General features: G+C 37.0%; 3 protein-coding genes and 1 pseudogene across 3 annotated transcripts; 2 read left to right on the forward strand and 2 right to left on the reverse strand.

Annotated features, from left to right (window-relative positions):
• Positions 1-17,703: 17,703 nt before the first annotated feature.
• On the forward strand, positions 17,704-28,162 carry LOC113288841 (annotated as a pseudogene).
• Positions 28,163-39,758: 11,596 nt separating this feature from the next.
• On the forward strand, positions 39,759-41,673 carry LOC113288843 (cytokinin riboside 5'-monophosphate phosphoribohydrolase LOG1-like). The gene is made up of 5 exons (XM_026537965.1): positions 39,759-40,115; positions 40,213-40,310; positions 40,395-40,425; positions 40,589-40,903; positions 41,227-41,673. Exons 1-5 carry the CDS (start codon positions 39,948-39,950, stop codon positions 41,323-41,325), a joined length of 711 nt encoding a protein of 236 aa, XP_026393750.1. The 5' UTR covers positions 39,759-39,947; the 3' UTR covers positions 41,326-41,673.
• LOC113288842 (putative disease resistance protein At1g50180) lies at positions 41,518-45,089 on the reverse strand. Its single transcript, XM_026537964.1, has one exon. The coding sequence runs from the start codon at positions 44,954-44,956 to the stop codon at positions 42,221-42,223; it is 2,736 nt and encodes a 911-aa protein (XP_026393749.1). The 5' UTR covers positions 44,957-45,089; the 3' UTR covers positions 41,518-42,220.
• A 602-nt stretch (positions 45,090-45,691) lies between these two features.
• On the reverse strand, positions 45,692-49,544 carry LOC113288844 (endoglucanase 24-like). Its single transcript, XM_026537967.1, has 6 exons — positions 49,092-49,544; positions 48,367-48,650; positions 47,361-47,798; positions 46,724-46,871; positions 46,333-46,499; positions 45,692-46,189 (listed from the first exon to the last, which is right to left on the reverse strand). Exons 1-6 carry the CDS (start codon positions 49,297-49,299, stop codon positions 45,854-45,856), a joined length of 1,581 nt encoding a protein of 526 aa, XP_026393752.1. The 5' UTR covers positions 49,300-49,544; the 3' UTR covers positions 45,692-45,853.
• Positions 49,545-72,089: the final 22,545 nt, after the last annotated feature.

Consider the following 72,089-nt stretch of genomic DNA (forward strand, 5'->3'; position numbering starts at 1 on the left):
AACCAATACCCAATGAGCATCCCCCAGTTTGTGACATGTGTTGATGTCTCGAGTGTTTTCGTGAAAAACATGTAACATGTTGTTGTTGTCTGGCAAGTTGATCTTGGGAGACTTGCCGGCTTGGTGGTGACCTTCAACGGTCGAGATTTTGCATCTTAAGAGGAAGGTAGCCGTTAGTTGTTGCAACCTTTCGTTTGGTAGCCAGTAGCATGAAAGTATGATCAGTATGGATTTAATATGACCCAGTTTAGAAGCGGCCAAAAGTTAGGGTTTTGGCTTTGTTTAGGCGCGACCAAACTAAGGCCAAAGGTTGCCATGTGTTAGCTGGTAACCTTGGATGTCTAAGATCTGCATCTTAGATGAAAAAGTGGTCGTTGATTGTTGCATGCCTTTGTTTTGGTAGCCGCATAGCGAAGGCCGTCATGGTATGGCGCGGCAAGGTGGTTGGAAAGCCATTGGCACATGTGGCATGGCATGCCTTGGCGCGGTTTGGTATGGCCAAAACTAGGGTTTTAGGCCAAAGGTTACCATGCGTTGTTTGGCGACCTTGGACGGCTAGGATTTGCATCTAGGGTGGAAGGGTGGTCGTTGATTGTCGCACGCCTTCGTTTTGGTAGCCGCATGGGGAAGGTCGGCATGGTATGGCACGGCAAGGTGGTTGGCATGTCATTGGCACATGTGGCATGCATGCCTTGGCGTGGTTTGGCGTGGCCAAAACTAGGGTTTTCGGCCAAAGGTTACCATGCGTTGTTTGGCGACCTTGGACGGCTAGGATTTGCATCCAGGATGGAAGGGTGGCCGTTGATCGTCGCACGCCTTCGTTTTGGTAGCCGCATGGGGAAGGCCGGCATGGTATGGCGCGGCAAGGTGGTTGGCATGCCACTGGCACATGTGGCATGTCATGCCTTGGCGTGGCCAAAACTAGGGTTTGGGGCCAAAGGTTACCATGCATTTTTTGGCGACCTTGGACGGCTAGGATTTTCATCTAGGATGGAAGGGTGGCCGTTGATCGTCACACGCCTTCGTTTTGGTAGCCGCACTACGAAAACGTTGTAGAATTCTCGTACGAACTCGGATTTTGCCGGTCCTCCCCTCCATTCTGAACGAAAAATAATTTCCATTCTCTCCACGTGGTAATATTTAGGTTTTAAGCTCGTTCGGAAGGTGAAAACAGCTCGACAGTAAAATTCATGAAGAATTGCGGGCCCGTGGAATGATGGCAGCTTGCTTTAGTTTCGTGGGGAGATGACGACTTGCTTTGGGAAGATAACAACTTGCTTCAGTTCCCTGGGAAGGTGACAACTGGATTCGGGAAGATAACAACTTGCTTCAGTTCCCTGGGAAGGTGACGACTGGCTTCGGGAAGATAACAACTTGCTTCAGTTCTCTGGGAAGGTGACGAATGGCTTTGGGAAGATAACAACTTGCTTCAGCTCCCTGGGATGGTGACGACTGGCTTCGGGAAGGTAACAACTTGCTTCAGATTTTAGCATGTTGCAACCCTAATTAGCGCCCCTTAGTAGAATCGTTGTAGAATTCTTGTACGAACTCGGATTTTGACGGTCCGCCCCTCCATTCTGAACGGAAAAGAATTTCCTATCCCCTGCAGAGGGAATATTTAGGTTTTGAGCTTGTTCGGGAGGTGAAAGCAGCTCGACAGTAAAATTCAGGAAGAATTCAGGAGGGATGTTGCGGGCCCGAGGTGGCATAGTCGCGCCCAGTCATCCATTTCATGGAGCAAGAAGGAATCTTTATTTTGTTCAAACTCTAGAAACTCCGTCCGCATGAAAAGAGATATTGACCTTCTTCTGTTTTATGTTGCCCGTCCGGATCAGCGCCTTCGTCTGCAGTGTCTCTCCAATGGATTCCAAAATTTATCGCATTCTTGGGACGGATGGATGAAATATGTACTCAGCGACGACCATGTTAGGACTAATATTGGAGATTTTGGTTGCGTTGTCGGTGAATTGCTATCAAAGTCTTCAAGGAATTTGTTCCAAGCGACATCCTTCGAACCATCTTCTGAATCTTGGACTATCCTATCGAATGGGATGCGATGATTCCCCGGTTATACTTCTGTTTGATCCGATGGTCATGGCCGAATATGTGAATGTATCTTTGTGGCGCGCTTTTGGAGTCTTCGGTGCATATGTACGGCTTCATGTTGAGAAATTCTTGCGTAAAACTTCGACAGTGATGATGTTGAAATTAGAAATAACCTGGTTGAGGGGAGTGAAAGCGTCCCATGCTGGTAGTCCCTATGTGTAGCATACTTTCATTGCATCGCCTTGAATTCACGTCCACGGGATTTGACGCAAGCTTATTGCACTCTTCTGGATGTGATGCTGGGATGCTCAGAATATCACATGGATGAAATATTCTGGATAGCAAAGAGGTAGAAAATGATAGAGTTATGTTGTTTATCATGGCTCCCTCTGTTTCTTTAGGAAAATGTATCAGCCGCGTCTCTGGAGTTATCTCACGAATCTTTGATGGTCGTCGGGATGGACTGCGATGAGCAGTGCCCAGCCGCGCTTTTCTTTAGTTTCTGAAGTTGTTTCCTCTGGGCAGGCTTGGGATCCGCCGCGGCCTCGTAGAGTGTTATAGGAGTCTTCTAGACAGAGAGGTGGTGATATTCTTATGCTACACCCTTGAAGAGTAGATTCCTTTGTCGTGGGTATGACCTTTGGTTGACCGTGTCTTCTGAGCTTTGACAGTGAAGGGGTTTTGTGTAGATTCCCAATCCCCAAGTGTGGTTTGCATGTTTATATCTTGTGTGCTCGGTGGGATTTACAGTGATTGTTGCCATGGTGAAGCTTTGGATGGTATCAACAAACTGGCGGCAACGGTTCTTGGCAGCAGATGTGATCAGAAGAGACTTGGAAGGAAGGAGTGGAGGTTACAACATGATCCTCGGTAAGGAAGTACGGAGGCTACGACAAGATCCTTAGAAAGAAGGAGTGGCGGCTACGGCACGATCCTTGGAAGGAAGGAGGCGTTGAAGTGTCTTAGGTTCTTGGAGAGGACGTTGAAACTTATGGAGAAAAAACGCTGAAGCTTCATATTCGGATCCTGGAGCAGCTTATGGAGAGAACGCTGAAGCGGAGCGGCTGCTGGAGCGAACGTTAAAGCGGAGCAGCTACTGAAGCGAACATCGAAGCGGAGAGGCTGCGTCAGTCAGTGTGCTATCAAACTGGACACCCTTCAAGCGAACAGTGGTTAGGAGTCCCCAGTTCCATCTATCAATCGTGCTTTCCAAGAGAGGTTGGGGTTTGGGAACTGCTTCCTGGCTGAAAACAGCTGCTTTCCTGATGCAGTGCGGTTGAGGGATGCAAATATGTCTTGACGTTGTGCCTTGGGGAAACATAGAATCTCACATAAATGTTTCATCATAGACTGCACAGTTTTGTGGGCGAAGTCCCCAGAAATCATGCATCTCCTGACAGGAAGAGAGTCTTTGTGAACTCAGGGGGGTTGCTGATTTTCTTTGCTTCGATTTTGGAGAAGTCGTTCCTGATCTTTACGTGTGATGAAATTGGATTATTGATTCCCTTATACTGGGTGTTCAAGTGCAACGCTGGAAGGATGCAAGCTGCTAGCGCTGGGAAGATGCAAGCTGTTAGGCTAGAAAGATGCAAGTTGCTGTAAAGATGCAAGCTGCTGTAAAGATTCAAGCTGTTGTAAAGATTCAAGCTGCTGTAAAAATTCAAGATGCTGTAAAGATGCCAGCTGTTAGCGCTGGAAAGATGCAAGCTGCTGTAAAGATCCAAGTTGCTGTAAAAATGCAAGCTTCTGTAAAGATGCAAGCTGTCAGCGCTGGAAAAGATGTAAGTTGCCAGCGCTGGAAGGGCGCAAGCTGTTAGCGCTGGAAAAGATGTAAGTTTTCGGCGCTGGAAAGACATAAGCTACCGGTGCTGGAAGGACGCAAGCTGTCAGCGCTGGGAAGATGCAAGCTGCCGGTGCCGGAAGGACACAAGCTTTCAGCGCTGGAAAATATACAAGCTGTCAGCGCTGGGAAGATGCAAGCTGCCGGTGCCGGAAGGACACAAGCTTTCAGTGCTGGAAAATATACAAGTTGTTAGTGATGGATCGGCTTAGAACGGGCGTTGTCTTGGCTTGGACTCTAGCTTGGATTTGGTATGGCGCGGACCGTTGGCTTGGCGTGGCGCGGACTTGTTCTTGCGGGTCCAGTTGCCTCTTTCCATACGTAGCTCAAATAGGAAATCCTTTCCTCATTAAAATTCCAAAAGTGTCTATGAAAAGGGTTGGCTTCCCTTTTTATCTCGTATCTTTGTTCTCACATCCTGGTGTTAGCGATATCAATAAAGTGGGCAAGCATATCCCAGCTATGTACTCCAGCATTTGTCTTTCAATTCGTTTTCTTGTTTTCTCGTGTTGGCGCAAACCCTAGCCATAGGTATGCCTTCCATCAATATGTAGAAATATTGTTCTTCTCAACTGGTGTAAACCCTAGCCGTGGGCATGCCTTTCATAAACTTGTAGAATTACTTCATCACAAACAAATCCTCTTCGAATATCACCGTAGTAACATCGACTACCTCATGAATAGTATGCAAAGTAGGCACTTACGGGTAGGTGACTCTTTTTTTTTGAAAGGCAAACAAAGCGCATGGTTTATGGTTTGATTTGAATTGATGGATAACTATTATCTATGAGGGTTTTGGATTATTCTTCTAGGAATGAATTTTTAGGATGGTGTTGTCTTGGTTTCGATTGCAAGTGACGCAAACATCCCAGGAAAACCATGGAACCATGAGTGTTGCGTGTCAGTAGAGATCATGGGAAGAAATATAATCGGTTTCATTATTCCAGTGAAAACTTGAAGTAGTAAACCATGTATTTTGTCTAAGCAAGACTTACTCGGTTTTTCGGATCTCCTGACGAAAAATGAATCTTCCGAGTGTAAGCACCGCCGTGATTTTGGAAAGTCCCCAGTCGTCCCTGAGTCCCTTGATAACCGAGTCGTCAATCTCTGGTCGGATTGTTTGCTTTTAAACTCTGGGAAGTCCCTAGCCATCCCTTGACGTGTCATGACTGGTAACTAGGCCGTCTGGTAACTGAGTCATCGATCCTGAGCGGATCGTTTGCTTCTACCACCTTGATGTCTGGGTTGAAGTATGAGATCAGTAATTGGAAATTGATATTGTAACCGAGAGATTAATCTCTCACTGTGGTCGCCAATTTTTTGAGGTTGAAAACAGTTTCTGCTGGTTTCGGTAATTTCGTGTGATGTGGGTGAGAAACAAATCTAAACCCTAAACAATGTACTGCAAGGGAGAACTTTAGATTCGAGAAATCAATCTGTACAAGTCCGGCCTAAACCAAGAAATGGTCGTTCCAGACTTGCTTCGGTCACAAAGTGGAGGAGAAGGGTTGGTTTTGGGAAGGGAAGCAAAGAGAGTGTTGAGACCAGAATAGTTGATTCTGGAAGAGTAGTTGTTTTGTGACTTGTATCAGAAAGTGGGAAGATAACAGATGGGAAAGCTATCAAACCTTTTCTGAGTGTTGTATGCTCCTGACCAGAACTTGTTGTTCGGTGGAAATAGGTAATGCCTATTTATACAAGTCGAAGTGAAACGTACTCTGGTCTCATTAAGAAATGGAAAACGGGTGAGTAAATGGGAGGAGGTGGTACCCGGTAACGCTTGGAATTGATGTTCCATAAAATAAAGCGTTTCACCATTACTCCCTGTATTTACTAACCGTCTCATTCTTATGACACTTTCTTATAACGAGCCTAGTGTACGCCGCACGTTGTAAACCGCCAAACCAATACCCAATGAGCATCCCCCAGTTTGTGACATGTGTTGATGTCTCGAGTGTTTTCGTGGAAAACATGTAACATGTTGTCGTTGTCTGGAAAGTTGAGCTTGGGAGACTTGCAGGCTCGGTGTTGACCTTCAACGTTCGAGATTTTGCATCTTAAGAGGAAGGTAGTCGTTGATTATTGCAACCTTTCATTTGGTAGCCAGTAGCATGAAAGTATGATCAGTATGGCTTTAATATGGCCCAGTTTAGGCGCGGCCAAAAGTTAGGGTTTTGGCTTTGTTTAGGCGCGACCAAACTAGGACCAAAGGTTGCCATGTGTTAGATGGTCACCTTGGACGGCTAATATCTGCATCTTAGATGAAAAAGTGGTCGTTGATTGTTGCAGGCCTTCATTTTGGTAGCCGCATAGGGAAGACCGGCATGGTATGGCGCGGCAAGGTGGTTGGCATGCCATTGGCGCGGTTTGGCGTGGCCAAAACTAGGGTTTTGGGCCAAAGGTTACCATGCGTTGTTTGGCGACCTTGGACGGCTAGGATTTGCATCTAGGATGGAAGGGTGGTCGTTGATCATCGCACGCTTTCGTTTTGGTAGCTGCATGGGGAAGGCCGGCATGGTATGGCGCGGCAAGGTGGTTGGCATGCCATTGGCACATGTGGCATGGCATGCCTTGGCACGGTTTGGAGTGGATAAAACTAGGATTTTGGGCCAAAGGTTACCATGCGTTGTTTGGCGACCTTGGACGGCTAGGATTTGCATCTATGATGGAAGGGTGGTCATTGATCGTCGCACGCCTTCGTTTTAGTAGCCGCATGGGGAAGGCCGACATGGTATGGCGCGACAAGGTGGTTGGCATGCCATTGGCACATGTGGCATGTCATGCCTTGGCGCGGTTTGGCGTGGCAAAACTAGGGTTTTGGGCCAAAGGTTACCATGCGTTGTTTGGCGACCTTGGACGGCTAGGATTTGCATCTATGATGGAAGGGTGGTCGTTGATCATCGCACGCCTTCGTTTTGGTATCCGCATGGGGAATGCCGGCATGGTATGGTGCGGAAAGGTGGTTGGCATGCCATTGGCACATGTGGCATGGCATGCCTTGGCGCAGTTTGGCATGACCAAAACTAGGGTTTTGGGCCAAAGGTTACCATGTGTTGTTTGGCGACCTTGGACGACTAGGATTTGCATATAGGATGGAAGGGTGGCCGTTGATCGTCGCACGCCTTCGTTTTGGTAGCCGCATAGGGAAGGCCGGCATGGTGGGGCCAAGGCCAATGACGCGGATGGCTTGGCATAGTGGGGCCAAGGGTTTGGTACGGACGGCTTGGCATGGTGGGGCCAAGGCAAGGTGCGGTTGGCTTGGCATGGTGGGGCCAAGGGTTTGGCATGCCATTGGCGCATGGTGCGGCTAGCATGGTTGGGGCCAAGGAAAGGCGCGGTTGGCTTGGCATGGTGGGGCCAAGGGTTTGGCATGCCATTGGCGCATGGTGTGGCTAGCATGGTTGGGGCCAAGGCAAGGTGCGGTTGGCTTGGCATGGTGGGGCCAAGGGTTTGGCATGCCATTGGCGCATGGTGCGGCTAGCATGGTTGGCATGCCTTGGCGCAGTAGAAGTGGCTGGCATAGTTTTCCATTGGCACAGTGGTGAGGCTGGCATGGTTGGCATGCCTTGGTGCAGAGATGTGGCTGGCATGGTTTTCCATTGGCACAGTGGTGCGGCTGGCATGGTTGGCATGCCTTGGCGCGGAGATGTGGCTGGCATGGTTGGAATGCCTTGGCGCGAAGATGTGGCTGGCATGGTTTGCTATTGGCACAATGGTGCGGCTGTCATGGTTGGCATGCCTTGGCGCGGAGATGTGGCTGGCATGGTTTGCTATTGGCACAGTGGTGCGGATGGCATGGTTGGCGTGCTTTGGCGCGGAGATGTGGCTGGCATAGTTTTCCATTGGCACAGTGGTGCGGCTGACATGGTTGACATGCCTTCGCGCGGTAGCATGAGAATTAGGGTTTGACATAGATGATGTCAGTCAATGTTAAGGGTTTTGTCGTGGAACATGACACATAAAAGAAAAGGTACCCTGGTAATTCTTATGTAGTCATGCTGATCGATTCAATAAATGTGCTAATGGTCAAACTGACGTCATGTCAGTTGTACGGTTTTACGATTTTAACCTTAAGCTAAAAACCACCATCAACAACAGTATACAAGAAACCAAAATGGTTGTTTCTCGGAAATGTATTTTTGTCTGACATTTCCCAAAAAAAAAAGCAAAAACATAAAATCCTTAAGATATGTCTGCACCGTATGAAGAGATGTAATTTCAAGGTTCATATAATATAAAGAAAAATAATATTAATCAGGAATCCCCAATCAGTTTGATACCAACATGTACATGACATAGTCCAAATAAGAGGCTGAAACTCTCCATCTGAAGTAGCAATTCAGTTAAAAAAAACATTTAAAAATTCTAAGGGCAATAACAATGGAACTGGGTCTTTCTTCGTTAATTATTTTCACTCCTTGAAAATCTTCTTGATTTTAGCCGAAGAAGTCAAAGTTAAATTGGACAACGTAAAAAAATAAAAGATTAAATGATATGGGTTATAGGAAACCTAATATAAGAGTAAAAATGAATAGAGAACAATCATATTTGAATATCTTTTAACTGCAAAAGAAGAAACAAAATCCAGATCACAAAATACAATATTAATGAATAGAAACAAAAAGAAATCAAATTGCATATATGACTAAAAAATTTAGGCATGAGGCACCACCATTCTTTATATGCTAAAAATGTAGATTTTGATTATGAAAGGGATTAAGTTAAAAGGGAATTTAATTTATAATCAAAGAAATAGTTTTGCATTAAATGGGAAAAGTAACTCCCAAATAAATGACATTAAGAGAGTGGAGAGGAAAAAAATTTAGGCATGAGGCACCACCATTCTTTATATGATAAAAATGTAGTAGATTTTGATTATGAAATTTATTAAGTTAAAAGGGAATTTAATTTATAATCAAAGAAATATTTTTGCATTAAATGGGAAAAGTAACTCCCAAATAAATGACATTAAGAGGGTGGAGAGGAAACTCAAAAACTTATTAAATACGTGGCACAATCCAGATCACTATTTCTATGTTAAAAATGTAGATTGAAAATCTTAAATCTGGGGATCAATCTAAACCCTTCTTTATATGATAAAAATGTATATTGAAAAAATTAAATCTTGACCGTCCTTTATGTTTCCCAAATGTAGATAACCGTCCATATGTAAAAACACCATTGTCCCTTATAATATACATAGACTAGGATATGACCTGTGCCGTAACGACACGGGGCTATGAGTTATTTTTGTGTTGGTAAGATATTTTTTTTTCTTGTAAGACTACCAAGAGATGAGCGTGGGAAACTTGGGGGAACTGTAATCTTTCTCAAACTGAATTTGAAGCTTTGATCGATATTATTAACATCAACTGGATCGGTTTCTTGTTAAATGGTGATTAGGATGTCCGCATGGATGTACACTAACATATATACAACATAAAGTATTTTTTTGGTGATTAAGATATCCAATGTAAGTGTGTACAGTGGGCTCTGCACCCGTTTTCATTTATGGTAATTGAGATAAGCATCCATTCATAGTTGTTGCAAATAATACCAACAAACTTGAAAACCTAATGTCCCAAGAGGGAACACGTAGAAATTCCAGGTTTGAATAAAAGTAACTTGTCAATTGCATTCCAAATTACAAATGCAGTTCAGTCATCATTTAAATAGATTGTCATTTTGTGCTGAAAAAAAATTAGTAATTTTTTTTTTCAAAATTCAAAAAGTTGAATCTGAGTTAGGAAGCCTTCTTTCATATCCTTAAAAAGTGTTATATCTACATTAATTTTTGGAACCGCTGACAGTTTTAAAATATGAACATTGACTTTGTGCTTGTATCGATGTATAATTGGCATGGTTATACATTAGTGATACTCGAACCCATGGTAAAAATGTTTAATTGGTTGGGTTAATATAATTTACACCCAGTCATTTTACGACCATTAAACGTCATCATTCCCTACAATATTCTAGGTTTGAGAAACGTTATATCATAGTATGAAACCTCTGGATAAAGAATGATAACTATACATTTGTGGTTTAAACTAACATATGAAAAACGCCCATCTTACAGCGTCACAAAAAAATAAAAATAAAATAAAATAAATAACATGTAAAACATTAAATCCTATAGTATTCCCTTGGATATTAGTGATACGAAGCGTCCTTGAATCTTTCTTAACAGTGAAAAATGACGTGCGTGATGATATTGCATATATCATATGCCAAATATGCTTTTCCTTGCAAATTAATAATACAATCTTATTGTCTTAACCAAATAGTGAAAGACTCGCATTAAATAAAATTGCATATCCAAACAAAAGAAATTTCCCCCTCTAATACGATACATGTATAAGAGAGTTGCTCTTTATCAGCATATGCGTTTGAGACCTAGAAATAAATAATAGACCCAATATCAAAGGTGTGAAAACTTGCAAATGGAACTGATATTACACATTGACCTAAAACATCCATAATTTTATAATTTGCTAGCATAAAATGAACATGACAATACAATTGAATATTAAAATATTTTTTATATCAACTTCTATAAAGTATAAGATATTTGTACCGATTTTGTTTAGTTGGTATCTTCAATGAAATAAAATAAGCTCAAGAATTAGATGATATCCACATAGTAAAAGATAGGTAATTGATCAAGTATTAGTCATGGTATCTTTAGATGCAAAATGTAGATGGGTTCCTATGCACTAAGCTCTCTTAAACCAAGATAATATTAAAAGAAAATCGATAATTTAGTCATAGCAATCACATATGTGCATATGAACCACATCTTCTAGCAAGAATTAGACTTGTACCTTTCTGGAATACCAAAACTTCTTCACTTGAATCGATGATAAAATGCATGCAATGAAAATTTGTGTAGTCCCGACACATATAGATATAGTGACGCATCCCACAAAAAAAAATTGTATTATTGTATTGCTCCCTAAACCGCTTTCTTCATTGCTTAAAAACAATCTCCTGAAATCAGAAAATGAAAGATTATAAGTGAGTTTCAATAAGCCAGTTCTGCATTGCTTGTTTTGAGGCTTCTTAAATTTCAGTATTAGCAAGATGGTTGACTATGTATAAAGAATTTAAGATGATCTTCTAAGAGAATAACTATTTTTAGATGTCAACTGCATATAACCATTATTTGACTATGTGTGAAGAATTTAAGATAAACAAATACTCACTTTGTAAACCATCAAAAGTTTATAAATATGAAGAAATGTAATTTCAAGTTTCACATGATACAAAAAATTTGAAGAATAACATATATACATAATCAAGAAACTTTAATCCATTTTATTCTTATGTACACGACCCTAATCCAACAAAGAGTATGAACTCTCTAACAACAGTAGCAATACAGTTAAAAAATGTTATTTACTGACCCAAGTTAAGTGCATAACAATGGAACCATCGTTTTCTTTGTCATTTATTTTCATTCCATGTAAATCCTCTGATTTTCGCCCGAAGAAGTTAAAGTCTAATTGGAAAATTCCCTGTCCAGAGAAAAATAAAGAATTTAGTGTAAAAAAATATAAATTAAATGGTATGGTATTAAAAAGAACCTAACATAAGAATAGAATGAATAGATAGCAATCATATCTGATCAGTATCTCTTGACTGCAAATGAAAAAACAAAATCGAGATAAATCGAGATAACAAAATAAAATATTAATGAAAAGTAACAAAGAGAAATTAAACTGCATAAATGACACAAATATTAGACGCGAGACACCATGAATCCGTTGATGTTAAACAAAAAATTAAAGAGAAAAGATAGCAACAATTATCTCAATCAAGCAAAGCTACAGAAAATCATACCTTGAGAATAGAGTTGTGCAAAGAATGAAAAACTAACAAAAATTAAAGAGAAAAGCTAACATAAGAATAAAATGAATAGATAGCAATCATATCTGATCGGTATTTTTTGACTACAAATGAAAAAACAAAATCGAGATAACAAAATACAATATTAATGAAAAGTAACAAAGAGAAATTAAACTGCATAAATGACACAAATATTAGGCGTGAGGCACCATGAATCCATTGTTGTTAAACAAAAAATTAAAGATAAAAGATAGCAAAAATTATCTCAATCAAGCAAAGCTACAGAGAATCATACCTTGAGAATAGAGTTGTGCAAAGGATGAAAAGCTAACAAAAATTAACAAAAATTAAAGAGAAAAGCTAACAAAAATTATCTCAATCAACTAAAACAACAGAGAATCATACCTTGAGAATAGAGTTGTGCAAATGATGAATACAGTTGTTAAATTAGAATAAAAGAAACACGTTGACATTAAATGTGAGGAATAACTCCCAAATAAATGACATTAAAAATCTAAATTCATTGTCTTAAGTAAAATTAATTTAGAATAAAAGAAACGGTTTGACATTAAATGGGAGGAATAACTCCCAAATAAATGACATTAAAAATCTAAATTCATTGTCTTATGCATGAAGAATTTAAGATAAACAAATACTCACTTTGTAAACCATCAAAAGGTTATAAATATGAAGAAATGTAATTTCAAGTTTCACATGATACAAAAAATTTGAAGAATAACATACATACATAATCAAGAAACTTTAATCCATTTGATACGAACATGTACACGACTCTAATCCAACAAAGGGTATTAACTCTCTAACAGCAGTAGCAATACAGTTAAAAAAATGTTATTTACCGACCCAAGTAAAGTGCATAACAATGGAACCATCGTTTTCGTCGTCATTTATTTTCACTCCATGTAAATCCTTTGATTTTGGTCCGAAGAAGTCAAAGTCTAATTGGAATAAAAATTAAAGAGAATGCTAACATAAATTATCTCAATCAACCAAAACAACAGAGAATCATACCTTGAGAATAGAGTTGTGCAAAGCATGAATAGAGTTGTTAATTTAGAATAAAAGAAACGGTTTGACATTAAATGGGAGGAATAACTCCCAAATAAATGACATTAAAAATCTAAATTCATTGTCTTAAGTAAAATTAATACGTGAATTAATCTGAACCCTTCTTTATATGCCTAAAATGTGGATTAATATGTAGCTCAATCTGGACCATTCTTTATATGCCAGAAATGTAATTGAATAACTTAAATATGTATCTCAATCTGGGACATCCTTTATGTGTCCAAACTGTAGATCTCCGTCCAAAGGGAAAAACACCATTGTCCCTTATAATATAGACTAGGATATGATCCGTGCCGTAACGGCACAGGTCTATGAATTGTTTTTGTGCTAGTTAGATTTTTTTTTTCTTGTGAGACTACCAAGAGTTGAGTGTGGGAATCCTAGGGGAACTGTAATCTTTCTCAAACTGAATTCGAAGCGTTGATCGATACTATTAACGTCGACCGGATCGGTCTCTTGTTAAATGGCGATTAGGATGTCCACATGGATGTACACTGACATATATACAACATAAAGTATTTTTTTGGTGATTAAGATATCCAATGAAAGTGTGTACATTGGGATCTGCACCCGTTTTCATTTATAGTAATTGAGATTACCATTCATTCATAGTTGTTGCAAATAATACCAACAAACTTGAAAATCTAATGTCCCAAGAGGAAGCACGTAGAAATTCCAGGTTTGAATAAAAGTAGCTTGTCGATTGCATTCCAAATTACAAATACAGCTCAGTCATCATTTAAATAGATTTTCATTGTGCTAAAAAAAATTAGTAATTTTTTTTTCAAAATTCAAAAAGTTGAATCTGACTTGTGAATCCTCTTTCATATCCTTAAAAAGTGTTATATCTACATTAACTTTTGGAACCACTAACAATTTTAAAATACGAATATTGACTTTGTGCTTGTATCAATGTATAATTGGCATGGTTACACATTAATTATACTTGAACTCATGGTAAAAGAAAAAATAATCGGTTGGGATAATATAATTTACGGCCAGTTATTTTACAGGCAATAAACGTTATCATTCCCTACAATATTCTAGGTTTGAGAAATGTTATACTGTAATACGAAACTTCTTGATAAAGAATGATAATTACACATTTATGGTTTAAACTAACATATGAAAAACGCCCAACTTACATCGTCACAAAAAAAAATAAAATGTAGAACATTAAATCCTACAAAATTCTCTTGGATATTAGTGATATGAAGCGTCCTTGAATCTTTCTTAACGGTGAAAAATGACGCGCGTGATGATATTGCATATATCATATGCCAAATATGCTTTTCCTTGCAAATTAATAATACAATCTCATTGTCTTTACTAAGTAGTGAAAGACTCGCATTAAATAAAATTTCATATCCAAACAAAAGAAATTTCCCCCTCTAATATGATACATGTATAAGGGAGTTGCTCTTTATCAGCATACGCGTTTGAGACCTAGAAGTAAATAAGAAACCCAGTCTAAATATGAATGGTATGAAAACTTGCAAATGGAACTGATATTACACCTTAACCTAAGAGTACATAAGAGACATAAAACATCCATAATTTTACAATTTGCTAGCATAAAATGAGCGTTTGAGACCTAGAAGTAAATAAGAGACCCAGTCTAAATATGAATGGTATGAAAACTTGCAAATGGAACTAATATTACACCTTAACCTAAGAGTACATAAGAGACATAAAACATCCATAATTTTACAATTTGCTAGCATAAAATGAATATTACAATACAATTGAATACTAATACTTTTTAAATCAACTTCTATAAAGTGTAAGATATTTGTGCCGACTTTGGTTACTTGGTATCTTCAATGAAATAAAAGAAGCTCAAGTATTAAATGATATCCACATAGTAAAAGATAGGTAATGGATCAAGTATTAGTCATGGTATCTTTAGATGAAAAATGTAGATGAGTTCCTATGCACTAAGCTCTCTTAAACCAAGATAATCTTTAAAAAACTCGACATTTAATCATCGCAATCATATATGTGCATATGAACCACAACTTCTAGCAAAAATTAGACTTGTACCTTTGTGGAACACCAAAACTTCTTCATTTGTATCAATGATAAAATGCATGCAATGAAAATTTGTGTAGTCCCGACACATATAGATATAGTGACGCATCCCAAATTGTATTATTGTATTGCTCCCTAAACCGCTTTCTTCATTGCTTAAAAATAATCTCTTGAAATCCGAAAATGAAAGATTATAGGTGAGTTTCAATAAGCCAGTTCCGGTTGCTTGTTTTGAGGTTTCTTAAATTTCAGTATTAGCAAGATGGTTGACTATGTATAAAGAATTTAAGATGATCTTTTACCTATTTTTAGATGTCAACTGCATATAACCATTATTTGACTATGCACGAAGAATTTAAGATAATAAAATACTCACTTTGTAAACCATCAAAAGGTTATAAATATGAAGAAATGTAATTTCAAGTTTCACATGATACAAAAAATTTGAAGAATAACATACACACATAATCAAGAAACTTTAATCCATTTGATACGAACATGTACACGACTCTAATCCAATAAAGAGTATGAACTCTCTAACAGCAGTAGTAATACAGTTAAAAAATGCTATTTACCGACCCAAGTTAAGTGCATAACAATGGAACCATCGTTTTCTTCGTCATTTATTTTCACTCCATGTAAATCCTATGATTTTGGCCCAAATAAGTCAAAGTCTAATCAAACAATTTCTTGTCCAGAGAAAAATAGAAAATTTAGTGTAAAAAAAATATTAATTAAATGACATGGTATTAAAAACAACCTAACATAAGAATAAACATGAATAGATAGCAATCATATTTGATTATTTGACTATGCACGAAGAATTTAAGATAAGAAAATACTCACTTTGTAAACCATCAAAAGGTTATAAATATGAAGAAATGTAATTTCAAGTTTCACATGATACAAAAAATTTGAAGAATAACAGACACACATAATCAAGAAACTTTAATCCATTTGATACGAACATGCACACGACTTTAATCCAATAAAGAGTATGAACTCTCTCACAGCAGTAGTAATACAGTTAAAAAATGCTATTTATCGACCCAAGTTAAGTGCATAACAATGGAACCATCGTTTTCTTCGTCATTTATTTTCACTCCATGTAAATCCTATGATTTTGGCCCAAAGAAGTCAAAGTCTAATTAAACAATTTCCTGTCCAGAGAAAAATAAAAAATTTAGTGTCAAAAAAATATTAATTAAATGACATGGTATTAAAAAGAACCTAACATAAGAATAAACATGAATAGATAGCAATCATATCTGATCAGCATCTTTTGACTGCAAATGAAAAAAAAAAAAAGAGAAATTAAAAATCGAGTTAACAAAATATCTCAATGAAAAGTAACAAAGAAATTAAACTGCATAAATGACACAAATATTAGGCGCAAGGCACTCTTAATCCATTGATGTTAAACAAATAATTAAAGAGAAAAGCTAACAAAAATTATCTCAATCAAGCAAAACAACAAAGAATCATACCTTGAGAATAGAGTTGTGCAAAGGATGAAAAGCTAACAAAAATTTACAAAAACTAAAGAGAAATGCTAACAAAAATTATCTAGAAAAATTAAACTGCATAAATGACACAAATATTAGGGGCGAGGCACCATGAATCCATTAATATTAAACAAAAAATTAAAGAGAAAAGCTAACAAAAATTATCTCAATGAAGCTAACAAAAATTATCTCAATCAAGCAAAATAAAAGAGAATCATACCTTGGAAATAGAGTTGTGCAAAGGATGAAAAGCTAACAAAAATTAAATAGAAAAGCTAACAAAAATTATCTCAATCAACCAAAACAAAAGAGAATCATACCTTGAGAATAGAGTTGTGCAAAGGATGAACAGAGTTGTTAATTTAGAATAAAAGAAACGGTTTAACATTAAATGAGAGAAATAACTCCCAAATAAATGACATTAAAAATCTAAATTTATTGTCTAAGAAAAATTAATATGTGAATTAATCTGGACCCTTCTTTATATTGCCTAAAACGTGGATTGAAAATCTTAAATATTTAGCTAAATCTGGACCATTCTTTATATGCCAGAAATGTCATTAAATAACTTAAATATGTAACTCAATCTGAGCCATCTTTTATGTATCCAAACTATAGATCTCCGTCCATGGGGAAAAACATCGTTGTTACTTATAATATAGATAGATTTTGTCACGACTAATAAGAGTCCATTGTCCATATTCCGAGCTAAGAAAGAGAAACGAAAACGCCTATCTAACAACGCTATTACCTTATTAAAAACCTTATTAAAATATACAACTTATGGCTCATTATTTTCATCTGAAATTTTATTCTCCATCGAATTGATCATTTATACGAATATTGCTGTAAGGTGCATATCGATTTTGTTTGAAATAACTACAAGGTGAACAGATTTGATTTGGTATAGCTCACTTTGTCCTGTTGATGTATTTTACAAGTGAATTTGATAGCTCACGGGAGAAAAAGATAAAATAGCCCTAAAATTTGAATTCCTGGATCGGTTGCTGGTTTATACTTAAAGTTGCGTGGAAGTACCATCGCCGGTGCATTGCCACTGTAAAATATTTTGTCCCAACATGCATCACCAATTTCACTCAACAAGGAATAAATGAAAAATGCCAATCACAAAAGTATGAATGACGGCGAGTATCCATCAATTACATAAACACCCTTATATTTCAACTCCCTACACAACTAAGTGAGGGCATAATTGTCTTACACCCTTTAAATCATCAAATTCGAGCCCTAATCTAGAGCAAAATCGAAAAAAGCTATGAGCTTGAAAATAGGAATTTATCTATCTATTCTTTGATTTTTGGAGTTTTTGAGAGATTAGTGGAAATGGGAGTTCCAGCCTTTTATAGATGGTTGGCAGAGAAGTACCCATTAGTAGTAGTAGATGTTAATGAAGAAGAAGCAGTTGAAATTGATGGCATTAGAATACCAATTGATACTAGTAAACCTAATCCTAACAATATCGAATATGATAATTTATATCTTGATATGAATGGCATTATTCATCCTTGTTTTCATCCAGAAGATCGGGTATGATTCATTATCTTGTTCTTCTCTTCATTTAATTGTTGATTGTTGATTTTGAATGGATTCTTTATGAATTTTGAGTTAGTTGTGCAAAAAAAGCTGAAGTATTGATGTTATGTAGTTGTTGGAATTATGAATAGTTTCTGGAAAATGATCAACAGTAAAAATGGGATTTAAAAAAAAAACGAAACTGAACTAGCATGGTTTGAATTTGAAGGTGTGACAGTTAGCTAGGCGCTTCTTTTGGAGATGGAAATACCTAGGTCATGATTAAAATGAATGGCCGATTAGAGTTTCTGGCTTAAAGTTCTGTCCTTGACAGTATCTAATAATTTTATCATAACCTTGTTAGATGGTTGGCCAGCATACTAGAATTCTGAGATACCATATTCTGTTAATAGTTATACTCTTGAATGAAGAGTTTGTTTTGAACTGTGTTATAGCTGGGCATACAGGTAACGAGCTATGTAGCATACTGGTTGAGTTTCATGTAGCTTAATTGACTAGTATGCTACATAGCATCATTCTCTTGAATAATGTCTCTCGATAAATTATGGCTCTCTATAAAGATACTTTCACTTAATTGGCTTCCTTGGTATATGCATCATTCTCCTTTATAAGTATTTTTATAGCTTACTTTATGCGCGGCTCTACCCTATATACCAAATACCGTAGACATACAGGTAGCACTAGCACCATACGAGTTAGGCAGATTTTTTGATGAGACTGATTTTCGCCCTGCAAATTTATGTCAAAATATATTACCGTTTTACTGGTAGAAGGAAAGCCCCTTTGAATTTGATGTTCAGGATATCTTTAAATTATTATCCAGTTGGATATGGTAGGTAACTTTGTAGTTTCAGACTTTTGTGTTTTTTTGTTGTGCTGGAGATCCTTTGTATGAGGAGATCGTTCTCACTACTAGTAGCGTTAGGTTCATCTCCAAGGGATTCCAGCAGGCTCCTAGTTAATTTCTGGTTGTGAATGTGTGCCATTTGCTGTAGATTGATGTAGGACATGTAGTGTTCACACAAAAGACATGTCTGAGTTGTTTCATTTTTCTATATTCAGCCCGCTCCAACAACTTTTGAGGAGGTCTTTCAGTGCATGTTTGATTACATTGACCGGCTTTTTGTGATGGTTCGACCACGAAAGCTCCTCTACATGGCTATTGGTGAGCGTCAAAACTGAGGAATTCTTACGCATTCCTATGCAATAACTGATGTTTGTGTTTCACTTTTTTATCCATTTCTTGGCAATGTGTAGATGGTGTTGCTCCGAGAGCTAAAATGAACCAGCAACGTTCTAGGCGTTTCAGATCAGCTAAAGATGCAGCAGAAGCAGTACGAGCTCTTGTACTTGTTTTGGTTTGTCATTTCTGCATAACTATATAAGTGGGACATGCATTTTAACCTTGACTATCTCCCTGCATAGGCAGCAGAGGAAGAACGCCTACGAAAGGAATTTGAAATGGAAGGAAGAATGCTTCCTCCTAAACAGGAGTCTCAAGTATTTGACTCGAATGTCATCACTCCTGGAACTGAATTCATGGCTGTGTTGTCAATTGCCCTGCAATATTATGTTCATCTTCGACTGAACAATGACCCTGGTTGGAGGTCCATTAAGGTATTATCAATTGATTCCTCGTATATGTTACTATTTGTTACGTTTTCCCACTTCTATTGCTTAGATGTTTACATTCTCGCTGCTGGTGCCGCAAATGTCAATAAATTCTAGTCCTTATCGTTGTTTTTTTTTATTTTTGTGAAGGTTATCCTTTCTGATGCAAATGTACCCGGTGAAGGGGAACACAAAATAATGTCATACATCCGTCTCCAAAGAAATCTTCCTGGTTATGATGCCAATACACGTCATTGCTTGTATGGTTTGGTACGTGTTTTACTTTTATCTTTTGTGTTTATTCGTGGATATGCTTCTCAGTTCCAGAATAAAGGCGTGATCTTTCTTATTTTAACATCTTATCTCTTACTATTTTAACATCTTATCTCTTACTATTTTAACATCTTATCTCTTACTATTACTTGCCATTTTCTTTTCCTTAAAGGATGCAGATTTAATCATGTTGGCTTTGGCTACTCATGAAGTGCATTTCTCGATACTCAGGGAGGTCAGTTTTGTTCCGCTCTTTTTAAAAGATGTTACTCTTACAATTTGATATTAATGCATTATTTGTCACGGGAATTATAACTATCCGCCAAACAAAATAGACCATGGAAGAGTGTTTTTTTTTTCTTTCTTTTTTCTTAGAGTTTCATGTTTTATAAGTTACCAGTTGGACGACTTTTCTGGATATAAGATGGATATACCAGTTCCTGACCTTTCTAGTTTAATTTTTTTCTTTCCCTCCGTGTGTGCTGCTAATAACTATACTTTTAGGTGGCACTTTCAGGTTGTTTTCACTGCACAACAAGACAAATGCTTCCTGTGCGGTCAGATGGGTCATCTAGCGGCAGATTGCGAAGGGAAGGTAAAGAGAAAATCTGGTGAATTTGACGAGAAAGAAGAAGTTGCAGCTGTTGCTAAAAAGCCTTACCAGGTTATTTTCTGTTCCTGCCTGACTCAGAAATCCTCATTGGATGGGGGTTTGCATGTATACTTTCTTCTAGTATATATTTTCAGTACTTGGTTTACCAGCTTGTACATCTTTGCAGTTTCTCAACATATGGATTCTTAGAGAGTACTTGGAACTGGAAATGAGAATGATGAAACCTCCCTTTGAGATTGATTTTGAATGCATTGTCGACGATTTCGTCTTCCTTTGCTTCTTTGTTGGCAATGATTTTCCTCATATGCCAACTCTGGAAATTCGTGAGGTTCGTTATTTGTTTTCTCATGATCTGTCTTTATAAGTTATGCAATCTCCGGAACAACTCAAGAATCTCATTGTCTAATTAGTAATTTTTAGTCAATACAAGTTGTGTTAGCTGATGTTGCAATATCTTTACTGTTTGAAAATCCTAACAATGTTGAACATAAGAGTATTATAATGATTTCTCTCTCAATTGGTACATAGGGTGCCATCAACTTGCTGATTGCTGTATACAAAAAGGAATTTGAGTCAATGGGGGGATACTTGACAGATGGATGCAAGGTATTTTGTTGTGATCGTATCCATCCTATTGAGTTTTGCCTAATTCTTCTTATTGTATATAGTTTCTATGTTATTGAAAAAGATTTCAATAAGAATTTGATTTCAATACATCATCTGATTCCATAGCAGGACTGATACCTATTATGGGGCATGCTTTCTCTTTTTCCTTGTAGCCGAATCTTAGCAGGGTCGAGCACTTCATTCAAGCTGTCGGATCCTACGAAGATGAGATTTTTCAGAAAAGAGCGCGATTGCATCAGGTTATTTTAATGTCCTGTGATATGTCAACCTTAACAAAAATAGTACATATTCCTATTCCTGAAACTTATGGACCTCACACGAGAGGCTGCTAGTAGGTATTAGTTATATTTGGAGATTGTTGATAAGTTTTATCCTCATAAGCTTTAATTAAAAACAAATGTTGAAGTTTGAAAGTTGTCCAAGGCGAATATTTAAGTAGAAAAGTATATTTGAGGACTGATTGGAACTTGCTTTATTGTTTTACCATCCTACTATTTGGAACTTGTGTGTTGCTAGAGGAAGTTGTCTTTAAAGTTTGGCTGAATACTTCATTTTTCATGTTCAACTGGAAAACGTTATTTTCCTTTGAGTTTGGGAAACATAGTTGATAGATATTTGTACATACAGTACTTCATAGAGTCCATACATATTCGTTCTGAAAGTCTTCTTTATTTAGTGATTATAGTTAAGTTATCATTGTTTAATGCAGTTAGGTAGTCAATCCTAACCCTGGAATTCTACTTTTTTATCTCAGCGTCAGACTGATAGAATCAAGCGTGAAAAGGCACAGGCAAGAAGAGGCGACGATGCAGAACCTCAGTTAAAACCTGAATCTTTAGTCCCTGTTGCCCGTTATCATGGTTCTCGTCTGGCTTCTGCCGCTGCACCTTCTCCATTTCAAAAGATAGGATCTAATTCCATATCAGCGAAATCCACAACTTTTACAAAAGAAAGTGAGATTGGGCAAGCAACAACAAGTTTCTCAGTTTTGGACATTAAAAGCCAGCACTCTGAAGCATCTAATGCAAGTGAAATTCATTTGAGAGCTCCAAAAGTTCCCCGCATTTCTTCAGGGGTGACAATTGGTGCTGCCATTGTTGAGGTTGAGAACAGTCTTGAGACAGAAGTATGTGGTATTTTACAGTTCACTGCTAACTGAGTTCTTTCCACAATTTTATTGCCATTTTCGAAGAAGTTCATGTAGCAGAAAAAATCTATGTGTTTGTTATTTAACTTTGGTGGTAAGAAATAACTAGATGTATTCTTTTTCTGTCTTTGTTTTTGTTAGATAAGTGAAAACAAAGACGAATTAAAAACAAAGCTAAAGGAGGTACTCCGTGAGAAGTCGGACCTTTTTAACTCTGACAAACAGGAGGAAGATAAGGTAAAACTTCTTTTTCATGTGGTTCAATTGGTGGGTTTACATGTCTCCTCCATTCACTGGTGATGGGTGCTCATTTAGGCATCTTTTTGTGTTTGCATCTAAGCTGCAATCTTCATGTTATTAGATAAAGCTGGGAGAATCAGGGTGGAAAGAAAGGTACTACAAGGAGAAGTTTTCTGCAAACACTCTAGATGAAATTGAAACTATACGAAAGGATGTTGTAAGTTGTATTACTGGAACCCGCACTTTTGTTAGTCTCCTGTTCCTTTTCCTTTTATCTATATGCCAGTGTTATGATTCATGCTTCCTCCTGCTTATAAATGATGTTCCAAGAATTTAATTATCTCTGTGACTCGGTGAAGACTTAAACAGAGACGGCTAACTTTGCAGAGATAGTTGTTTAATGAAACCCTATTGTCCCTCTGAATACTTACATAATTAAATGTGTAGACTGAGATGTCGTGCAGTTGACTGAGGTTTCAGCTGTAGAATGGCCGTAAACGTTTAGCCTTAAACAACGTTATTCCTTTGCAGTGATGTCATAGAGCATTTAGTAATTCTAACGAAGCATGTAAATGAACATTCTGTGAAACCTTTGTGGTGATGTCACAAGCATTTAGTGATTCTATTAACTAAGCATGTAACTGAGCATTTTTGGATCATTATGGTAGTTTTCCTTTTGATCGAAGTCTTCCTCACTTAGAACCTTCATGTGGGCTTCTTTTCTTCTCCTGAAAAGAATTCTGTCAACATATGGTCAGAATTTGTTCAGTGATTAAGAAGTTGTTGAAGCAGTTCGTTTTTCAGATTATTTGGCCTCTCGTATTTTCCTTGTGAGATCTTGTCCTTAGTTGTTAGGATTCTGGAATTTGAAGGTTGATAAAAATTTCTTTTTTCCTTAATTAGGTTCTAAAATACACAGAAGGTCTGTGCTGGGTTATGCACTACTATTATGAGGGAGTTTGCTCTTGGGAGTGGTAAGTATGCTTGTAACTTGCCATTTTGTCTTCTTTTTCTTGGGGGGATTTCCTTGATATTCTGATGCAGGGGCATATCCTGTTTTCTTTAGAGTGCTTTCTTTTAGGAGTATGATTGCTAGTGTATATTCTCTTTAGGTTTTCTTTGCTAGTATAAATAAGTCTCTAAGCCGTTTCTTAGAAGGCAGACTTTATTATTACTTTCCCTACGATTTATAATCTATTGATTAGAAGAGAGTTAGGTTTTAACCTAAACCTCAATTATCTGCGTTCTATTGCCTCAACTCTTGTGTTCTCTTGCCTATCTCTGTTTATTGTTTTAGTTTCTAGTATCACCGTTTCAAGCGCCAATTGATGCAATACTAGGAACCAAAACAGTAAACTAGGGCAATATAGGATTGAAACAATAGAACGTAGATAAGTTAACACCCAACTCTCTTCTGTAATCAGTAGATCATAAACTTATGAAATATAATAGCAAAGATGCCCATAAAAGAAAAACACTCTAAGAAAACAGGATATGCCCCTGCATCTCTGTTTACTGTTTTAGTTTCTAGTATCTCATCATATTCACATGTATATATTTTATGACGTGATCTTGGGATGTGTCAACTGTTCTACTGAAGGGCATATTTGCTTTATAAATTCCTCCACTGGATATTCTTAATATAATCTGTCTATTGTGCAAGCAAAATTGCATTCTTCTTGATTTTCAACTGCTTTTTGTTTCTTTGGTGTTTAATGTGGGCCAAATTGACTTCTTTTTGTACACAAAGACAAAGATGTACTGAGGATTATAAAGTTCATGAGTTGTCTTTTTTATAATACACTGCCATTACATTTGCTTATTATAGTTTTCTTTCTTTTCGATTTACTGATGTACCTTAGTAGGATGTTGTTGTGTTTGTTGAAGTGATTAGTGTTACACTATTCGGTGCAATGTCTGTGAGTTTATTTTATCTCTTTCTTGTTTAGTTGCTCTATTTCATTTGGGAACAAAAGGTATATCAAACAAGCATAGTCCTACAAAAGCAAAGAGATTTCTCATACTAGTAATATGTCATTTCGAAGAACACCTAAAACCTCAAACGCACACAGTAAAGGCATAAAAACCCCACAGGTTACAATAGCAAACCTAACTACCTATCTACATCTTTGTTTGCCTTCCAGTTTCTTGGTGTCCGTTCTGCTCATAACTCCTAGGTCCCACTGTTGGTTGCTAGTCTAACATATTAACTCATTTTGAGGAATAATATGTAGTATTTATTGTATATTAGTCAGGAAATAAGTCTTTTAAATATACAAGGATATTGTTTAATGTTTGTGTATATTTTATGTTATTTTTGATCGATAAAGAATTTGGTGCTGATGAGTTTCGAGCTCGGGTCATTTGTACCATCACCCAATGACTTTACCACACTGTACTACTGTGGCATCGGCATGTTTATATATTTTTCTTTTTTGAAAATCTTGGCAATCCCTGATTCCAGGTTTTATCCATATCACCATGCACCCTTTGCCTCTGATTTGAAGGATCTTGATCAGCTGAATATAAGTTTCGAACTAGGTTCGCCATTCAAACCATTCAGTCAGCTGTTGGCTGTGTTTCCAGCTGCAAGGTTGCATTCTTTCTTTTATCCTTTCACTTGTGTTCTTTTTCCAGTTTTAATGTTAGTCAAAAAAAAATTTTTTTATGTTTTTTTATTTTTTTTCTCTCTTCCAGTTCTCACGCGCTACCTAAGCACTATAGGAAACTGATGACCGATCCGGCATCTCCTATTATTGATTTTTATCCAACAGGTATTCTTTTTGGGTTTCTGATACTTCCCCTGTGTATGCCAATCTCTTACCTTTTTTACCTGCATTAATCAGATTTTGAGGTGGACATGAATGGAAAGCGATTTGCTTGGCAGGTCTGATTCTCTTCTCATCTGTTCTATAGGTTGAGTTTTGTTTATGGATATTAAGTCTTTGGGTAGTAAGTTTGTATTTCTTGGTTAAATTTCTAACCCTTATTTGCTTATTTACTTGAAGGGTATTGCAAAATTACCTTTTATTGATCAAGATCGCCTGCTTGCTGAGGTTGAAAAAGTGGAACATACACTAACGGTAGCTTACTTAGTCATGCTATATTACAGTGAAAGATAAAGATAACGCCTTTTTTAACTTCTGGTAAATAATTGTAGTCTACAACGTGCTGTAGGAAGAAGAAGTGCGTAGGAACAGTGTAATGGTTGACATGATTTTTGTGAAGCTATCTCACCCTCTCTCTCTCCGTATATATTTTCTCTGACCGACCGCTGTAAGCAGTTATCTGACAAAGAACGTGTTGAATCTAAAGAAATAATTGACCCGAAGGCCAGGTTTGTGTTAAGAGACTTTAACTATAGAAGCTTGTACATATACGCATTAGCTGTTATATTCTTTTACTTGTTTTTGCTCGCATCTGTAAATGTATGATATGAAATCAAAAGGCTCGTGTAACTATCATCGGATTTATGCTGTTGCTGGTTATCCTTACATTATGATCTTCGTATCAATCAACCTACTAAAGTGTACTTATATTTGTGTCTCGAATGCTACTCCCTTCTGTAGAGACTAGTTAGTCAACATCTAAATTCCTTCCATGACAGTCTGGACAAACTCTTACCAAAACAACATACTTTATCATGTATACTGGTGTTGCCATGTAGTTCCAGTATCAGCGAAACTGAGTTGTTGGCTTTGATGTTGTTTGTACATCTGGATAGTTGTTGATGCTAGTTATAGTTCTTGTTGTCCAATAATATTTGTTTTGTGTTGCATTAACGTCCTGATTCTTTTCCTCTTCATATTTACAGTGGTGGAATGAATGGTTATCTATCCCTTTGTCGTGGAGATCCTTGCCCTACCATCTTTCGCGCTCCTATTGCAGGAATGGAAGATATTATGAACAATTAAGTGATGTAATTTTTTCATTTCCTTTTTGAGGCTAATTTCCTCCATAAAGTTTCTAGTTATTCTTACTCATGATTCGTTGCTTTCTTCCAGATGTGCCATATACAGACTTCCAGATTCACACAAACACATAACTCGACCTCCAGCTGGGGTTATTTTCCCAAACAAGGTAACTGAACTCTGGGTAACATTTGAGCTGATCTTTTTATTCATGGATACCGTTTTTATTTACTTGTATCTGGACAAGGACATGGTAATATAATATTATAACGGAAAACAAAAGTATTGTTCTGCCTAGTGGTATTGTGTTCCTATTTGAGACAAGAATCAACTAATTGCTATTTATTACAAGGAGTTTCAATGCTACTTGTTTGCAGTACTCAAATATTTCCAAACTTCTCTAATATTCAACTTTTCCATGTGAACCTTGGGTTTTGCTTGTTTGTCGAGCCTGTACACCGTTTTTAATTTAAAGAAGTCTGACATGTCCTATCTTGTTCTTGTTGCAGATTGTTTCAGCTACAGATTTGAAGCCAGCTCCTGTTTTGTGGCATGAAGATAATGGGAGAAGACCATGGCATGATGATAATGGGAGGAAACCATGGCATAACGATACTGGAAGGAATTCACTGCATGATGATAGGGGTACGAAACAGTGGCATGTAGATAATGGGAGGAAACCATGGGAAAGTGGAAGGTAACCTTACTATATTATTTCCAATACAATCATATCACATTGTTCAATAGACACTCATGCCAAGCCAAGAAAGTGACACAGAACAATTCTTGTACCCCTTCTCCCCTCGCAACATGGTTGGGATCCTGTTATTTGCTGGTGGTAAAAAAAGGAACAATACAAAACGGAGATTACTGACTCTTTTTTCTTCTATAGCTTCGACACATTTTAACCACTTATTTTCTTTGATTTTATTAGGCAAAACCCACCTGGAACTGTTTCTGGTAGAGAACTTGGTGAAGCAGCACGGCGTCTCGTTGTCAACAGCCTTCAGTTACCAAGGGAGGTACAGATGCATGCAGTTCCACCACCGTATAATAATGGAACAGCTCATTACACGAAAGGTAGGGGATATCATCATGGTCAAAGAAATGTTAGACCAGCACCAGTACCAGTACCATTACCAGTACTACTACCACCAGTCTACCCTTCTCATACAATAAGACCTATTCCAAATCAACCTGTCCACGGATATGGGAACCCATATGCTTCTGTACCTGCCAACCTTGCATATGATCAAAACCTACAAAGGCCATCCTATCCTCCATATGCAGCAACAACCAACACGAGAGGGCAGCATCATCCGAGGATGTATCGTGGTGGTGGTTTCCAACAGTCGGCAGGCTCACCAATTCCAGATGCTAATATGCTTCACTATCCTCCTAGAAATGCACCCAGTAACAGTAGGGGTTCATGTTCACCACCAAAGGGATAGTGGGTACTACAACCATGGGGCCACTCAACGACCGTATGGAGTTAGTGGTAATGATCATCAACACCACAATCGTCGTCCACAGCAGCAACAGCAGCCAAGGGGACGTGGGTTCCTGTAGCAAATCAAAGTAGTGTAGGCAGAGGTTCCAGTCAACCTCAACAATCGTCAGGTAATAGATTTTCAGGTTCAGGTAGAGGTAGAGGTGCCAATAAAAGGCCACCGCCGCCCCACCCTGTGCAAGATAGCTAATTAATTTTTGTTACCCTTAGTGTCTTATAGGTGCCATGAGATTAGTGTGAAATCTTGTAGTAATTTTTTTTTTTTTTGGTAAATTATAAAATCTTAGTACCAAATGAAAACCAAAGATACAACCGAAGTTATATCAAAACATCAAAAAGACCACTACACTGAAACTCAACAGAGTAAAAAAAGAAGGCCTAGAAGAGTAAGTAGCTCTCATTCTCTGGAGCAACTTTATTATTTGCTTCACTTGCTTGCCTTCTAGTGACAGTTTGAGATTGTCACTTTAGTAACTTTAACAGGTTGACTTCTTGTTCATTCAATACTAACTCCCTTAGCTTGCTTACTTGTTAATGTTATTAACCTCGATCATTTTATTCGCAAAATGGTTTAATGTGAAATCATGTAAACCTCGATCAGTTTGGAAGTTCAGTTTCTGAATCATTCTGATATTTATTTGTAGTGAATGTTTCCACTGTTTGGGTTCTTGCGGCAATTTTTTCACTACTTATTAGCATCAATCTTATTGGCAGCTGATTAACTTGTTAACCGTGGTCTAGTCGCTATCCATCTTATTGATGAAGTTGTGGAGGCGATGAATTGTTTGTTAGATTAAGATATAGAGTTACTAATTTCAACTGAGATATAACATCTCCTGCCTGCAAGGATAAATGGCAAATGAGTAGGTTACCACAACACGAAGACTGCTGAATGAGCAATTTGGGGCCTCTTCTGAAAAGATGTGAACTGTGTTGTGTGTAGGCTCTCCACAAAGCTCATCTGAATCATGCCCCATGTACTGGTAAGATATCCAATACATGGTTGCAATGTCCAACCACAGTTGTGGATAATAATGCATTTCAAGGTGGAAAGTTAGAACACGTCATGCGCATTCCCGGGGTGGACTCGAAGGTTTTAGATATCACATGGCACTGAGAAAAGCCCATGAAACAAGCAAGCTAGCGGTAGTGAATGTAGGAGGGCTGACTTTACAAACGACTGGTACCTCCTCCAGTCTACTTCAAGTCCTTTTGGATTCTCTCACTTTATGTCAGCCAAGATAAGGTTCCTTGACACATGGAGTCAATAATTGAAGGCACCACCAAAGTGACTATCAGAGCTTAAGTAGTAGGAGGAGGATAGTTCCATTTCCAACAACCAAATGTCAAGAAGAACTAAACTCACTCTAGTTCACTGAATTCACTTGGCTACACGTGTGCTGTGATGATTGATGAGAAAAAAAGAAAAGACAAATATTCCATGGTTCTGAAGAAGTATTCCATCCATACTTTCAAAAGGATACAAAACTTGAGGCTTGTTTTTAATTTTAAGATTGATCGAGATGGTTGAAATGCTCTTAATTTTTGGTGGGTCTTAAGCCTAGAGAACTTTATGCATGTTTGAATGGAAAAACAAGACTGTTTGATGTACTAATAATGATAAGAGGAAAAGAAAATAAAAATCTGTGGAGGATAAGTTCTTGAAAACTCTTTTTTAGTTTTGATTTTTGTTTCATTTTGGATAGGAGGATGTTGTTGTTGTGAGGGGTGGATGATGAGGAAGGGTCCAACGTCCTTTTAGCTTAAAAGAAAGAAAGAAAGAAAGAAAGATGAGGCTTTTTGCTGTCTTATCTTTACGGAAAAATTGAAAGAAAATTGCTACATAATCTGATCTGATTGTTGCTTTGGTGGGTTAGTGAGCCAAAAGGATGATATTATAATTAATTATTTCCAATCACAAAGAAGGCATGTGTTGTTAACGTCGTTTCTCAAATTTAATTGCCACCACTTTATAAAACAAGAATTAACAATGGAAAAGACCCCTGTTGGCTAAATGGCCAGATATATTTGTGTACCAGTTCAAGATGAGAAGTGCATGCAAGTGGTTGTATTAAGTTAACTCGATGTCAGGGAGAATATATAGTGCTAGATGAGATGAGAAAGTGGTAGAAGTAGTAGTTGGCTTAATTTCTTTCAAACAAGTATGTTTCAAGTTTGCGTACTATTCATTCTTGATTCATATCTCATCATCATATTCTAGTCAGAAATTTAATTGATAAAGGAGGAGTAGTACGTAGTGTACTTGGATGCCACACAAATATACGTCTCAAATTCTTTCCCATATCTCAGCCAGTTCGATGATGGGTTCTAGTGTTTTTGGCAGTTTTGGTGCTTTTGATATTGATAACAGTAACTACAAAATAGCTTGCGTACGTATAGCCCTTGATGACGGACACTCCAAAACAACACTTGTTATGAACCTGGACTACTTGGTTTAGCAGAAAATTACCAAACCAAGAGCACAAGTTTGGACTCCAAAACATTGGAGTAGTTTTTAATATCCAAAATGTTGTTGGGAGGTACACCAGAAAATTTGTTTTATCTCTTGCTTAAGACTATTCAACCAATTTAAAATTTTCAATTTTCCCATATAGTAGAAAGTGATCTTCTCTAAAGCAGCTATCCAAATTACTTCTCAGAAGAAAAAGAGAATTTTCTTTAGACTGTTCATTTAATGGTGTTTCCGCGAAAAGGCAGTAAAAGCAGAAACATTCGTTTGTTGAATTAGAATCAATCGTATGCATATATGTCATTCCAATGTCATATCATAAGAAACATCCCAGGAATTACATTCCTTGTGTGGACGTCCGTGTGTGTCATATCATAAGAAACATCCCAGGAATTACATTCCTTGTGTGGACGTCCGTGTATGTCATAATAGTTCCCGCCGCCGACACTCATATAAACTCAAAGTTACACTCTAATTTATTTATTTTTATAAAAATTCAAAGCTTTCTACCCTGAAAGTCGATGTAGTTTCATTGGAGGGAAAAGCTTTTTATCATCACCAATCACTTTGCTTGAAAACTTCATCTCGTGACAACTTTTGTTTAACAATTAATTAATTAGCCGCTAAATCATTTTAGTTTTAGTTTTTACTTGCCCATACAATACTTACTTTTTGATAATGAACCTGGACTACTAAATATGCTTTTATCTTTTTCTTTTCAAAGAAAATACTTTAACTGAAATAGAATCAAGCCCATTTCCACAACTCCACAGTGATTCCGTTCAAACTCAGGAACTAGTAAAACAATTACAGATGCCCTCTTGCAAAGCCAAAGGATAGAGCAATAGAAGAGTTTTTTCTGCAGATAATATATTTAGGAGAGTGCTTAGATCATCTGAATAACTCATTAAGAATGTTGGTCGTAGACGTAATTGATAGTAGTATATACGATAAAAACAACTATTTACAGACGTAATGGATTATGAGTTGAAGTTTGAAAAACATTGATGAGAAAGTAAAGATTAATTGATCGAAACCTGAAACCAAACTCAGTTAGTCATATCTAATTATCATGGTTTTTTTGGGCAACCGTCATGCACAAGACTTTCTAGCCACAAAAGGCTGCTGCATGCTAGAAGATAATTAATTACATAAAGTAAGTAGTTAGAATGTTACACGAAACACGAGGAACGAACCTGCTCTAGTTTGGGATCCACATTAGTTGGAATATAATTGGCTAATATCCAAATATGGATCGTCATCAGCCAGGCATGCATTGCATTATTATGCCAGACTACCAAACTTACCTTTTTTTTTCTTATACGTATTGTCGGTAAGATTACAACATGCAGTGTCGTTTCAAACGATGAATGTTACGTTTAACTACTAGTAGTATTCCACTGCTTTTGCTTAAACTATTCTTTATCATTCCAGGGCCTTCTTCTTCTTTTTGCTTTCTTTAATCTAATTTAAATCTCTTATCTTAAGGCTTAAGGCTTGAGCGATCGATCACATATCATGTGTTCTTTTCTTAGGTTTGTGGAATACATGACTAACTAAAGATTTGATTAAGACTACTGACATGTGTTGCCTTTGATTTGAATTCTTCTTTTCCTTGCGTTGCAATCCACACATTTGCAGCTCTGCCTTGTTGCTAGTTGCAACGGCCGGCTCCAGAGTTGTTTGAGAATTTTAGTTGCAAAAGTCCATTTGTGGTGAGTGGTGTTGTGCTGCCACTTTGACATAGAAACCACTTCCGTGATCCAGATTTTTCTACTGATCCTATATTTGTATTTGTCTCAGTGGTGTGAAATTTGCTGTGTGACTCAAAAATGTAATTCGTGTACCAAAATATGAATTATGATTTAAAATATTGTCCCCTAACACAATGCGTGCATTATAAAAACCGAATCTTGTCTCGGTGTCCGGGTCCTGAATCTGCCTTGTGATTAAAATTTTCCTTTGTCACCCAAATTTTTAAGTGCCAAAATTTACAATCGGATACAAATTTACCACAAACCGACCTACTATTCACATGGTGATTCAGAATCTAATATATAACATATATTTCATACTTCTCATCTCATTATTTGGGACGGCACACATTTTACACCATGAACCAAAATGTGATTAGTTATCTAAAATTTGTATCGTGATAAAAAGAAAGCCATCGTTGGCTAAAAATCTCAATGTATATTGAAATCTGGTATTATAAATTACAATTCTCAATATGCGCCACTGCAAAACAAAAGGCTTCTTGGGACGGTTAAAAAGAGTCCCAAGAGGCCCAAATCCGTTCCAAGAAGATATTAATAACGTTTTTCTGACCGTCCCCTGTTCCACCGTCACTAATACTATTTCGTCGTCATTTTTTTTAGGGACGATTATATTAATGCCTTAATTTAAAATTTTGATCACTAGTATGGACGAGTACTCCATGAGCGTCCCAAATAACCCTCTTTAGGGACGGTTTTGAAAAAACAGCCTGTCCCTACAAGCTACTGATTTTGTAGTGCGCCTAGTAAACCAAAAGCCTTCTTTGCCACCTCAAATAACCTATTGGCCTATATATATTCTACTATCTGACCTAAAATATCCTTTAATTTTCGATTTCTGCATTGTGACCCAAAATGAGTGTGTGTTTTATGGCACGTAATCTACTACATAATTTTGAACTTGCCACGTGAAAAAAATCTACTGATTCATGACCCAAAATCTGATTCGTGACTTGAAATCTACTTCATGAAGCAAAATTGGTGTTCTGACTATATATCTACACTGTGATCCAAATTATATAACGTAATCCAGAATAATTTAACTTAATATCTATATATTATGTTTACCGCATGATTGAAATCTTCTTTATACTGTAATTTGAAATGTGTTATTTATAACCCAAAACTCGCTGTATATCCAAAATTTTCCTCATAATCCGGAATTCGTCGGTCTAACGGTCTTGTAGGAGCCCGGTCCTTGGATATTTCTAATGACACAAATACGCACACACACTAAACAAAAAATTGCCTAATGATTGATCTAAAATGGGCTCATAGCCGGAACACTATATAGTGAACTGAATTTTTTTGATAACCTAAAATCTCTCTTGTGACCACAAATTTGAGCCAAAATCTAATGCATGACCCAATTTTTCTTATATTAATGAAAGGGTACCAAGCAGACTGCCAACTTTCTTTTCGGAAATCTGTGGAAAAACCTAATGCAATTGCAAGTTGACCAACTGAATGATCCTTGACAATATGCATATAGAGTTTATATCTCCATCTCTTTTCAATCAAAAAGTCTAGACAATGGAGTCCGTGAACCTGATTGTTAAGAAGAGTACTTGGACGATTCCAAAAATCAATATCCAAGATCAATCTAGTCGTATCCAAATTTTCAGATCCGAATTCCGCCAAGTATGAAACTTGTTATCTATCTTTCAAGATACGAATTCTACAAGAAACAAGTATCGTAATCAGTCTTAAGTATATGGACGTATCCACTAGAATTGAATACGTAGTACTTGTGTAGATCCTATTACAAAGAGAAACAATATAGTGCGGAAAAGAAAAAACACTAGACACCAAAAGTTTTGTTATCGGGGAAACCGCAATAGCATAAAAACCCCGGGATGATCATCCATATTTGAATACCAAACTGTATAATCGCTATAGAAACTAGCCTACTATCAGACTTCATACTGAAATGTTGTTGAGACAAATCCACACTCCAAGCGATTAAGTTACAGTCGCGCTTCTTACATCTCATGAACCTCGTAAGGATCTACGCAATTGATTCCCTTAGTTGACGTCCTTTATAGCCTAAGAGTTGATTCATCCTAAGTGAAGACTTTTGATACCAATCTTCCTCCAACAAATAAGCCTATTTGATTTCCATTTAGATCAAAGATCAAGGCTTGGAAATATGTTTTCAATAGACAAAGCTAGCAAACCTCACAAATCATGAACACTTACACTCAGTTAGATAAGAAGCTTGGATTCTTAACCACCTCTCAAGAACAATAGTGAACTAATCAATTAAAAATGGTTTTAAAATATTATCTTGAGGAATCACAAAGTCTTTGACGAAAAGAACTTTGTGATTTCTATCTATTTTGCCTGAAGAGATTATGAGAACCTCGATAACATAAAAGCAAAATCAAGATACACAAACTATCAAGGTAAAGATAGTCGGACCTGGCTTCACGAATCCCAAGTGAACTATAAGTCGTAGACCTAATTATATTTCTTAGAGCAAAATTTAGGTCAATAGAGGACGACTCTACATATCAACTAGGACACAAAATGTCGGGGATTGAAATTTCCCAGTTGAAAGAGCATCTCTATTTATAGATGTTCAAGAGGGTTGCTTTGAATTCAAGCCAAGATAACTTGAGACTCAAGCAAACATTTTCTCTGTTTAGATGAATCTCTAGTTAGCCTTTCAAGTAAGGATATGAGAATTTAGTCTTGAAAATACATACAAGAATATACACAGCGGTCCGGTTACGGAACTATATATAATGATCGTTCTTTTGCAAATATGCCTTATGAACTAAAGCACTATGATGTTCATTCAAACACTTAGTAATTTAATCATGATCAATTTACACAAGGCGTTTTAGTGGTCAGTGATTTCTTAGAGGTGTTTATGAGGGTCATGGAAATGTTAAACATATTTAAAAAAATAAGTCTTTGAGCATCTGTTAATAATTCATTGGGACTGTTGGTGAACGGTACGTGAACCGTATAGGCTGTTCATGAATCCCGAGCGCAACAGTTCGTGAACCGGGTTGGCTAACTGTTCTGCGGCTCGTGAACTCAGATGATAACACTTTGCGAACCGGGTTCGCCAATCGTAGCCTATTCTCAAACTCAGATCACCACCGTTCGTGAACCGTGTTATAAACAAGAGAATGATATTAATGTTAGAGGCACTCAGATACAATTTTTTTTGTGAGAAAAATAACCATCGGGAAAAAAAAACTATTCTCTTGGCCAGTTATGGATAAGAAAGCAATTTATGTGATATGACTCAACATACGAATTATATATTCCCTAGCCATGTATAGACATAGAGATTAAAGTTCACCACATATTCCCTGGCGATTATGCAATCAAGGAGGAAAGAAGATTCCTAAAAAACATATGGCGGAATCCTTTAGCAGTATATTCACAGTGTAATTGTGGAGAGATCAATACTATAATTCTCAAAATAGTTTCAAGAGTTAAGATCTTAACCTGTGAGAGCATATGAGATATTTGTTCTAATCACCAGAAATTTGATAGAAAAGAACAAATTTCACAAAATAAGCAATACATATATTTTGAGATCAATACTGCAATTTTCAAAATAGTTAACTCCACTTTTATCAAGAGTTAAGAGCTTAACCCATGAGAACATATGAGATATTTGTTCTAGTGATCCAAAATGAGCTCGTAGCCTTAAAATCTCTTTCCTGACCCCAAATTTAACTTGTGATCCAATTCGTCTTGAGGATTTAATTAGAATTTAAGTTGTGATCTCAGAATCAACACTGTAACCCAAAATCAACCATGTAAATGAGTGAGATTCTGAGAATTTTTTATTTAAGAATATACCTTAATATTAATTTAGGTTTTATATGTTTGTATTTCAAATAATGAAAACCGAAAACCAGAGCCTTTTTGTCCTAAACTAGTTGGGGTACGCCAGAAATGAAAACTAAGATAAACCTAGAGGTTGACTCGCCTTTCATCTTTCAACATGATGCATCGCATAAAGGTATTGTCCCGTAATATTATATGTGGTTTCATCTCATGATGATATGACTGAGTTTCACGTCGGTTAGCCAGCTTGACACAACTTAATCTTTTTATCCTGACTGAGGTACATGCTGTGCAAGGGGAGCGCACAGGGGCTTTCTGCGTCGAGTTCTTTTTTTTTCCACTAAGGTAATGAAAAGTCTCCCTACCTGTCACACCACTTGACATGGTTCCACAAGTTCCAGGTCACGGTCATCTCAAAAGTGGAAGTGAAAATATAAATCAAGAAGGCGGCTCAACCTCGTTTTTATAAGCATGATGCTTTGCAAGCGTCCACTGTTATACCTTCTGTTGGAATCTTGCAACAATAGAAGAAACGTCAGATGTACCAAACAATAAATATAAAGAACTATATCAAAAAACTCTACCACGAACAAATTGAAGAGGGGAGAATCACAGGTTCAACAAGCTGTCCTTAACACATTAATTCGCGGGTATACTCTGAAGTAATGATAAACCCCAATGTGCGAAGATGTGTCCAGGATAAGACTGCCCGATATAGCTTGAGTTAGCACAACGCAAGTTACCCACTCTTGAACTCAGCAACAGGGATGGAAGCAAAACGCCGCACAAAAAACAAGAAGAAAAAAAAAAGTAGACCTAGAGATAGTTGATGCTTGTGTGTTTTGAAAACATAATTTCGAGTCATATTTATAAGATGAGATACTTGCAAATCAAGTTAGGTTTTGGTTTTCTTCAAAAACAAGTAAAACTCGTAAAAGGAATTTCCCACAAATAAAACTCTTAAGAAAACATTTTTGGAATTAATTTCCTAAAGAAAAATTCCCCCAAAATAAATACGAGTAGAAGATGAACTTGGTGCATGGTATACGCGCATGGGATGGGTCGAAACATGTATTTTTTGCCCCATCCGCTCCACCCACATTTTTTACAACATATCCATGAGCACATGGTTATATAGTGGAGCAGCTCTTTAGTTTTCCACAATGTGGGACTAAAGGTTCCATTTCATTCACTCAAAAATGAATGAGTATCCTTAGACCCTTAGGTCATGAGATCAAACCACACCAAGACCAAAAACCCATTTATTAAATAACTCATTTTCTCCAACACCTTCTGGTTTTCCCTTTTGAATTAATCCTTGGAGGTTTCTCACCCTGGGTTCAATTTAGTCAGCATGGGTTCACAGATTGAAGCCATCTCGATAAGCGGTAATCAAACTTGTCGTTCGCTGCGTATAGCAGAGAGACAACAAGCATTCGATAACAAGACACCACTCGTACACCAATACTATTGTCCATCAAACTATGACCGTCTATGGTAGAACTAGCAACTCAAGCCAATTAAGGCATGAGAAACACAAGCACCAGACAAGAGACACATCGTTCCACGTGAATACGTTGTGCGTGCAAAAACATGTGGGGATATATTAATTTTTTTTCTAATATATGTCGATCTATAAATAAAGATAATTAAGTGTTGAAGATGAATGTGAAGAACAAAAGACCCACATGGTTACCAAATGCCACGATGATTGGTAATTTCCTTTCCAAGACCTACTTGGTACAAAATGCCACAAATATGGCCAATTACGTTTCAAAGCAGCCTTTAGTGTATTGGAGTTTGGCGACTCTTTGTACAATTTGGTAGTCTTATAAAATAAACACTAGTAGAAGAGTGTGAATGAAATAGAAATGAATTACGCCAATAAGTCTCTCTAAATCCCATATATGTCATATATCAGAGGCTTTTGGTATGTTATTTTACTGTCTTGTGTCATGCCAGATACATGGTTCCAAAAAGACTGGCATTTCCTGGTTCTTTGCTCCTTAGATCTAGAATGGATAACTGAATTCCCTCTCCAGTAGGATGGAGTAAGTGTAATGTCGATGGTGTTTTTGATTTCCTTTCTATGGCTAATGGTGCAAGATATATACGGCGAGATTTTAGCAGCAAAGCAACCTCTGGTGCAGGTCTTATTTTTACTGTATCTTCTCCTGTTGAATCTAAGACTTGTGCTATCTGGTCCCTTTTGATGAAAGTTGTTGCGATCAAACTTACTCATATCATGTTGGAGAGTGGTGCTAAGCATCTTGTTGATCAAGTTACTACTGAGAATTTTGATGGTGATCAATATATTGATGCTCTTTTTAAGGACATTTTTTATTTCAGTTCATGTCTTGATGCTTGTAATTTTCATTTTTCGTCCTAAAATTTGTAACGAAGTTGCTCATGTCTTGGCTCATTGTCCCGAGGTAACAAACTCCTCTATGTACTAGTCAAAACCTCGTATATGACTCGTGCTGAGAGTTTTATCTAACCATTAGCGTGTTTCTTTTATACCCTCGATTCACTATATTTATTTTAGTGAATTACATTATTATACCAATAGATCCAACGTCCTTATTTAGACAATCTCGTTTAAGGGAAAAAGAATTGTACTCTCTTCGTTTTTGAAAAAGAAATACTATCATTTTTCTAATATGATTTATTTTAGGTTTCCATGAACAAGTGATATCTCTTTCCAAAATTGGAGGGAGTAGTTCTTTTTAGTGAATTACACAGATAGATCCAACATTTTTATCTAGACAACAATAATGTATGAGAATAATGAGATAGGCAATAATGCGCATTTGTCACACATCACTCTGCTGTGAATCCTGTGATTGTTTGGCATATCTGTTTAAAGAAACAAATAAGAAATGCGCATGAGCAGCAACTCATCAAAATATATCATACCCAACTTGTCCAAACAGATTTAGTAAAAGAATAATAAAATTAATAAGTGACAATATCCAAGTCGATGAATTATGCACAGTTTAATCAATTGTTAATCTTGATTACTTGATTAGTAATCAAATCAATGTTGTTAGTTCAGCTGATTACGTGCGTGGCATTGGATCTCAGACGTAATTAGCTAGGCCAAGTAGAATAGATCCGTGATGTGTAAACCCTAAATTAGCAAGAAATAATTAATCAATAATGTATTCTAATCACATGTGGCGGTATAAGTAGTAGATTATCACAGACTAAAATAGTTTGTTGATTTTTCAAACTAACTAATCTTTTTTCTTTTTCTTCTAATTAAACTAATCTTTGTCTGAAAATGGTATATTGACACGTGTAAATGTCAACGTCTCTATAACTTTAGTTGTTTGTCCATTTAAGAAACTGACCAATCTACACTCACCAAGTGGAACTCTATCTTAGCTTCCGTCTTGTACAGTGGAATTCAATCTTGTGTACTTTGTGAGTTGTGATATGACAAACCCCTCATAGGCTGCGTTTGTTTGGTTTGATGTACTTTCAACCCATGTAACACCTTCATCAATAATTTTTTGATCAGAATATTCCGTGAAAAAATCTAAGTATCGGAAGCTGGAAGTTAGAACGACTGTACCGATTTCTTTACCATCATTGTTATGCTGGAGTCGCGCATTAACACGTTCAATACGCGTCGGTGAAAGTTGAAGGTCTAAACGCCTTACGCCATCATTACTTACGACGGTATAGGATAAGATAATGCGACGCCAATTCTTTATAAATTTTCTATTTGCACCAAGATTTTGACAACAACTGTTTTCTTCCTTTTCTTTATTTTTCATTTTTTGAAAATTTTAAGAGAAGTATTTTGATTTTTTTTTTTTTTAATATTTTCTCTAATATATCTGATCCACGTATATAAAGACATCTCTGGTCTGTGCTCTGTCAAGTCTGTTCTCCTGCCTCTCATTCATATTCCTGGTTTGAGTTTCCAGTTTGTACACGATTCAACGCTCGCTTCACCTTACTCAAATTCTCTCTGATCTGTCTCTACTCCCCAGCTGTTCTATTAAAGAAGAGTGAATATATAAGTTTGGATTACACATGAGCTCTGATCCTGTAATTGTTATGGAAAACCAAATAATACAACATCAACCGTTGATGAGGATCACAATGAGATCAAGATTTAAACGTGTATGTGTCTTCTGTGGGAGTAGTCCTGGCAACAAACCTACTTACCAACTTGCTGCAATTCAGCTTGGCAATGAATTGGTATATGTATATTCATTTCATTTTTGCCTACCTACTTTAATTATTTACTGTTTTTCACATTAATTACATGCTAATTTGTTTTCATAAATGGAATTAGGTGGAGAGAAATATTGATCTTGTTTATGGAGGAGGAAGTATTGGTCTCATGGGTCTCGTCTCTCAATCTGTTTATGACGGAGGTCGTCATGTTCTGGGGTATATCTCCTACACAACTCAGTTCTTGTTAATTAATCTCTTGAACCATCTTTCGCTGATTAAGTACTAATAATTTATTTACAGGGTAATTCCAAAAACGCTCATGCCTAGAGAGGTATTTGACTTATTTCCCTTCCACTTGATCATATTTTAAGTTCCAGTTCTCTCGCAAGAAGATAAGAAATTTCCATTAACGTCGACCACCGGTTTCTACAAGCGCAAGTTGTGAGAATTCCATCCAAGGTCACATCATTGACTGTGTTTTTTTTTTTGTTCAGATAACTGGTGAAACAGTAGGAGAAGTGAGAACGGTTTCCGGTATGCACCAACGGAAAGCAGAAATGGCACGTCATGCCGACGCTTTCATTGCGTTGCCAGGTGGTTACGGAACGTTGGAAGAACTACTGGAGGTTATCACTTGGGCTCAGTTAGGAATTCACGATAAACCTGTAGGGTTGCTGAACGTGGATGGATACTACAATTCCTTACTAAGTTTTATAGATAAAGCCGTGGATGAAGGCTTCATATCCCCTGCTGCAAGGCATATCATTGTTTCAGCTCCTACTGCACACGAACTTGTGTCCAAGCTCGAGGTACGAGTCATACTTGTGTTGTGTATAATTGAATTTTCTTCTTTTTATTTTCCTGCAAAATTTTTATTCCACAAAAACAATTCTTTGAGGCTTTAGGAGGCAAAGATTCTGTAGAATAATACTAAAATCGCTTTAGCAGCACTTTTAATCGAATGTGCCCAAATTCTTAGCCACGATTCAAATAAAAAAAGCAATGGCTTGTTCAGTGTCCAGTAACATTTGAAGATGCTTCTGATATAGGGTGCTAGAGAATAAAGTTGCCGGATTATGATATTCAGGAAGTGGTTGTAACTTTTTGATTTTGGTTTGTATGCACTGAACAGGAGTATGAGCCGAAGCATTGCGGCGTAGCTTCAAAAGTAAGCTGGGAAATGGAGCAGCAATATTCATCCAGTAACTGTAAATCAGACATTGCTCGGTAGATGATTAAACGGTTCGTTTACAGATAAAAAAAAAAGGCTGTAAATGCTTACTATTTATCTTCTTCTGATCATAGATACAAATCCCATACATCTGATTAATATCAACATTCATACAAAATTACACACTCTGCACAGTGCTCCTTTTAGTTCACTGTGGGGGTCAATTTGGTGAATTTTCATTTTTCTTTTTTCGTTGTTTTGAAGATTAGAATTAACCTTCAGAACATTAGGCTAGCAAGATCAGTTGTTTTTTCAATTTTCTTTCATAATTAGTATTTATTAATGAACGGATTTTGTTGTAAAGTAGTAAATGTTCAATAAATAAGATTTTGTTGGACTTACATGTAACGTGCGTAATATTAACCAACATTAGTGCGGAAGAACAAATGCCAAAAGGCCCAAAACCACAGTGAAGCACTGCTTTTCGGTTTCCGTTCTCTCCATCAATTCAGTTCATCTGCCGAACCAGTGGAGCAAAGCAAACCCATTTACCAGTCGCTTCATAGTCATCTCTCTCGCTCTCTCTTTCTGAAAACATCTTCTGAACTCGAAGATCAAAGTAAAGAAGACATGAACAATTTTTCAGTTTTGAAATCACTGCAATGGATGCCAATTGAATCAATGGAGGTACATGGAGAATTAAATTTGATAGCCATACTCAACATTGATAAGGTATCATTTCAAGTTCTTATGCTATAGGATTCAGGGAAATCTTAGAACGAGATTTGGTTAGTTCATAGTAATGCCCATTATTCCATGTATGCTAGATGAAGACAACCGTCTGCTATAGTATTTATTTAATGGTGATCTGAGCTACAATACACAGGCTTTGGTATTTATCAGATCATTTACAAAAATGACTTACACAAATTGATAACAATCTTGATTTACATAGTTAAAAGATAATAGTTTCAGGTTCTACTTTTAATGTAATGGATGAAATGTGCCGAACCTTGTACCAGTCCGCTCCCTTTTTTGAAACCCTAGCTTGAAAATCCAAAGGCATGTTGTTGATCTCCAATTTTTGTATGGTGGTAACAAACTTCAGACCTCTAGGAAGCATAACCAATTTACTACAATTCGATATCTTTAAGTGCTTTAGATTTGGCATCCCACCTTTATGGACTCTAAACTGTTTCAGGTGTGGCAGTTTCTTAAGGTGTAAATGTTGGAGTTGAGGGAACCCTTTTGCTTTGCATACCAGTTCCTCGCCATTATAAGCACTTCTCATGTCTAGGTACTTCAGGTTTAGCAAATGTTGCAAATCTGCCCAGGGGTCTTGAAAGAAACATGTCCAAGCCAAGGTCAACTTGGTGATGTTTCGTGGGAATTTGAAGTAATTCTCCTTACAGAAGCCACTCAAACTCAGTTTGTGAAGATTATGACACTGAGAAAGTCGTTCCATACTCGGAAAGAACTCCGGATTCGGAAGATCCAAATGCAGATACAAGGATCTAAGAGGGTTGTGGTCTGTCGACCTATGAACAATGGAGTCTAGGATTTCTTCTAGTTCTGATCCTAAGAGCCCACATATACCCAGTTTCCTAAGATTGGTCATCCTAATCAAACCTCCTTTAGTCATCCATCTGCCAGCCGTTACCCATTTTAGAGTCTGCAGGTTTATTAAATTGCCTATTTGCAAGTGCTTCTGACCGCTATATAAATGCAAATGTCTTAACTGTTCCATCTTCTGAATAGTCTTGGGCACAGTTCCAAAATATCCACTTAAGTCTAGAGTTTGTAGGTAACGCAAATTGCCAATACCTGGTGAAATTCTTCCTATCCGTATGTTTGTCAATCCTAAGTACCTTAAGTGAACTAACTTCCCGATTTGTCTGGTTGTGCTTCCGGTGTCATCATAAACACCTCTGAGATCTAGCACTCTAAGTAACTTGAGATTTTGGTGGTGAAGTTGCACATTATGGAAAAGATAGCTATTCTGATTAGGACAGTAAACAAGTGTCCGAAGGCGAAGATATGAAGACTTTTCCAAAGAAATGTACCTTTGTTGGTCTTTATGCACAGCTAGTCTCCTTAATCTCCAGTGAGTAGTAGGAGAGTCCGCAACCTCCTGGTCACGGATATCAAGAAAGTTCTCCTCTCTTGCCCTTAGCAAACATAGGTCTCGCATAAGATCATGTAACCGGCATGTTTTAACTCTCCCTGCCAGGCTTTTTTCAGAAACTTGGACCATGCACCTTTGAATCAATTCTGTTAAGTATTCTTGTTCTGCCAGGTCTTCCATTGTGTCTCCATTTAACTGTGGTATGAAACCTTCAGCAGTCCACAACTGGATCAGTTTCCTTACTGGAATTTCGCAGTCCTCTGGGAAACAGCTTAAATAGAGAAAGCAAGGTTTCAAGTGGTGTGGTAGATCATTGTAACTTAGAGATAATATACCCATGACTCCGTTTGGACCTCGATTCATGTGAGTATTCATGTTTCTTTGCACAATCTCCCATTCAGTTATATCTGTCTTCTTAGTTGCTAAAAATCCTCCAAGAACAGTGACACCCAAGGGTAGACCACCACACATTCTCACAATTTCTCTTCCTATCTTCTGCAAACCTGGAGAAATACTTGTCTCTGCCATATTGGTTGTAGGTAATGCCTTCTTACACAGTAAACACCAACTCTCTTCATCAGTTAATAACCGAGGCTCAAGGTGAAGACTCCATGGATCTGAACGTAAAGCTACTTCTTTGTTGCGAGTGGTGAGCAGTACTTTACTTCCCTTCACTCCATTTGGAAAAGCTGGGCTTAGAATATCCCAAGCTTCCGAACTCCAGATGTCATCAAGAACCACCAGGTATCGCTTATCTTGCAAATACTTATATAACAACTGCACAAGATCTTCCTCATTTTTATCTTCGATCTCCTTCAGTTCTTGGGATAATAGAGAGGCGTTTTTAAGAATCTCTTTTAAGATGTCTCTCTTGCTGCATCTTTGAGATACAAAAGTCCAAGCACAAAACTGGAAATGGTTCTTGACAATATTTTGCCTATATACAGTCTTAGCCAGAGTGGTTTTGCCGAGACCTCCCACACCAATGATAGAAATTACACAACGGCGTTCCTCCTCTTTTGTCAGTTCAGCTATTAACTCACTGGTGTGCTTCTCTAACCCAATGACATCCTCATCTTCAACATGGGGATAAGACCGTCTCAATTGTTGCAGCTTTTGACTTTCCACAACACTTGGAGTTTCTTCATCACGAATGCATTTTATATCATAGGTTACTCGACTATCAGAGATGTTTTGGAGTTTAGTAAGGATGGATTGAATCTCCTTGCTAACTTTGTATTGATGTTTTCTTGTGTTGATTATACAAGCACTTTTGATGAGAAAATTCATAATGCATCCTCTTTCTCTTGATGCGACTTTCAGGACGTATTTGTCAATGACGTCTTCGGAATCATAAGCTACATCTCTGATCTCTGAAACCCAATTACGAACGAGCTCGTCACCTTGTTGTTCCTTTGAATCTGCATCTTTCAAGAAGCAAAGCATCCTTCTCAGTTCATTACCCAATTGTTCGACCTGTTCATGAACACCACGCAAGGAAACTGCTTCTTTGATGAGTGCATCACCTAATCTCTGTACTGCAAATGAAACAATGGCTTCAACCATTTTAAATGAAATTTGATATTTGAATAAACTTCTTCTTTAATGATGTTTAGCTTGTAATCTCTAACTGTTTAGATTGTTACTAGTTCGTTTTATGTTGTAAGAACTAATCAATAACCAGAGGTTTTAAATCTATCCAAATACTTTGATGCTCATACTATTTTCAAAGAAGACTTTTGGTTGGTGTTACAGTTGGTAAAGCATCTCCATCTTGACTTGACTAAATAGTTTACTCGTTTTTAGTAGTCCTTTTGGTTATTTCCACTGGGCTGTTTCTTGTTTCCTATGAATTTCAAGGTGAAGATTATCTCATTGTAATTAGCATCAAGGAGATTGTCTTCTTGTTTCCTATGAATTTCAAGGTGAAGATCATCTCATTGTAAATCAGACTGTAACCTAGACTTAAGAAACTGCCAGGAAAGAAAATTGTGCAAATTGAAGTTGTGGTTAGATTCCGCGTACCTTTGACTAATGCCTACAACACCAATCCCATTGAATAGTGAACATCTTTCGGCTTATCCTTGCAAGAACCGGCTGACTAGAAACAGCTGTTGTGATTAATTTGCTAAGATCTCGAGCCAGAGCCAAAGTTTGCGGAGTAGGTTCTAAAATAAGGCTTTGCATCTTCACGAAGACAGCCTAAAAATCTAATGATCTCAGTCAGGAACTAGATCATCAGATTTGATCAATTTGGCCAAGAATATTTTTTTCGAAGTGTAGGACAATTTACAGCAGTAATGGCAAGGTTTCGAGATAAATGTGAAATATAATTTGCACAATCAGAAGCTACTAAAATACAGCGTAATGTGACTAAGATATACCTCTTTTACACATATAATACAAAAGGATATGAATCAATCAATCAATTATACTACATAGGAAACAACACTGCTAATTTTCTTATGAGGTCAAAGATGAGGTCACTGAGGAGGTTGCCACCAAACCAGAGAGGAGACCAACAATAAGGGCACTGTTATAAGTGCTAGGTTCTCCCTGCATGGAGTTATTCCTGGAGTCGATGTATGTTTCATTCAAAAAAGGTCCACCAACCAGGGCTCCAGTCGCCACATTTGGATTAGGTTTGGTCGAGTTCAGAAATTGGAACCCATCTTCACAACCTGCATCTGCATCAGCTGGAATCGAAGCTCCTCTGTGGTGTACAAATTGTGGGTATTTACTACCGTAACCAACAAGGTAGCTCATCCTCATTGGATTCTTTCCCAATACATAGTCAGCCTAAATTTAAACCAAAGAAGAAAAAAAAAAAGTTAGGCAAAAGAAGGCCAAGTTCACTAACGCAAAAAAAAATTGTGGTTCTGTTGATTCGACGAGGTTTTATCTTGGCAAGTGCATACAGTATGATGAATTGCAACGCATACCTGTGACAAGGCAAAGTTGCGGAGGTCTTCAGGTGTGTAAGAATTTCCACTGCAATCAAAGCTTGCTATCTGGGACGTAAGCATGTAGTCACTGTAAAGAACAGCCAGAAACCCAGCAGCAACAGGCTGCTGAAGAGCATTCCACTCACTAACCCATGTCAGCCCACCTGTATTAACAATCAAGTTTTGATAAATAAGCCGTGCAGACTGATGGATTAATTATGATCAAGTAAAGCTAGCCTCGCTAGGGTAGTTGCCTTGGATAAAGAAAAAACAATCAACTGGGTGAAGAATTAACGGTTTTACTGAACTTTTTTCAGGAGAAAGAAAAAAAAAACTTGAAAAGAATTGAAGAGCAAAACTGAAAAAGGAGAAAATGAAGCTAACATACTATCAGTTCTGCTTTTTGTGGCTGTTGGAGAATCAGGTATTAGACCACACATAACAGCCTCCGCAGTTTTTCTGTACATCTGGAGCCCTTGGTTATTAGAACTTGATAAACCATGTGAGCCGAAGATGTTTACCCTTGATAACAGGACCTGTTCCAGAATGTTAATTTGTTAGATTAGAATCGCAATTACAACTACAAAAGTCATTAGTTTAACAAAAATAGAGGAAAACATTGAGAAGGCATAAATCAGATCAGGTGCATATTCGAGTCAAACTAATTAACTGAATGACTTTGAACCCCATGGATCTTTGGGAATTGTCATGCTTCACGATTGTAATTGTTTTCAAACGAAAAACAAATCCAACATATAGCACTTAGAATGCGAGAGCAGACTCTTTGCACGATCTACAAGCCCTCCAGATGATACATACTAGAACCAAAGACACCATTTTGATATTGGCATCATTTTAAATATAAAGATGACTACCAATGAGGGACCCCACAAGCACGATTTACGGAGAAACAAAAAGAGACCAAATAGGACCTTGTGCATCACTACCAACAATAGCTATTAAATACAAATACTAATTCTACTTCTAGCAGGTTAAGAGTTCCCATCTTCTGGGGAAGAATTTACCTGAGTTCCAGCATGTTTGTCATCCCAACTAAACCATGATGGTTTTCCCCACCTAGCATAATTTTTTCCATTTTCCGCCGTCACATAGTCAAGGTATGTCTTGTCAGTTGTTGCGTGGTAGAGCCATGTGGCTGCCCACAAGAGCTCATCTCCATAACCAGTAGAATTGTAGTATGTCTGGACATCGGGTAGACTCTCACTGTATAAACCTCTGTGAGTATCAGCGAAAGTAAATAACTGGCGAGCATGCTTAAGGAGGGTAGCAGAATATGTGGCATCTCCTTGTTTGAATACCAAAGAAGCTGCTGCAAGAGCAGCTGCTGTTTCTCCTGCAACATCTGATCCTGGAGATTTTTCGTCCACCTTTGCTACAGGCCTCTCTCCAGTCATGTCTTCCGGTCTCTGCCAACATTTGTGGTCAACATTCGGATCGCCCACCTGCCAGAAATAAGAAAACGCGTTAGAAAGAATATTACGAACCGTTTCGCAAGGAGTTTGCCTCCATGTTACGTAGTCCTATTCGTTTGCATTGTGCATACGACATGGAATAGGACGGGGCAGAGGACAGAAATGAACAATGCAGACAAGTAAAGGGTATATCAGATTCTTCGGATAAGAGATTCACTTCCTTTTTTTCCTACTGCAGGTAAGCTCATTTTACCATTTTCAAATTCCCCAAAGCACCAAATGTACCAAAATCGTTACAACTTCTTGTGGCATGCATAAATTCCATAACTATTACGGTTACTGCGAGAGGAAATAATATCTTGTGTCTGTATTTGGATAACCTGCATATGGTTCTTACTTGTATATGTAAACCTTTGATCAATATAAATATATCTCTCAGAAACCTCAAAGGGTACTGAGAATTCTAGCTGCAAACTCTGTTATGGTCTCAGAGCCAGAAACAGTTCTCGGCCTCTCTTATTATTTCTTTTCACAGTTACAGGTGAACAGCAAAAGTAGAAAACAAAACCAACAATAAGATTCTGAAGATATAAGTTACCTGAACATAAAGCACATTTGGGGATGGATGTGCATTGACAAGATAATCCGTAATCCACTTGAGTGAACCTTGAGCAGGTTCCAACTGACCCACTGCATCCATCTGATCCCCATATTCAAGGATTGCCCAAGATAATACTGTAGCAGTGAAAGCCATTGGAAACCCAAATTTCATATGATCCCCTGCATCATACATTCCTTTCGATAGATCCGCTTTCACATCACTTCCATCTTTTAGAGCGGAATCTCCTCTCCAAGTTATCTTATTATTTTCCAATTTACCAGCTACAAGATGCCAACAACACACATGCGATTTTCCCCATCAGTAATAAGCAAATAAACTGATTAAAACAGGTGACTATTAACTAGATCCTAAACAAGTCTGGTTTATATGCCAATAGCCCACATTTAGCAGACAATCCTCTCGATTACTTCGCTCGGTCTGTCTTGTATTCTTGCTTAAATAACTCAAATTTATAAACAATACATGCTTCCATTTTAAGAAAAATAAATTAATCACTTAATCATTCTATCTAATCTCATACACGAGAATGAAGATCAACATTTCAAACAATCCAATCTCTCCACCAACAAAAACTACACAAATTCAGTATCACCAACGAATCCACTAGATAACATGAAATCATAACAGATCTGACCGCATAACATACAATGTGATGAAATTCAAAGTAAAATTAGAGACAAAGAAGTTAGAAAGTACATTACATTTCTGAATGTCGAAGAATTGCATGGCAACACCAAGAGCATCTGAATATTTCTTCTGAATAGATCCTGGTGGACCTGGAACTGGTGATGGTTTATTCTTATGAGCTTTCTTTCTAATTGTAATCACAGCTGCTGTAACAACAAGTGCTGCAATTAATATCACTACTATCCAACAACACCATCCTTTTGATTTCGACCCAGCCCCCATTTTCCCTCAAAAGAGAAGAAAACTGGATGTAAGTTTAATCTCTCTTTGTTTTAATGAATATTCAAACTAGCTTCATTCAATGCAACTGAGAAATGAGATGGAATTAGGGTTTAATTTGGGAACAAATGGATCTGAGGGTGAAAAAAAACAGTGACACAGAAAAATGACAGAGATTCTGCTCTGCAATGGGGATGGAGGGATCCGAGAACGACGCTAAAATCTGTTTCTTTGGTTACAGGTTTTAGTTGGTTCCCTCTATACTTTTTCTCAAATGACAGAATTATTCTCCGTACGTGTATTGTTGACCGTTGGATGAATGTATTTGACGATTAGGAGTAAAATAATACGGACACGACAATGGTTATGAGCACCGACAGAGCGATTTGGTTTGAGTATGAAACTGTATCTATGACTCGGTCAATTGGTCAAGATTTGGAAGGTGTATGTATTAGTATTAGTACCGTCAATAAGGTGCACCTAACTAACATTGATTATGACAACGCACCTTCATTAATTAGCAATCATTAGATTTACATAATTTAGTTCTTAAGAGATTAAATCTCAGTCATGGATCCAGTGATCAAATGAATGTCGTAGTTATTGGAAGAAGATTAGCTGAAAGACGAATGCCGCCTGCCTAATAAAACGGTTCTTGGTCATTTGAAGATGACATTTTTTGTTTTGCACATGACACGTTTTGTACAAGATTTTCTCTGGTAAAATGGAGGAAAAAGAAAAGCAAAAATTTGGTTAAAAAGATCAAAATCAACAATTCCTAGATGAAAAAGACATCTAGATTTTGATATTGTTTAAATGGATAAAAATGTAAAAATATTAAGGATGTAAATAGTTTCATCCTACCCATTTTCAAATATTTTTTCTTATTTTTAATTTACATCAGGATGCATCCAGTTTCATCATCGCTAGTTTTTAAGTTTAAGCAAGGATGAATTCAATTACATCCTTGGTTTCTTTTTGGTGTCTATTTCACCCATACCAATTTTTACCCGTCCATTTGAACCATGTTTTAAAAATATTTGGACAAATGACGTGCAAAAAAGTAAAGGGTCAGGCTGTGTTGTGTGTAGGTGATTATACAATCTCTTGAACAATAAAAATAATTGTGTTTATTGCATATGATCGTTGTTGCAACAACAACAAATTTATAAGAGCATCTAAGAACATAAAGGTTATTTCAAATTCTCGAAATTAACTTTTCCATGCACCAACTATATGATCTATTTGTCACTTTAGTTTCGGAAATATTCTGTGGATTCCAAAACAGTGCACCAATGTGTTAGAAATTTTGAATAGAAATTAAGTTAGTCACAATGGTTAAATTGTGAAGGGTTGTGTCCACTAGTGAAACCCTTTCAATTTGAGTTGGAAACTTATCCCAGAAGATGTGACTCTCCATGAAGGGATTCTTTCCAAGAGATGTGACTCTCCATGAAGGGACTCTTACAAGAGATGTATTCTTTCATAAGAGACACCAATCAAGTATATAAACCCCACTCAAGTTTCATTCTAAACATAAGAAGAGCACACACCAAAAATCTGATTTAACTTGCATTCATTGTTGTCATAGTATTGAGAGATAAACACTATATTTGGTCGCTGGTTCCTTGAGTTTGGAGTGCTTCTACTCGAGGAAGAAAGATCGTTGTATCCTGGGAGACGTTTCGCAAGTAAGACACATTAGCACCGGAGTGGGGCGAATCTCGTCTTAAGGACAGAGTATCCAATACTCGACTCGATCTATACATAGATTCTTAATCTTCTTATTTCTTTGGTTTCATATCTCAGATCAACGTCAGGTGCATAAAAGGAGAAAATATCCAACACAATGCACCCATACTTATGTGGCATCCACATCGTCTAAAATTTGATTCTCACATCACCCGATAAAAACCCTACCTATATGCCTTAATCAAAAATTCTCAACCCCAAAACCGTTTTCTTTTTTTTTTCGTGTCTTTTTCCAGTTTTATTATAAACTATGTTTTTTTCACTTTAATGGGTAGACCTGTTTTGAATAATATTAGCCAATAAATGGAGAACGTTTCAATTAGTGAAGAACCTATCAGAAGAAGGGTGATTATTAGGGCTGCACATGGGCGGGTATGGGTGGGTATAAGCTAAAACCAACCTCGCACCCACAGACTGCGGTTTTTTTTTTTCATAACCAACCCCGCACCCACAAACAGCGGGCGGGTTTTGTTATCCGCCCGCTACGGGTTGGGCGGGTATGGGTTTAAACGGGTTTAAACCCGCTTTATATTCAAGTATTTAGAGTAACTTCTATTCTCCTTGATTAAGTGAGAAAAAAAAACCAAAACCCCCAAAATATTCATATCTAGGAAGTTCACAGATGAAGATTAAGTGTTGAATCTGTTGATTTTTCGTTGTTGTCGATTTCTGGTGAAGATTCGAAGTTGTTGTTGTCGATTTCTGGTGAAGATTTCTGGTAATTGTCGTTCGTAGGTGAAGAAGAAGAACCGAGGAGGAAGAAGAGGAGAGGCCGAACAGAGAGAAGAGTGTAGAAAGTGAATGAGGGTTATCAGTTATCCTATCTACTAGTATTAGGGTTTCATAATGGACGACTAGGATTAGTTTTATCTAATGATATATAATCTGCGGGTTTTTTGGGCGGGTATGGGCGGGTATTAGCTTAAACCAACCTCGCACCCACAGACAGCGGGTTTTTTTTTTTCATAACCAACCCCGCACCCACAACGGGCGGGTATGGATTAAAAACCCACGGTTTTAGCGGGTACGGGTGGGTTTGGGTATCGTGGGCGGGTCTTGTGCAGCCCTAGTGATTATGCATTCTAGTACTGCTACCTTAGCTGGTGCTAGAAATCTAAGGCATTTAAGTTCCCAAAAATTTAGCATTTAAAACATGCTAACCACTTAGTTAATGACTCTTCTATATAATCCTTCCAAGTATGATAGAAAATAAACATCAGATCTTTATATATTAGCCTCAAAAAAGTAGCAAGCACATAGATAGATACAGAGAAAGCAAGAGAATGGAAAAAAATGATTAAAAGACCAGCCATACTGATGAGCGTAGATTGCCCCTACGGGCAGGAGGTACTTTTCTATACACCCTTGAAGGAAATTCCAGAGAAGATCCAAGAGTATTCTCAGAAACAACAAGAAAACAACAAAAAAGAAGAGAAGTTGAAAAGAAAGACTTCATAGATCACCTCCAGCGACCAAATTTGTACCTTCACCTCACTCGAAACCAAGTCGAGAAAGGTACTGTTTTAGTTCCTACCCCGATAAGGATTGCCAAGGTTCTTAAAGGTGAAAAAGGATATATGATGTTTGTTGATGAAGTATAAGATTAGGAACGTATTGTGAAATAAACAATGAGGCTATATTTAAGCAATATGTAATTTAGTTTATTTTGAGTTATTTTACGAATTGAATTCCTTGAGGACCAAGTTTGGTTGTTGTATAAATATCTTGAATATTAATGAGAAAGATGAAGACTTGTCGAGAACTTGACATGGTTTCAAGAGCCTCGTTCAAACCTTAAATATATTTTTTTCAAGTTCTCTTTAAATGGTAATGGGAGAAGAAGAAACATCAACAAGAAACAAAGGAAAAGCTCTGGAACATGATTCACGGAAGAAAAATCTGGTGTATCCTCTTGGATCAAGTGATGGTCCTGGTATTATTATTACCCCGGTCGTATTAAAAGGAAGTAATTATGATGAATAGGCAAGAGCCATTAGAAAATTATTGATAGCCAAGCGTAAGTTTGTTTTTTTTAACGACACCATAAAAGAAGCTAAAGACCCTGACCAGTTGGAGGAATGGATTGCAGTCCACTCAATGGTAGTTTCCTGGATTAACAACACATTGGATTCTTCAATCCGATCAACGCTGGGAGATTATGATGATGCTAGTCCTCTCAGGATACATTTAAAGAAGAGATTTTGTGTTGTCAGTGGAACCAGAATATGTCAACTCAAATCCTCTTTGAGTAAGTGCAAACAAGGGAAGTCTGAACGTTTAGTTGTGTATTATGGGAGATTAAACAAGATAGGGGATGAACGGGTGACGTATATGAAAATACCACAATGCAAGTGTGGTCTATGCACCTGTAATATTGCGACATAGGTAAATTTTATTGAGAGAAGAAGATCATTTTCATTATTTTTTGATTGGTTTAGATAGTATGTATGGTTCACTGCGTGAACAATGGTTTTGCAAGAGATCCTTTACCATCTATTGATACTGCATACCAGACAGTAGTCAATTCTGAACATTTGAGAATGTGAGACATTCTTTTATCTAAAGAAGTGCAAGAAAATGTCATGGCCTTTAAGGTACAACCTGATCAAAGAGCAAACACCAATACTTATGATGCTGCAAATTTTTGCAAATATTGTAACCGAGAAGGACATTCTGATGATGGATGTTATCAATTGATTGGCTATCCTGACAGGTGGAGAGACAGACCTCTTAGTGGTAGAGGATATAGCAGAGGTGGAACATCCGGTGGTCGTGGCCAGGGTGGTTCTGCATCTGGCAGAAATGGCAGAGGATATGGCAGCACCAGTCATGTATGGGCCAATAACTTGAGCGTACCAGCAGCTCAGCAGTCAAGCGGTAGGACACCTGCATATGGAACTGGTTTGGTTGGAGTGAAAGTAACTCAACTTCAACAAGTGCTTGAGTTTTCGAGTTCAAATAACTCTAAATTTCAATTGCAAGGTAAAAAAAATCGTGCTTCCTGGATTGTGGATACAGGGGCTACGAATAATGTCACATGTAATTTAGATGACATGATAGAAGTAAAGAAAATTAAGACATGTTCAGTAGGTCTGCCAAATGGAAAGTCTGCGAACTCTGATAAAATTGGAACAGTGATTCTTCCTAGTGGTTTGAGGCTTGATAATGTTCTTTATGTGCCTCAGATAATATGTAACTTAATCTCGGTTACACATACGATTGATGAGTTGGTTTGTGTTGTGCAATGTACTAACAGTTTATGTCTTATACAGGACCGGTTGACAAGGAAGGTGATTGGAGTAGGTGAGATACAAGGTGGACTATATTCTTTCCTTGGTGTACCTCTAGTTAAAGTGCGTGCGGTTAGTGAGGATTCGTATGAACTGTGGCATCAAAGAATGGGACACCCTTCAGAGAAATTATTACAAATGATACCAGCTGTGAGTGGGATATTTAAGAAAAATAATAATGCTTGTGATATTTGTCCACGAGCAAAGCATCGTAGAAGTAGTTTTCCTGTTAGTCAGAGTAAAGCTAGTTGTTTATTTGAATTGGTTCATTTGGATTTATAGGGGCCTTACAAGACACCTTCGTCTTGTGGAGCTCATCATTTTTAACAATAGTTGATGAGTTTTAAAGAGATGTGTGGATTTATTTGATCAAAACCAAAACTGAAGTTGAATTGATATTTCTAAATTTTATTGCTCTTATTAAACGTCAGTTTGACAAGGAAATCAAATATGTTAGAACTGATAATGGAACATAATTTAATTCTTTGTGTGGGTATTTTAAGTCTAATGGGATAATATTTGAGACATTTTGTGTTGGTATACCCCCAACAAAATGGGAGAGTTGAGAGAAAGCATCAACATATAATGAATGTTGCAAGAGCTTTGAGATTTCAAGCTAACTTACCAATACAGTTATGGGGAGAGTGTGCATTGACTGCAGCATACTTGTTCAATCGTACACCAACACCTTTGCTTAATAACAAGACTCCATATGAAATTATGTTTGGAAAGTTGCCTCCATAAAATCAGTTGAAATTATTTGGGTGTTTCTGCTATGTACATAATCAAAATAGTAAAGGTGATAAGTTTGCAAGTCGAGAAGGAGATGTGTATTTTGAAAAATTGGGGGTCTAACAACCACACCCAATATTTCGGTTAGCAATCTGCATGGAAAAACTCCAATATACTTTCAAGAGAATCAACTAGACAGTCAGACTCAATTTTAACAAAAGTACATCCAAGAGATATATCTCTATTTCCCAATTCAGTCCGCAATCAAACAAATAGGAATTTGCGAGCCCGATTGAATATAAGAAATAACTTGGACGGTATCAAAAACCAATATCCAAGTGTCAATCAATTTAATCAAAAATCAAAGGTTGGATACACAATTGATTGAACTTACGCACAACCTGTGATATTTCAATTATATAAACAAATATAATGCGGAAAAGAAATAACACAGACACCAGAAGTTTTGTTAACGAGGAAACCGCAAATGCAGAAGAACCCCGGGTCTTAGTCCAAATTTGAACACCACACTGTATTAAGCCGCTACAGACACTAGCCTACTCCAAGTTAACTTCGGACTGGAATATAGTTGAGTCCTAAGCAATCTCACACTGATCAAGGTACATTTTCACTCCTTACGTCTCTGAATCCCAGCAGAACTCTACGCACTTGATTCCCTTAGCTTATCTCACCCACAACTAAGAGTTTCTACGACCCAAATTCGAAGACTTGGTAAACCAATCTGTCTCATACAAAAAAGTCTATTGAATAGATAAATCTGTCTCCCACAGATATGCCTATGAGTTTTGTTCCGTGTTTTGATAAATCAAGGTGAACAGGAACCAATTGATATACCGGACTTATATTCCCGAAGAACTTCCTAGAAATATCAATCACATCACAATAATCTTAATCATATAGTAGCGAAACAAGATATTGTGCAATCACAAACGATGAGACGAAGATGTTTGTGACTACTTTTTATATTGCCTATCGGAGATTAAATATCGAGCAAATCTTAGAGAAGATAGTACTCAATCACGATAGAAAACAATAAGATCAGAACACGCAACTACAGAAAAAATAGTTGGGTCTGGCTTCACAATCCCAATGAAGCCTTCAAGTCGTTAACCTACAGGGTTTTGGAAAATCTAAGGTTAAAGGAGAATCGACTCTAGTCGCAACTAGTATCACACATGAGGTGTGGGGATTAGGTTTCCCAGTTGCTAGAGTTCTCCTTTATATAGTCTTCAAATCAGGGTTTGTAATCAATGTTACCTTGGTAAAAAAGCATTCAATATTCACCGTTATATGAAAACCTGATTAGACTCAAGCTAATATCTTTCAACCGTTAGATCGAACTTAGCTTGTTACACACAAATGAAAAGTGACTTCATTTAGATATGAGTAATACCTAAACATTTACACCTTTGTTGGCTCAACAGTAGTTAACCGAAGTTAGCCGTATGAACACTTTCATATCAACCTCATTCATCTTAACCATAACTAGTTCAAATGACTCAAATGAAACTAGTTCTAGAGTTTTCAATTGTTTATATTCTCATAGAAGTATACAAGACACAATTGAAGCAAAATATATTTTAATTCACTTGAATCAAGTCATGAACATTATATCCACGGTTTGCAAAAGATTACATTCCTTATTATATAAATGTATTAGGTCATGAACAAACCGATTTTAGAACATAATCCGCTCAAGTATGCAATCAGGTACGCATACCTTAGCGGCCGGACTAAGTTTGGGTTCGCAAGTATACGAACAGGTACGCATACCACCGAGCTTAGTAAAGTCCCGGAACTTGAAACTCACGCCAGTATGCGTACCGGTATGCGTACTTAGTTCACGGACCTTTACTAAACCAATCAGTACGCATACGGGTATGCATACCATGGTTCCCGGACTTGGATCACACATATGCAAGTACGCACACTGTGCTTATATCCAATTGTTCTAAACTCTCATTTCAACCATTGAAACATTCTCGGAAGACGACAATAGTTGTCTCACACAAAATAATAGCTTCAAAGCAATTTTCAAGTGAACATTCCGAGTCTACATCAAATGACTGTCTCACACAAATCATGTAAGATGTTACAAGGCGATTTTCATATGATCATCTTTTGACTCTCGTCAAGAATATAGGTTGAACTTTGTTATAGAGAAAGCTTACCAATACATATTTCGATAAATAAGTAAGCGAGTTAAACTCAGCTGGAAATTTCAAATGTGCATAATTGAAGTCTATGTAGCTATACGATTTTTGTCTCAAATAGGATATTGGGTAGATACACTTTTGAGTGATAGATGAGTTCAAATCTCCACATACCTTTTGTTGATGAAGTTCCACAAGCTCCCCATAGTAGTTATTCGCCTTCAATCGATGAACGCCGTGAAGTCTAATGCTCAACTACACTTTCTATCCTAATCCGAGACTTAGCTGTAAGTAGACTAGAAATCAAGACTTATAGTTTTGGAAACTAAACTTGACAAACAAGCTTGAGATAGCAACGCTTGCGAGTTAGACCGAGAAGTGCTCTAACAATCTCCCCCTTTGTCAACTTTAGTGACAAAACTATCAACACATATGGAATACAAAATAAATAAACTTTGTAGCTCTCAATCCAAATGCTTGATTTTCTTGGTTCTTCAACATTACTCAAAATCTTCATCACTTCTAAGTACTCCAAAGATTCTGAATGTGTTCAACTCAGCATCATAGTTGTTGAAGATCCGAAGTTATAACAATGAGAAAACAATAGATTTCAATCATTGTTATACAGTGTCATAGTATTATTACACAGCATTAAAGTCCAATTGTATCACCACTTTGACAATATTACTATGGTGATATGTATCACTCCCCATTAGTCAATACTTCATCTCACATGAAAACCACTCCCCCTTACATAATGATCCGTAAACCATATGTATTTTTAGTGTGAACTACACATTAATTCTCCCCCTTTTTGTCAATATAAATTGGCAAAGGTACGAAAACTAGTGGGATCCTAATGAAATTTACATAGAGATACTTCATGACCAAAAGAGAACACATCAACTTTGTGTCGATGATTTCACATAGCCGAAACTAGTGTATTCATCAAGGAGTTTATAAAGATACAAGATAACTCCTACAATATTCCACAGCCGCACTCCCCATAAATATTTGGCAATTAAGCACAAGTTCAATTAATAACTCTCCCAAATTAAATGTCATTCTCGAGAGAACAACAAGAGCGACCTTACTTTTACAAGAAAAGAAGAATTTTTTTGGACATTAACAAATCTCATGAAACATGATTTTGTATCCAGAAAACTCAATTAAATTAACCACAAGAGAACACATGATTAATTTAATCGGAAACGATCAACATAAGAAAACTTATGGAGCCATACATTACTTTCACATAGAAGTTGATTGGGGAAAGATCAATACTGCGGAATATTCAAAGATTCATTCTATTTTTTATCAATATTTGCATAATGATACCATAGACTTAATCTTTGTAATTCAAAAGTTCATTCTATTTTCCATCACTATTTGCATAATGACACAATAGACTTAACTTTTGACATATATGGGAAATCATAGTTCATGGAAGTAAACACACATATCCCATAACATTATTGTTGCAATATATAAATCAATAAATATTAATATTGCAAAAACAATCTTTGCCCTTAGAAGGTATAATCAATCTTTTTTCGCACAGATTTGCACCAAGAATATCTACCAAAGGCGTATAAAAGGATTTTCTTAACAAAGAAGAACACACAAAGTCATTAAAGACCATGCATCATAGTTCACATAAGATGATTTTGAACATTCAAGAATCCCACAGCAATGCGTACTACTTCCCATTCTTGAACTTCCTTTTTTGTGATTCACCAAAAACATTCTTGTAAAAGCCATAAATGAGCTTAGAAGAGCATTACTCCAAGAATCCAAGTGCCCAAGTCCAAGAGAAGTGGAACAAGTGCGACAAAACGGAGCAAAACACTCAAAAACAAGAGACCGAACAAATACCAACCTTAACTCATCCAAGTTCAGGAATTCTCATCACCATTTTGAATAGAATTCAAAGGGGAAGAGAATTCATAAAGAATGAGGTCATTCTGAGTTCGGACGAAGAAGTTACGGCCAAAACAAGTTTATCGAAAATCGACATCTACAAGCCAATATGCATACCGGTTTGCAAACGAAATTTCGTGACCTAGAGCAGTATGAAAACAGGTTTGCGTACTAAAATCCATGGATTTTTATTTTAAATGATGGCATGCATACCTAGTATGTGTACCATGAAATCCAAACATCCCGAACTACTATTTTCATACCTAAACATTTAAGAACCTTAAAAACACATCAAGTTAGGTAGAAATGAACGATAAGTAAGGTACATGGATCATTATAAGTACTATAAGCAAATAAATAAAAACACAAATCTTGCTCAAGTTTATAGATATACCTTTTAGAATAATCCAATCAAATTCTACAGCCTTACCGAACATAATTCGTGCGCCCCAATTCTCGTGCTTCCTTCACCGTATACATAGCAGGGAATTCCTTGGTGAGGATGCACTTACAACACAATCAAGTTGTGTTGAGGTGAACAAGGTCTTGCTCACCACAAGTGACTGAAACAGACTTTTCCGCAACCATGGATTTTTCATCATCTATAGTTTTTGGCTTATTCTGTTTCACTTTTGGATTATCATGAAAGAGATCGCTTTTAGAATCTTTCACATCCAAATCCATCTTTCCAAAGAAATTTTTAAGTTCCAACATCATGGATACTGCTTTCTCCATAGTCATGGAATTTTCTGGGAGATCATTCCTTTTCATACTCAAAACATCATTAACTTTCTTTAGTATCCACTTCTCGGTGTGTTTAAAAACAACCTGACCCTTCTTCCCATTACTCTCTTCTGAAATTCTTGGAACAGAATTGGATTGAGTATTCTTTTGCAAGATAGTCTTTCTCCAATTGGGAGCATCAGATCTTATCTTCGTCTTTGCAAAGTTATCCTTTTGATAATCATTATGGTTGTGAAAAGGCTTGTTATAACATTTATAGGAAAATCTAGGTTTATCACAGTACTGATTCCTTTGCCTAAAGGTTGGAAAGTTACAACCTGTAACGTTAAGGGAATTAGTCTTAACATATGATCTTGGTTTCACAACTTCTTGTGATGCTCAAACAAAAACATCATGAAGTTTCTCATTCCTTATACGGAAATGAGATCTCCTTTCCAGGTGACCTTTATTTCCGCAATAGTGGCAAACATAAGGAATGTTCTTACCTCGATTCATGTGTGCTGTCTTTGGAGGTTGATACACTTTGCTCTTTCGAACCTTAACTGAAGGTGAAGGTATTTCATTTTTTCCATCAGTGGAAACCTTTTGTTGAGAAGAATCACCAACCTTGAAAAATTTTACTTCTTTGCCAATACTTGGAGCATTTATTCCCTTATAGCCCAATCCTCGTGTATCACGATGATTTTTACTTTCTCCTAGAATAGTGGTTAATTTGCTTGAACTAGTGTTGAACTTTTTCAAGACATCTTCCAACATCTTGATTTTATCAAGAGCAGCAGCTAAATCAGCCTCAAGGCGTTTTTCTCGAGCGAGATAAGTGTTTTCTCTGTCATCAAAACTTGTTTGATGAGAGTTAATCGTTGCTTCAGTTTCTGCATGTTTCTATTCCAACAAGAAGTATTTTTTATAAACATTATCTCATTCAAGTGACTTTCTACTCAGGTTTTCCTCGGAATCTTTGAGGATCGATTCGCAAGAGCGATTCCAACCATAAAGACCTCCGTAAATCCTTTTCAATTTCTTGTTTTCTCGACAGAGAAGAATCAGAAGATGTGTGACATGAGAAGTTGTCATCTTCTTCTTTTCCAACGAATTCAAAACCTTAACATACTATGAGACTTCCTCATCAACATCTCTATCAATATCTGAATCACCTTCATCAGAAATTTCATCCAACTGTTCTTCTAGGCGTGTTTCCCAGTCAACAACAGTTTCTACATCAAGAGAATGTTTAGATATTGACTTAGATGTGACAGTTCTCTCAGGTAAATCCAAGATTTGAAAATCATCTGGTAATTTCTGAACTAGTATGTTTTTAGGGATAGACTCATCCATATAGTCAGATTGCTACAAACACAGACTTATGAGGTCTTAAACGTGTTTGCCTGCTCTGATACCAATTGAAAAAGCGGGGATCTAACAACCACACCCAATATTTCGCTTAGCAATCTGTATGGACAAACTCCAATATACTTTCAAGAGAATCAACTAGACAGTCAGATTCAATCTTAAGAAATGTACATCCAAGAGTTATATCTCTATTTCTCAATTCAATCTACAATCAAACAAATAGGAATTTGCGAGCCCGATTGAATATAAGAAATAACTTGGATGGTATCAAAAACCAATATCCAAGTGTCAATCAATTTAATCAACAACCAAAGGTTGGATACACAATTGATTGAATTTACGCACAACCTGTGATACTTCAATTATATAAACAAATATAATGCGGAAAAGAAATAACACGGACACCAGAACTTTTGTTAACGAGGAAAACGCAAATGCAGAAAAACCCCGGGACCTAGTCCAGATTTAATCACCACACTGTATTAAGCCACTACAAACACTAGCCTACTCCAAGTTAACTTCAGACTGGAATGTAGTTGAGCCCTAACCACTCTCACACTTATCAAGGTACGGTTGCGCTCCTTATGTCTCTGAATCCCAGCAGGACTCTGCGCACTTGATTCCCTTAGCTGATCTCACCCACAACTAAGAGTTGCTACGACCCAAAGTCGAAGATTTGATAAACCAATTTGTCTCACACAGAAAAGTCTATTGAATAGATAAATTTGTCTCCCACAAATATACCTATGAGTTTTGTTTCGTCTTTTGATAAATCAAGGTGGATCCCAGCAGGATTCTACGCACTTGATTCCCAAGCAGACTCAACGGTTTTGTGACCCATACAGTACGAGAAAATATTCCATCTTCCACTCACTCTACACAATCATCGGCCTTAGGTACACCTTATCCTTTGACATATTATGTTAGTTGTGATCGTTTTTCTGCAGTTCATAGAAAATATTTTGCAGCAATAACGGCTGGAAATGAGCCCAAGAGATTTAAAGAAGCTATGAAGCATCTAGGCTGGAAAAAATCCATGGCTGAATAAACACGAGCCTTGAAGGAACAAGGAACATGGGAATTGGAGGATTTACCACCTGGGAAGAATGAATTAGGAAGCAAATGATTTTATACAGAAAAACGTGATGAAAATAGAAATTTGATGGGTCTCAAAGCAAGATTGGTAATTTTGGGAATCATCAAGTTGAAGGAGATATTTTGACAAGTGGAAACAGTTGTACATTTTTAGATGTTTGCAGCAGTTAAGAATTGGGAAGTGCATCAAATGGATGTTCATAATGTATTTGTTCATGGTGATTTGGAGGAAGAAGTGTATATGAAGATACCTCCAGGATTTTCCAAGGGAAATCCTAATATGGTCTGATTTATTTGTCATTTACAAGACCAGGCCTTGCATACTCAGTGCATATTTTATCACAATTTATGCAACAACCAAGAGTGGAGCATTAGAAAGCAGCACTTTGTGTGGTTATATATTTGAAGAAGAGTCCAGGACAAGGAATTCTCTTGCGTTCTTAGTTTAAAAGGATGATGTGATTTAGAGTGGGCAAGTTGTCCATTAACTAGGCGTTCATTAACAGGTTGGTTTGTACTTCTTGGATTTTTACATGTGTCGTGGAAAACTAAGAAACAACGTATGGTTTCCCGTTCATCGGCAGAAGAAGAATACAGATCTATGGAAGCAATAACATGTCAATTGAAGTGGTTGAAACATTTACTTGGTGATTTTAGGAGTTCATCATACTCATGGGATGAATCTCTTTTGTGATAGTCAATCAGCATTATATATTTCTCAAAATCCAGTATTTCATGATAAAACAAAACATATAGAAGTGGATTGTCATCTTGTCAGAGATGCCATAAGTACAAGAAAGATTATATCACCCTCGTATACTCCTACAACGGTGCAATTGGCTGATATTTTCACAAAAAATGTAGGGAAAGCTCAGTTTCAGTTTCTTTTCTCCAAGATGGGCATTCGTGATCACCATGCTCCATCTTGAGGGAGAGTATTAGGAAATAAACAAGGACGCTATATTTAGGTAATATGTAATTTAGATTATTTTAAGTTATTTTAGGAAGTGAATTCCTTGAGTACCAAGTCTAGTTATTGTAAAAATATCTTGAATATTAATGAGAAACATGAAGACTTGTCGAGAACTTGACAGAACGTCAAAAGAAACAAACAAAAGAAAACATGGATGGATGGTATCCCTACTATGCAGGAAAAAAGAAAAACTCATATTTTGTGTTTGAAAAAACGGGGGTCACCACACCCAATATTTCGCTTAGCAATCTGTATGGACTAACACCAATCTACTTTCAAGAGAATCAACTAGACAGTCAGACTCAATCTTAAGAAAAGTATATCAAAGAGTCGTCCCTTAATTTCTCAATTCAATCTGTAATCAAACAAATAGGAATTTGCGATCCCGATTGGATATAAGAAATAACTTGGACGGTATCAAAAAACCAATATCCAAGTGTCAATCAATTTAATCAACAACCAAAGGTTGTATTCAAAATTGATTGAACTTACGCACAACATGTGTTGTTTCAATTATATAAACAAATATAATGCGAAAAAGAAATAACACAGATACCAGAAGTTTTGTTAACGAGGAAACCGCAAATGCAAAAAAACCCAGGGACCTAGTCCAGATTTGAACACCACACTGTATTAAGCCGCTACAGACACTAGCCTACTCCAAGTTAACTTCGGACTGGGATGTAGTTGATCCCTAACCAATCTCACGATGATCAAGGTACAGTTGCGCTCCTTACGTCTCTGAATCCCAGCATGACTCTACGCACTTGATTCCTTTAGCTGGTCTCACCCACAACTAAGAGTTGCTACAACCCAAAGTCGAAGAATTGATAAACCAATCTGTCTCACAAAGAAAAGTTTATTGAATAGATAAATATGTCTCCCACAGATATACCTATGAGTTTTGTTCCGTCTTTTGATAAAACAAGGTGAATAGGAACCAATTGATATACCGAACTTATAATCCCGAAGAACAGCCTAGAAATATCAATCACCTCATAATAATCTTAATCGTATGGTAGCGAAACAACATATTGTGGAATCACAAACGATGAGACGAAGATGTTTGTGACTACTTTTTATTTTGCCTATCGGAGATTAAATCTCGAGCAAATCTTAGAGAAGATAGTACTCAATCACGATAGAAAACAGCAAGATCAGAACATGCAACTACAAAGAAGATAGTTGGGTTTGGCTTCACAATCCCAATGAAGTCTTCAAGTCGTTAACCTACAGGGTTTTGGAAAAACCTAATAAGGTTAAAGGAGAGTCGACTCTAGTCGCAACTACTATCATACAGGAGGTGTGGGGATTAGGTTTCCCAGTTGCTAGAGTTATCCTTTATATAGTCTTCAAATCATGGTTTGCAATCAATGTTACCTTGGTAACAAAGCATCAATATTCACCGTTAGATGAAAACCTGATTAGACTCAAGCTAATATTTTTCAACTGTTATATCGAACTTAGCTTGTTACACACAAATGAAAAGTGACTTCATTTAGATATGAGTAACCATGCCTAAACGTGTACACCTTTGTTGGCTCAACAATAGTTAACCGAAGTTGTCCATATGAAAACTTTCATATAAACCTCATTCATCTTAACCACAACTAGTTCAAATGACTCAAACAAAACTAGTTCTAGAGTTGTTCAATTGTTTATATTCTCATAGAAATATACAAGACACAATTGAAGCAAAATCGATTTTGATTCACTCGAATCAAGTCCTGAACATTATAGCCACGGTTTGCAAAAGATTGCATTCCTTAATATATAATATAAAAATGTATTAGTTCACGAAGAAACCGATTTTAGAACATAACCCACTAAAGTATGCAAACGGGTACGCATAACTTAGTGGCCGGACTTGGGTTCACCAGTATGCGAACGTGTACGCATATCACCAAACTCAGTAAAGTCATGGAACTTGAACCTCACGCCAGTATGCGTACCGGTATGCGTACTTAGTTCTCGGACCTCTACTAAACCAATTAGCACTGTTAGAGTACTGCTCGGTCGAACTCGCAAGCGTTGATATCTCAAGTTTTTTTGTCAAGTTTACTTGCTAAAACTGTAAGTCTAGATTTCTAGTCTACTTATAGCTAAGTCTCGGAATAGGATAGAAAGTGTAGTTGAGCATTAGACTTCACGACATTCATCGATTAAAGACGAAGAATTATTAAGGGGAGCTTGTGGAACTTCATCAACAAAAGGTATGTGGAGACTTGAACTCATCTATCACTCAAAAGTATATCTACTCTATCTTCTATTTGAGACAAAAGTCGTATAGCTATATAGACTTCAATTATGCACATTTGATATTTCGAGCTGAGTTTAACTCGCTTACATATTTCTCGAAATATGTGTTGGTAATCTTTCGCTTTAACCAAGTTCATCTTATATTCTTGACGAAAGTCAAAAGATGATCATGTGAAAATCGCCTTGTAACATCTTACATGATTTGTATGAGACAGTCATTTGATGTAGACTCAGAATGTTTCATATTGATCATTTGATCACTTAAAAATTGCTTTGAAGCTAATAGTCTGGGTGAGACAACTATTATCATCTTCCAAGAATGTTCCAATGGTTGAATTTAGAGTCTAGAACAATTGGATATAAGCTTATTATGCTTACTTGCATACGTAGTCCAACTCCGGGAACTATGGTATGCATACCCGTATGCGTACTGGTTGGTTAATGAAAGTCTGGGAACCATAATATGCATACCGGTATATATGCGCACTGGCGTGAGGTTCAGGTCCGGGAATTTTTGCTGAGTTTGGAGGTATGTGTACCGGTTCACATACTGGCAAACCCAAACTTAGTCCGTCTACTTAGGTACATGTATTCATACCTGAGTAAGTTAAGTTCTAAAATCGGTTTGTTCATGAACTAATACATTTATATAATAAGGAATGCAATCTTTTGCTTTGTTATCAAGGTAGCATTGATTGCAAACCCTGATTTGAAGACTATATAAAGAAGAACTCTAGCAACCGGGAAACCTAGTCCCCACACCTCATATGTGATATAGTTGCGACTAGAGTCGATTCTCCTTTAACCTTAGGTTTTTCCAAAACCATGTAGGTTAACGACTTGAAGACCTAATTGGGATTGTGAAGCTAGACCCAACTATTTTCTCTGTAGTTGCATGTTCTGATCTTATTGTTTTCAATCGTGATTGAGTACTATCTTCTCTAAGATTTGGTCAAGATTTAATCTCCGATAGGCAAGATAAAAAGTAGTCACAAACATCTTCCTCTCATCGTTTGTGATTCCACAATATCTTGTTTCGCCACCATACGATTAAGATTATTCTGAGGTGATTGATATTTCTAGGTTGTTTTTCGGGAATATAAGTCTGATATATCAATTGGTTCTTGTTCACCTTGATTTATCAAAAGAGGTAACAAAACTCATAGGTTTATCTGTGGGAGACAGATTTATCTATTCAATAGACTTTTCTGTGTGAGACAGATTGGTTTATCAAGTCTTCGACTTTGGGTCGTAGCAACTCTTAGTTGTGGGTGAGATCAGCTAAGGGAATCAAGTGCGCAGAATCCGGCGTGGTTTTAGAGGCGAAAGGAATGCGACTGTACCTTGATCAGTGTGCGACTGGTTAGGGATCAACTACATTCTAGTCCGAAGTTAATTTGGAGTAGGCTAGTGTCTGTAACGGCTTATTACAGTATGGTGTTCAAATCTGGACTAGGTCCCAGGGTTTTTTTGCATTTGCGGTTTCCTCGTTAACAAAACTTCTGGTGTCTAGATGTGTTTAACTGGGAGAAATGCCTAGATGAACAGTTGGATGATCTTTCAGGTGAAAGTGATTCAGAAAGGGGACAAGATCTTGATGAGAAAGTCTCACAATATATCAAGCTTTTTGACCATCTCATAAAGAAAAAGAAGTCAACAGCTTGTTTGGATGAATATATGACTCCTCTCTGTCAAAAAAACAGGAAATTGAGATAAATCTTTAGGGATGTGATTGTGGTTACAAACACTTACAATCTTTACTTAAAGATCGTGAAGAAGATGTGCGTTCAAATAATTTTGAATGTGATAATCTTCTTCGAAATCTCTTTGTGTTGAAAGAAAGACTTGCAGAAACTGAAGAAAAATATGACTCTCAACAAAAATGTTTTAACAACAGAGAAGTCAGCCTTTTCGCTAGAGAAAAACAATTGGAGGCTAATCTTGCTACCGCTCTTGATAAAGTCAAATAACTGGAAGAGAATCTGAAAAGATTTAGTGTGAGCTCTACAAAATTATCCACTATGCTTGGAGCATGTAAAGAACATCGTGATACACGTGGTCTGGGCTATAAAGAAATAAACGCTCCAGGTACTGGTAAGATAAATTTTTTCTGTACTAATGACAAGTTTCTAAGGGAAAATTTTACTGATATCAAAAGTGAAAAGCCTTCTTCAGCAGTTTGTGTTCTTATGAACAAAGATTGTCCACCATCGAAAATAGCTCATATGAGAACAACCAAAAACATTCCCTACAACTGTTATTATTGCGGGAACAAAGGTCACCTTGAAAGGAGATGTCCTTTTCGACTACGGAATGAAAAACTTCATAACATTCTCGTATGGATGTCTAAAGAAGTAATCAAACCTGCCTCTCATTTTGCTGGAGTAAAAGGTCTTGTCTGCGATCAATAAAATTGTCGTGATGAGACAATTCTTGATTGTAAATGTGACACAATACCTATTTGCAGTTGTAAAGGGAAGAATGTCATATGGACAACTGACTCTTCAGATTACTCTGTGAAGAGAAAAAGTCATCAAAGGAAGAAAAAGAGTTCAAACTCCTTGCCTCTCACGGAAGAAAGTCTTGAATCTAAATTGTATACTCATGATTACATTCATATCAATAATCGTGTCTCAGATATCAAGACAAGTATAAAGAAACTCAAACGCAGCATTAAGAATGCAAGGAAGGCGGCAGTTTCAGGTATCTCTTACCCTCCTCTTGATAATTCTCATTTGACTAACCTTTTCGTTTCTTCTGAAGATCTTAAAGAAATTAAAAGGGAAAATGTCAATATCATTGATGAGAAATATGCTCATCAAAATACAACTTGACTACCCAAAAGAGCATCCTCTTTGAAACTATGTGAGGATGCTCATAATTCTCAAAAAGTTCTTTTGTCTTGAGAAAATGGTCTTTGTTGTATTATTTCTGTTATTTTTTTATTAAAATGATCATCATACTGTTGAGCCCTACTCCAGTATATTATTACATAGTGTAATAATTTTGATCAATAACTCTTGAGAATATTCTCTTTGTTGCGTACCTTGAAAAACTTTTGTTTTCCTCTCATTGACGAGTGAGTTGTTGTTCAGCAACAATTATGTAGTATGCTCTTTTGAGCTAAGGTCGACTTCCAATATGTTTAGAATTTGTCTTTGATTTTTTTACTAAAACTACTTCTAAATTAGGCTTCATTGCTCTTTTGGTTTTGAACCTGGTTCACAACCATGAGCGTACGTGCACCCGACCCTTAGTGAACGTAAAAGAGTAACCTTAGGGTTTCCCTATGATGCACTCTTATATATGTATCATGGTTTTATTCTCCTGATACATACATGTTCCGTAACGTCAAAAATTCTCCGACTCTTTGTGGCGCACAAAAAGTGTTAGAGCATTGCTTGGTCGAACTCGCATACGTTTATATCTCAAGCATGTTTGTAAATGTTAGTGATCAAAACTACAAGTCTTGATTTCTAGTCTAATATAGCTAAGTTATCGGACTAGGATAAAAAGTGTAGTTAAGCTCAAGAACTCCATGGAAATCATCATACAAAACGAAGGACTACTCAAGGAACTGGTGGATCTTCATCGACTAAAAGGTATGTGGAGACTTGAACTTATCTATCACTCAAAGGTATATTTATCTCCTATCTTGAGACAAAAGTCGTTTTGCTATATAGACTTAGATTATACACATTTGGTATTTCGAGCCGAGTTTATCTCTCCTATCTATTTCTCGAAATATGTGCTGGTAAGCTTTCGCTTTAGCCAAGTTCATCTTTACCTAGTGACGAAAGTCATGTTATGTTTCAATCACTTTGAAAATTGCTCTGACGAAAAATGGTTTGTGAATAACAACTATATAACGTCCTCTGAGAATGTTTCAATGATTAAAATGAGAGTTTAGATAATATAACCATTGGAGGATATAAGCATTTTTGTGGAAACACATATACGTATAAGTCCTTATTCCTTGAACCAAAGTTTGCGAACTTTGTTGATCAAGTGAACCGGAGTAGTGCGTGAGCTAAGTCCGCGAACTGGCGAAGTTCTCAAACCCGAGAATTTCTGCTGGAGTTTGTGAACTCCATCCGGGAACTTAAGTCCGCGAACTTGAGTAGGTTATATCTAAAAACGATGGTCATATTAACTAAGGCATTCAATTGCAAACCGTGGCTATATAGTTCATGAACCCATTCAAGTGAATCAAATCGTTTTTACTTCAATTGTGTCTTGTGTAGTACATAAGATTTCCTTCCAATTGAACAACTCTCTAACTAGTTCATTTGAGTCATTTGAACTAGTTGTGGTGAAGAAGAATATGGTTGATATGAAAGTGATCATATGGCTAACCATTTGGTTAACTATTGTTGAACCAACTAATGTACAAGTTTGGGTACGGTTACACAAGCCTAGAAACATGCATTTCATTTATGTATAACAAGCTATGTTTTCGATCTAACATTTGATAAATATTAGCTTGAATCTAATCAGGTTTTCATCTAACGGTAAATATTGAATGCTTTGTTACCAAGCTAACATTGATTGAAAACCCTGATTTGAAAGACTATATAAGGGAGAACTCCAGCAACTGGAAAACCTAATCCCCACACATTCTGTGTGATACTAGTTGTGCTAAGCTAGAGTCGATTCTCTTTTAACCTCTGGTTTTATTTTCTCAAACCGGGTTAACGACTTAAAGACTTCATTGGGATTGTGAAGCCAGACCGATACTACTTTGTCGTAGTTGTGTGATCTGATCTTGTTGTTTCTATCGTACGAGTACAATTATAATAATTGGCTTGAGATTTCTATCTCTGATAGTCAAGATAAAAAGTAATCACAAACATGTTCGTCTCATCGTTTGTGAATCCACAAAATCTTTTTTCGCTGTGTCGATTAAGACTATTATGAGGTGATTGATAATACTAGGCTGTTCTTCGGGAATATAAGTCTGGATTATCAATTAGTTCTTGTTCACCTTGATTTATCAAAAGACGGGACAAAACTCGTATGTATATTCGTGGGAGACGGATTTATCTATTATCATAGACTTTTCTGTGTGATACAAATTTGTTTATTAAAGTCTTCAACTTTGGGTCGTAGCAACTCTTAGTTGTGTGTGAGATCAGCTAAGGGAATCAAGTACGTAGTATCTTGCTGGGATCAGAGACGTATGAGCATAACTGTACCTTGGATCAGTGTGAGATTGGTTGGGGTTCACCTACATTCCATACCGAAGTTAGTTTGGAGTAGGCTAGTGTCTGTAGCGGCTTAATACAATGTGTTCAATCTGGACTAGGTCCCGGGGTTTTTCTCCATTTGCGGTTTCCTCGTTAACATAATTCTGGTGTCTGTGTTATTTCTTTTCCGCGTTATATTTTGTTATATAATTGAAATATCACAGGTTGTGCGTTTTTCAATCAATTAGAATATCCGACCTTTTGGTTGTTGATTTAAATTGATTGACACTTGGATATTGGTCTTAGGTACCATCCAAGTTATCTCTCTAGTATTTGATAAAGACTCGCAGATTTCTATTTGCTTGAGTATATATCAAATCGAGAGATTGAGATATAAACTCCTTTAATATACTTTTATCTAGATTGAGTCTGACTGTCTAGTTGATTCTCTAATAAAGTATATTGGAGTTAGTCCATACATATTTCTAAGCGAAATATTGGGTGTGGTTGTTAGACCCCCGCTTTTTCAATTGGTATCAGAGAAGGCAAACACGTTTAAGACCTTACAAGTCTTTGTTTGTAGCGATCTTACTCTATGGACAGAGGTGCTATCTCAATAAACGTACCACCAGTCTTCGATGGCTCCAATTACTTATGGTGGAAAATTGCTATGCGACCTTTTCTTCAAGCATGTGATTTTCAATCATGGGTACATGTTGTTAATGGATATAATGCTCTCGTCGTGGCAGTTGGAGATGTAAACGTTCCCAAGGACATTGGTGAGTACACCCCTGCTGAGATAAATGTTGCAAAGAAAAATTCCGACGGTTTGAATGCCATTATACATGTCATTACCCCAAATCTTCAACACCATGTGTCAAATTGCACTAAGTCTAAAGAAGCTTGGGATATCTTAGAAACCATATTTGAAGGTAATACCAGTGAAAAGGAAGCTAGGCTTCAAAACCTTAATTCCGATTGGGAAAACCTTCGTATGGCAGATGAAGAAACATTTGATGAGTTTAACCACAAAGTGTCTAAAATTGTTAATTCATCTTTTACATTGAGAAAGACTATTCCTGAAAAGGACATTGTGATGAAAATTCTCAGATCGCTGCCATCTAAATACGATTCTAAGAAGCATGCCATCGTTGAGGGAAATAACCTTGATAATCTCTCCAGAAATACGCTGGTTGGGAAGCTTAAGATCTTTGATCACGAACGTTCATCCAAATCTAAGGATGTTGCGTTCAAAGCACTAAAGGACACTAAATTACTTGATAAAAGTAAAAAAGTGTATATCTCTGAAGATGATAAC

This window comes from Papaver somniferum, chromosome 6, assembly GCF_003573695.1.
Source record: "Papaver somniferum cultivar HN1 chromosome 6, ASM357369v1, whole genome shotgun sequence".
Taxonomy (NCBI): domain Eukaryota; kingdom Viridiplantae; phylum Streptophyta; class Magnoliopsida; order Ranunculales; family Papaveraceae; genus Papaver; species Papaver somniferum.

Bases quoted from the DNA above. Each gene is read 5' to 3' on its own strand.
- LOC113288843 (XM_026537965.1), top strand. From the start codon at position 39,948: ATGAGCTCTGATCCTGTAATTGTTATGGAAAACCAAATAATACAACAT. The intron at 40,311-40,394 runs GTATATCTCCTA...ATTTATTTACAG, and splicing joins GGAGGTCGTCATGTTCTGGG to GGTAATTCCAAAAACGCTCA. The intron at 40,426-40,588 runs GTATTTGACTTA...TTTTTTGTTCAG, and splicing joins AAACGCTCATGCCTAGAGAG to ATAACTGGTGAAACAGTAGG.
- LOC113288842 (XM_026537964.1), bottom strand. From the start codon at position 44,956: ATGGTTGAAGCCATTGTTTCATTTGCAGTACAGAGATTAGGTGATGCA.
- LOC113288844 (XM_026537967.1), bottom strand. From the start codon at position 49,299: ATGGGGGCTGGGTCGAAATCAAAAGGATGGTGTTGTTGGATAGTAGTG. The intron at 47,799-48,366 runs GTAACTTATATC...TATTTCTGGCAG, and splicing joins CAAATGTGCTTTATGTTCAG to GTGGGCGATCCGAATGTTGA. The intron at 46,872-47,360 runs GTAAATTCTTCC...ATTCTGGAACAG, and splicing joins ACAAACATGCTGGAACTCAG to GTCCTGTTATCAAGGGTAAA.